The 72,089-nt window shown below is 39.2% G+C and overlaps 3 non-coding genes across 3 annotated transcripts; 2 read left to right on the top strand and 1 right to left on the bottom strand.

Annotated features, from left to right (window-relative positions):
• The first annotated feature begins 31,430 nt into the window (after positions 1-31,430).
• Positions 31,431-31,538, top strand: LOC112798797 (small nucleolar RNA R71). The gene has a single exon (XR_003200394.1). It is a non-coding gene; the product is annotated as a small nucleolar RNA R71 (small nucleolar RNA).
• Positions 31,539-39,720: 8,182 nt separating this feature from the next.
• LOC112799416 (small nucleolar RNA R71) lies at positions 39,721-39,828 on the top strand. Its single transcript, XR_003200998.1, has one exon. It is a non-coding gene; the product is annotated as a small nucleolar RNA R71 (small nucleolar RNA).
• Positions 39,829-42,919: 3,091 nt separating this feature from the next.
• On the bottom strand, positions 42,920-43,027 carry LOC112799070 (small nucleolar RNA R71). Its single transcript, XR_003200656.1, has one exon. It is a non-coding gene; the product is annotated as a small nucleolar RNA R71 (small nucleolar RNA).
• Between the last annotated feature and the right edge of the window lie 29,062 nt (positions 43,028-72,089).

The raw sequence follows: 72,089 nt of genomic DNA, 5'->3' as shown, positions 1-72,089 counted from the left end.
CTTCAAGCACTTATATCCCATATGGACCAACCCTCTACCCCCAATATTCAACCCTCAAGCTCCAATGTACTTCCATCTCAACCACATAATGATCCACCCATCCCATCACCACCATCCATGGAAGAGCACCAACATCCATCAATCCAAGAGCAACATGATCCCACTAATACAATTGACATGGAACAAGAGAGAGAGGATCATCTTCGCGAATCCATACTTCATAAGGAGCTAGAGGAGGCACTAAAGGTGAAGGTAGTAGAGACCCTTGAAGTTGACAGCGCGATTGAAGAACTAGTGAAAAAAGACAACAAGGAGGATTTTGTACTTGAAGGTGAAGAAATAGTTGAACAGGAAATCATCAAGAATGAATACGATTTCATACTTAAACACCTGGATCAAGCAATAAATCGATTACCTTTCCGACGTTCGGACATTCAAAGAACCCCCATGGCTTCATGTGAAAAATCTACTGAAGAACGTATCAGGAAGGAGAAGTTAGGCACTCTAGTGGATAGTAAGCAGCACGATTTTGTATTGGAACAATTGGAAGAAGCTACGACTGCCATTGAAGAGGAAGAAGTGGTTGAAGATTTAGGAGATGCTGAACCTCCATGGGAAAGTCTTTATAGAGCCTCCTTCAAAGACGTTTGAAACTGATGATGAGGAGGGTGTACAACCTCCAAGGCGTCTCATGGTTGAAGACTTTGAAGGGGATGATCAAGAGATGGATTCAATCATTGATGAATTCTTATCTACATTTGAATCCTCTTCCATTAGACTTGACATGGAGATTAAAGAAGAAGAAGAACAACCTCCCATGCCCTTGGTGAGCAATGAAGAAGAGATTAAATTGGAAGAAAGCCACCAAGAGGAAGAGGTTGATATTGAAGAAGCTTGCAAGGAGGTGGAAGATGTCAAAGAAGAGCACAAGGAAGTGGAGCTTGCACGTTCATTAGAAACACCTCCCCCTAAGTTGCCGTTATCCTTCACAACATTCAAGTGAGTAAAATTCATATCCCTTAGCTTTCTAATTCCACTTGAATATGGGCTACTGGAGATGGATGGTCAACTTAGAGCTCTTTGTAGCATTAAGAGTACGAGGAAGATGGTCAGTGGTAAGAATTGTCCTGCAAGATTCAGTATGGTCGGAAGCTTTGAGTTTAAACGCAAAGGTTGGTATAGAACTCAATTGAATGGGTCTAGGAAGTTGTTTGGACATTTTAGTGAGAATTCTAAAGCTGAACCACCCGGATGGCATCATGATAATCAACTTGAAGACGGGTGTAGAAACAAGATTTGGGATCCAGGAATATATGATGATCAATTTTGGGAGCTCAAAGCTTGTGAAGAATTCCATCAAAGCTTGAGAAATTTACTTAGTATGGATAGAGGTTATTGGAAGACCAAGCATTGGTGGAAGTTTCAAGATGAGTTCAAGCACAAGCCACCATGACAAGGAGCTCGCCAAATATCCAACTTAAGGACTATAACTAAAAGTGCTAGGTGGGAGACAACCCACCATGGCTGGCCACCAAGAGGAAAAAAGGAAAGTTTCTAACTGGAACAGTAAACACGTCAACCACACAATCTTTAGAGAAAAAGCATCAGTTGGAGCCACCTGTCCACTTGCACATCTTTGCATGCACCGAGGACGGTGCAACCTTTAAGTGTGGGGAGGTCGATACCGACTTCCATGGGTTAGTTATTTCTGACTCAACACCAATGTTTAAACTTCTCTGTAGTTAGTTCTTGCATTTGCATGTTTGATTGCATTATAGTTAGATTTTGTGCATATTTTACCACCACTTGGTTGAAGTAATAATTTCTTTTCAAGACTTTATTTTATAATATTTCACTAATTTAAATTAAAAATTAAAATTTTCTATGTGTTAAATTTGTTTGAAGTTGTATTTGGAACATGGTTTTTGAGCCAAAGAACACACAACCTGTGAGATTTGAGCTTGTTTACATGGTTACATTATTTAACCATAATTTTTATTCTTGTGTGTTTTCTTCTCTATGATTGCAATCGTTGCTTTGTTCCATTCTATATGTCCATTATTTAGTGTATGTACATGCTTGCATATGATTGAGGCCATATTTGATTATTAACTCACTTATCCCAAATAAAGCCTACCCTTTTATGTCACCCTTATTAGCCACCTTGAGCTTTTTACTCCCCTCTTGTTTTATAACCACATTACTAGCCTTAAGCAGAAAAACAAAATAAAAATTCCTAAGTTGAATTCTTGGTTAGCTTAAGATAGATATTGTGTATAATTTAAGTGTAGAAAATTTTATGGGAACATGGGATGATAGAAAAAATTAGGGAATTGAATTGAACAAGTTATTTGAAAATTTGGAAAGCATGCTGATGAGCGGATAATTTATACGCTTTTTGGTATTATTTTTAGATAGTTTTTAGTAAGTTTAAGCTACTTTTAGGGATGTTTTCATTAGTTTTTATGTTAAATTCACATTTCTGGACTTTACTATGAGTTTGTGTGTTTTTCTGTAATTTCAGGTAAATTCTGGCTGAAATTGAGGACTTGAGCAAAACTCTGAAAAAGGCTGACAAAAGGACTGCTGATGCTGTTGGAATCTGACCTCCCTGCACTCGAAATGGATTTTCTGGAGCTACAGAACTCCAAATGGCGTGCTCTCAACGGCGTTGAAAAGTAGACATCCAGAGCTTTCCAGCAATAGATAATAGTCCATACTTTATTCGGAAATTGACGACGTAACTTGGCGTTGAACGCCAAGTACATGCTGCTGTCTGGAGTTAAACGCCAGAAAAACGTCATGATCCGGAGTTGAACGCCCAAAACATGTCATAACTTTGAGTTCAACTCCAAGAAAAGCCTCAGCTCGTGGATAGATCAAGCTCAGCCCAAGCATACACCAAGTGGGCCACGGAAGTGGATTTATGCATCAATTACTTACTCATGTAAACCCTAGTAGCTAGTCTAGTATAAATAGGATAAGTTACTATTGTATTAGACATCTTTTGACAGTTTAATCTCTTGACTGTTTAGCCTTTGATTATTCAGTCTCTTGATCACTCAAGGGGGCTGGCCATTCGGCCATGCCCGAACCTTTTACTTATGTATTTTCAACAGTAGAGTTTCTGCACACCATAGATTAAGGGTGTGGAGCTCTGCTGTACCTCAAGTTTCAATACAATCACTATTACTTTTCATTCAATTCTCTTTTATTCTTATTCCAAGATATACGTTGCACAACACTTTGATGAATGTGATGATCCGTGACACTCATCATCATTCTCACTTATGAACGCGCGTGATTGACAACCACTTCCGTTCTACCTTAGGCCGGGCACATATCTCTTAGATTCCCCAACAGAATCTTCGTGGTATAAGCTAGATAGATGGCGGCATTCATGAGGATCCGGAAAGTCTAACCTTGTCTGTGGTATTCCGAGTAGGATCCTGGGAATCCGAAAAGTCTAACCTTGTCTGTGGTATTCCGAGTAGGATTCCTGTATTGAATGACTGTGACGAGCTTCAAACTCCTGAAGGCTGGGCGTTAGTGACAAACGCAAAAGAATCAATGGATTCTATTCCGACCTGATTGAGAACCGACAGATGATTAGCCGTGCTGTGACAGAGCATTTGGACCATTTTCACTGAGAGGATGGGATGTAGCCATCAACCATGGGTGATGCCTCCAGACGATTAGCCGTGCAGTGACAGCGCATAGGACCATTTTCCCGAGAGGATTGAAAGTAGCCACCGATGATGGTGATGCCCTACATACAGCTTGCCATGGAAAGGAATAAGAAGAATTGAAGGAAGAGCGAGTAGTGAAGCAGAGTTTCAAGAGGAACACAGCATCTCCATACACCTATCTGAAATTCCCACTATTAATTTACATAAGTATTTCTATCCCTTTTATTTTCTTTTTATTATTAATTTTCGAAAACCCATAAACCAATTTAATCTGCCTAACTGAGATTTACAAGGTGACCATAGCTTGTTTCATACCAACAATCTCTGTGGGATCGACCCTTACTCACGTAAGGTTTATTACTTGGACGACCCAGTACACTTGCTGGTTAGTTGAACGGAGTTGTGAATTCAACTGGGCCACAATAATGATTTCATATAAGTACAAAAGAATATGGATCACAATTTCGTCCACCAAGTTTTTGGCGCCGTTGTCGGGGAATGTTTGAATTACAATTACGTGCAACCACAGCTCCAAGTTGATCCGGCAACAACACCAAGTTTTTGGCGCCGTTGCCGGGGATTGTTCGAGTATGGACAACTGACGGTTCATCTTGTTGCTCAGATTAGGTAATTTTCTTTTCAAAAATCTTTTTCAAAATTTTTCTTTTTTTTTTCGTTTTCTCCAAAAATATTTTCGAAAAAAATCAACAAAAATCCAAAAAAACTAGAAAATCATAAAAACCAAAAATATTTTATGTTTCTTGTTTGAGTCTTGAGTCAATTTTTAAGTTTGGTGTCAATTGCATGCTTTTAAAAATTTTTCTTGCATTTTTCAAAAATCCCATGCATTCATAGTGTTCTTCATGATCTTCAAGTTGTTCTTGATAAGTCCTCTTGTTTGATCTTGATGTTTTCTTGTTTTGTGTTGTTTGTTGTTTTTCATATGCATTTTTTGTTTGTTAGAGTCCATGCATTAAAGATTTCTAAGTTTGGTGTCTTGCATGTTTTCTTTGCATCAAAAATTTTTCAAAATTATGTTCTTGATGTTCATCATGATCTTCAAAGTGTTCTTGGTGTTCATCTTGACATTCATAGCATTCTTGCATGCATTCATTGTTTTGATCTAAAAATTTCATGCATTGAGTATTTTTGTTGTTTTTCTCTCTCATAATTAAAAATTCAAAAATCAAAAAAATATCTTTTCCTTATTTTCCTCCAAATTTTCGAAATTTTGGGTTGACTTGGTCAAAAATTTTTAAAATTAGTTGTTTCTTACAAGTCAAGTCAAAATTTCAATTTTAAAAAAAAATCTTAACTTTTCAAAATCTTTTTCAAAAACCATATCTTTTCCATTTTTTTCTTATTTTCGAAATTTTTAAAAAATTATTTTTTTTCAAAAATCTTTTTCTTATCTTTTATATCTAATTTTCGAAAAATTAGCTAATAATTAATGTGATTGATTCAAAAATTTGAAGTTTGTTACTTTCTTGCTAAGAAAGGTTCAATCTTTAAGTTCTAGAATCTTATCTTGTAGTTTCTTATTAGTGAAGTAAGTAATTTCAAATTTTTAAATTAAATCTTTTACCTTTTATCTTATCTTTTTCAAAAATTTTCATCTTTTTCAAAATTTGATTTCAAATATCTTATCTAACTTCTTATTTTCCTATCTTTTTCAAATTTGATTTCAACTCTTTTTCAATCAACTAACTAACTTTTTGTTTGTTTCTTATCTTTTTCTAAACCACCTAACCACTTTTCCCTCTTCAATTTTCGAAATCTCCCTCCTCTTTTCTTATTCTATTTAATTATTTAATTACTAACACTTCTCTTCACCTCTCTTCATCCAAAAATCCGAATCCATCCTTCTTCATTCTTCTACCCCCTTCTTCTTCTACTAACATAAAGGAATCTCTATACCGTGACATAGAGGATTCCTCGTCCTTTTCTTGTTTTCTTCTCTTTCATATGAGCAGGAACAGGGAAAAAGGCACTCTTGTTGAAATTGATCCAGAACCTGAAAGGACTCTGAAGAGGAAATTAAGAGAAGCTAAATTAAATTATTCTAAAGGTAACCTTTCAGAAATTTTTGAACAAGAGAAGGAGATGGCAGCCGAAAATAATAATAATGCAAGGAGAATGCTTGTTGACTTCACAAAGCCAACATCCAAATTTGATGGAAGAAGCATCTCCATTCCTGCCATTGGAGCCAATAATTTTGAGCTGAAACCTCAGCTAGTTGCCTTAATGCAACAGAACTGCAAGTTTTATGGGCTTCCATCTGAAGATCCTTATCAGTTTTTAACTGAGTTCTTGCAGATTTGTGAGACTGTAAAGACGAATGGAGTTGATCCTGAAGTCTACAGACTCATGCTTTTCCCTTTTGCTGTAAGAGACAGAGCTAGAATATGGTTGGATTCACAACCTAAGGATAGCCTGGACTCTTGGGATAAGCTGGTCACTGCCTTCTTGGATAAATTCTTTCCTCCTCAAAAGCTGAGCAAGCTGAGAGTGGATGTTCAAACCTTCAAACAAAAAGATGGTGAATCCCTCTATGAAGCTTGGGAAAGATATAAGCAGCTGACCAAAAGATGTCCATCTGACATGTTTTCAGAATGGACCATATTAGATATCTTCTATTATGGTCTATCTGAATTTTCGAAAATGGCATTGGAACATTCTGCAGGTGGATCTATTCACCTAAAGAAAACGCCTGAAGAGGCTCAAGAACTCATTGATATGGTTGCAAACAACCAATTCATGTACACTTCTGAGAGGAATTCTGTAAATAATGGGATACCTCAGAAGAAAGGAGTTCTTGAAATAGATGCTCTGAATGCCATATTGGCTCAAAACAAAGTGTTGACTCAGCAGGTCAACATGATCTCTCAAAGTCTGAATGGATGGCAATATGCATCCAACAGTACTAAAGAGGCAGCTTCTGAAGAAGCTTATGATCCTGAGAACCCTGCCATGGCAGAAGTTAATTACATGGGTGAACCTTATGGAAACACCTTTAACTCATCATGGAGAAATCATCCAAATTTCTCATGGAAGGATCAACAAAAGCCTCAACAAGGCTTTAACAATGGTGGACGCAATAGGATGAGCAATAGCAAGCCATATCCATCATCTTCTCAGCAACAGACAGAGAACACTGAACAAAACACCTCTAATTTAGCCAATCTAGTCTCTGACCTGTCAAAGGCCACTTTCAGTTTCTTGAGTGAAACAAGATCCTCCATTAGAAATCTGGAGGCACAAGTGGGCCAGCTGAGTAAGAAAGTCATTGAAACTCCTCCCAGTATTCACCCAAGTAATACAGAAGAGAATCCAAAAGGAGAGTGCAAGGCCATTGATGTGATCAATGTGGCCGAATGCACAAGGGAGGAAGAGGACGAAAATCCTAGTGAGGAAGACCTCCTGGGACGTCCCTCAAGCAAGAAGGAGTTTCCTATTAAGGATCCAAAGGAATCTGAGGCTCATATGGAGACCATAGAGATTCCATTAAATCTCCTTCTGCCATTCATGAGCTCTGAAGACTATTCTTCCTCTGAAGAGGATGAAGATGTGACGGGAGAGCAAATTGCTCAATACTTAGGAGCTATCATGAAGCTGAATGCCAAGTTGTTTGGTAATGAGACTTGGGAAAGTGAACCTCCCTTGCTCATTAGTGAACTAGATACCTGGATTCAGAAAACTCTACCTCAAAAGAAACAAGATCCTGGAAAGTTCTTAATACCTTGTACCATAGGCACCATGACCTTTGAAAAAGCTCTGTGTGATCTGGGGTCAGGGATAAACCTTATGCCACTCTCTGTAATGGAGAAGCTGGGGATCATTGAGGTACAACCTGCCTTGTTCTCATTACAATTGGCAGATAAGTCATTGAGACAAGCTTATGGAATAGTAGAGGACGTGTTAGTAAAGGTTGAAGGCCTTTACATCCCTGCTGATTTCATAATCTTAGACACTAGGAAGGAAGAGGATGATTGCATCATCCTTGGAAGACCTTTCCTAGCCACAGCAGGAGCTGTGATAGATGTCAACAGAGGTGAATTAGTCCTTCAATTGAATGGGGACTACCTTGTGTTTAAGGCACATGGCCATCCCTCTGTGACAAAAGAGAGTAAGCATGAAGAGCTTCTCTCAGTTCAGAGTCAAGAAGAGCCCACACAGTCAAACTCTAAGTTTGGTGTTGTGAGGCCACAACCAAACTCTAAGTTTGGTGTTAAGACCCCATATCCAAACTCTAAGTTTGGTGTTGGAACTACACAAACATTGACCTGATCACCTTGTGGCTCCATGAGAGCCACTGTCAAGCTATTGACATTAAAGAAGCGCTTGTTGGAAGGCAACCCAATTTATTTATCTAATTTTATTTTATTGTTATTTTGTGTTTTATTAGGTACATGATCATGAGGAGTCACGAAAAAATCATAAAAATTAAAAACAGAATCAAAAACAGTAGAAGAAAAAATTCACGCCCTGGAGGACGCACAGGCTGGCGTTCAACGCCAGTAAGATGCATCTGGCTGGCGTTCAACGCCAGAACAGAGCATCATTCTGGCGCTGAACGCCAGAAACAAGCAACATTCTGGCGCTGAACGCCAGGAATGTGCCCAGAGAAGAAAAGCTGGCGCTGAACGCCAGCAACAAGCATGAAACTGGCGTTCAACGCCAGAAACATGCTTTACATGGGCGTTGAACGCCCAGAACGTGCACCAATGGGCGTTTAAACGCCAGAATGGTGTGCCAAGGCAATTTACATGCCTATTTGGTGCAGGGATGGAATTCCTTGACACCTCAGGACCTGTGGACCCCACAGGATCACCTCAGGATCTGTGGACCCCACAGGATCCCCACCTAACATATTCCCACCTTACCTCTTAATCCTATTTTTGTGATTTGTATTCCCCATGTCACACTTCCCAACACTCATCACCAATCACCTCAATTCCTCTTCCCAATCACCCCCTTCACCATTCACATCCATCCACTCTTCCCCATAAACCCCACCTACCTTCAAAAATTCAAAATCAATTTCCCACCCATTCCCACCCTAAATGGCCGAATGCACACTACCCCCTCTCCCTATAAATACCCTTCCATTCTCCTTCATTTTCACACAACACAAACCCCTCTTCTCCCACTTAGCCGAACCTACATCTCTCATTCTCTACCATATTTTCTTCTTCTTCTTCTTCTCTTCTTTCTTTTATTGCTCGAGGGCGAGCAATATTTTAAGTTTGGTGTGGTAAAAGCATAAGCTTTTTTGTTTTTTCATTACCATCAATGGCACCTAAGGCCGGAGTATCCTCTAGAAAAGGAAAAGGGAAGACAAAAGCTTCCACCTCCGAGTCATGGGAGATGGAAAGATTCATCTCCAAGAGCCATCAAGACCACTTCTATGATGTTGTGGCAAAGAAGAAGGTGATCCCTGAGGTCCCTTTCAAGCTCAAGAAAAATGAGTATCCGGAGATCCGACATGAGATCCAAAGAAGAGGTTGGGAAGTCCTAACCAACCCCATGCAACAAGTCGGAATTTTAATGGTTCAAGAGTTCTATGCCAATGCATGGATCACTAGGAACCATGATCAAAGTATGAACCCGAATCCAAAGAATTATCTCACAATGGTTCAGGGGAAATACTTAGATTTTAGTCCGGAAAATGTGAGGTTGGCGTTTCACTTGCCCATGATGCAAGGAGATGAACGCCCCTACACTAGAAGGGTCAACTTTAATCAAATGTTGGACCAAGTCCTTATGGACATATGTGTGGAAGGAGCTCAATGGAAGAGAGACTCCAAAGGCAAGCCAGTCCAACTAAGAAGACTGGACCTCAAGCCTGTAGCTAGAGGATGGTTGGAGTTCATTCAACGCTCCATCATTCCTACAAGCAACCGATCTAAAGTTACTGTGGATCGGGCCATCATGATTTACAGCATCATGATTGGAGAGGAAGTAGAAGTTCATGAGGTCATCTCCAATGAACTCTACAAAATAGCCGACAAGCCCTCACCCATGGCACGGCTAGCCTTCCCTCACCTTATTTGCCATCTGTGTTACTCAGCTGGAGTTATCATAGAAGGAGATATCCCCATTGAAGAGGATAAGCCCATCACCAAGAAGAGGATGGAGCAAGCAAGAGAGACCATGCACGGTTCTCAAGAGATGCATGAGGAAGCTCATCATCAAGAAATCCCTGAGATGCCTCAAGGGATGCACTTTCCTCCCAACAACTATTGGGAGCAACTCAACACCTCCTTAGAAGATTTGAGCCACAATGTGGAACAATTAAGGGTGGAACATCATGAGCACTCCATCATTCTCCAAAAAGTAAGAGAAGACCAAAGAGCAATGAGGGAGGAGCAACAAAGGCAAGGAAGGGACATAGAAGAGCTTAAGGACATTGTTGGTCCTTCAAGAAGAAGACGCCACTAAGGTGGACTCATTCCTTGTTCTTATTTTTTCTGTTTTTCGGTTTTTAATATTGTGTTTATCTATGTTTTGTGTCTTTACTTCATGATCATTAGTATGTAACCATGCCTTAAAGCTATGAATAAATCCATTAGTCCTTCACCTCTCTTAAATGAAAAATGTTTTAATTCAAAAGAACAAGAAGTACATGAATTTCGAATTTATCCTTGAATTTAATTTAATTATATTGAAGTGGTGACAATACTTTTTGTTTTCTGAATGAATGATTGAACAGTGCATATGTCTTTTGATATTGTTGTTTATGAGTGTTAAAATTGTTGGCTCTTGAAAGAATGATGAACAAAGAGAAATGTTATTGATGATCTGAAAAATCATGAAATTGATTCTTGAAGCAAGAAAAAGCAGTGAAAAAGCAAAAGCTTACAAAAAAATGGCAAAAAAAAATATAGAAAGAAAAAAAAAGAAAAAGCAAGCAGAAAAAGCCAATAGCCCTTAAAACAAAAAGGCAAGGGTAAAAAGGATCCAAGGCTTTGAGCATCAATGGATAGGAGGGCCTAAGGAAATAAAATCCAGGCCTAAGCGGCTAAATCAAGCTGTCCCTAACCATGTGCTTGTGTCATGAAGGTCCAAGTGAAAAGCTTGAGACTGAGTGGTTAAAGTCGTGATCCAAAGCAAAAGAGTGTGCTTAAGAGCTCTGGACACCACTAACTGGGGACTCTGGCAAAGCTAAGTCACAATCTGAAAAGGTTCACCCAGTTATGTGTCTGTGGCATTTATGTATCCGGTGGTAATACTGGAAAACAAAGTGCTTAGGGCCACGGCCAAGACTCATAAGTAGCTGTGTTCAAGAATCAACATGCTTAACTAGGAAAGTCAATAACACTATCCAAAATTCTAAGTTCCCAGAGACGCCAATCACTCTGAACTTCAAAGGAAAAAGTGGGATGCCAAAACTATTCAGAAGCAAAAAGCTACAAGTCCCGCTCATCTAATTATAATTAATATTCATTGATATTCTGGAATTTATAGTATATTCTCTTCTTTTTATCCTATTTGATTTTCAGTTGCTTGGGGACAAGCAACAATTTAAGTTTGGTGTTGTGATGAGCGGATAATTTATACGCTTTTTGGTATTGTTTTTAGATAGTTTTTAGTAAGTTTAAGCTACTTTTAGGGATGTTTTCATTAGTTTTTATGTTAAATTCACATTTCTGGACTTTACTTTGAGTTTGTGTGTTTTTCTGTGATTTCAGGTAAATTCTAGCTGAAATTGAGGGACTTGAGCAAAACTCTGAAAAAGGCTGACAAAAGGACTGCTGATGCTGTTGGAATCTGACCTCCCTGCACTCGAAATGAATTTTCTGGAGCTACAGAACTCCAAATGGTGCGCTCTCAACGGCGTTGGAAAGTAGACATCCAGAGCTTTCCAGCAATATATAATAGTCCATACTTTATTCGGAAATTGACGACGTAACTTGGCGTTGAACGCCAAGTACATGCTGCTGTCTAGAGTTAAACGCTAGAAAAACGTAAGGATCCGGAGTTGAACGCCCAAAACACGTCATAACTTGGAGTTCAACTCCAAGAAAAGCCTCAGCTCGTGGATAGATCAAGCTCAGCCCAAGCATACACCAAGTGGGCCCCCGGAAGTGGATTTATGCATCAATTACTTACTCATGTAAACCCTAGTAGCTAGTCTAGTATAAATAGGATAAGTTACTATTGTATTAGACATCTTTTGACAGTTTAATCTCTTGACTGTTTAGCCTTTGATTATTCGGTCTCTTGATCACTCAAGGGGGCTGGCCATTCGGCCATGCCTGAACCTTTTACTTATGTATTTTCAACAGTGGAGTTTCTGCACACCATAGATTAAGGGTGTGGAGCTCTGCTGTACCTCAAGTTTCAATACAATCACTATTACTTTTCATTCAATTCTCTTTTATTCTTATTCCAAGATATACGTTGCACAACACTTTGATGAATGTGATGATCCGTGACACTCATCATCATTCTCACTTATGAACGCGCGTGATTGACAACCACTTCCGTTCTACCTTAGGCCGGGCGCATATCTCTTAGATTCCCCAACAGAATCTTCGTGGTATAAGCTAGATAGATGGCGGCATTCATGAGGATCCAGAAAGTCTAACCTTGTCTGTGGTATTCCGAGTAGGATCCTGGGAATCCGGAAAGTCTAACCTTGTCTGTGGTATCCGAGTAGGATTCCGGTATTGAATGACTGTGACGAGCTTCAAACTCCTGAAGGCTGGGCGTTAGTGACAAACGCAAAAGAATCAATGGATTCTATTCCGACCTGATTGAGAACCGACAGATGATTAGCCGTGCTGTGACAGAGCATTTGGACCATTTTCACTGAGAGGATGGGATGTAGCCATCAACCATGGGTGATGCCTCCAGACGATTAGCCGTGCAGTGACAGCGCATAGGACCATTTTCCCGAGAGGATTGAAAGTAGCCACCGATGATGGTGATGCCCTACATACAGCTTGCCATGGAAAGGAATAAGAAGAATTGAAGGAAGAGCGAGTAGTGAAGCAGAGTTTCAAGAGGAACACAGCATCTCCATACACCTATCTGAAATTCCCACTATTAATTTACATAAGTATTTCTATCCCTTTTATTTTCTTTTTATTATTAATTTTCGAAAACCCATAAACCAATTTAATCTGCCTAACTGAGATTTACAAGGTGACCATAGCTTGCTTCATACCAACAATCTCTGTGGGATCGACCCTTACTCACGTAAGGTTTATTACTTGGACGACCCAGTACACTTGCTGGTTAGTTGAACGGAGTTGTGAATTCAACTGGTGCCACAATAATGATTTCATACAAGTACAAAAGAATATGGATCACAATTTCGTCCACCACATGCTCATGTGAAATCAAATAATTAAATTACCATGTGCATTGATAAGAAAATAAAAAAAATTATTAAGTAATTAAATAAGGGGATACAAAAAAAATATATTACCCCAAATGAAAAATAAAAAGAATCAATGCACATGGGACAAAACTCAAAAACAAGTTTGATACATGAGCGTGTAATACAAAAGTGGGAAAAATTTGGGTAGTTAGTTAATGCATTTTAAATTATATAAAGTGTGTATGTTAGGTAAGATCTTAGACTAATCAAGGATTCACTTTGTTAGCTCACTTAGCCTTATACATATATCCTCACCTTTACCTTAGCCCCATTACAACCTTGAAAAGACCTCATGATGTTTACATTGGTACATTAAATATTTGTTGATTGGTTAGATGAAGAATAAAGTTTAGAAAGCATGATTAGAGAAGAATAGAGTGATTACCCTATACACTTGAGAGTTAGAATGATATACACTACCAGTAAGAGTTCAGTGCTTAATTCTATGTTCCCTGCTTTCATGAGCTATCTTTTTCTTGCAAGTTATTTGTATTGTATTTTGTGATTTGAATTAGTGAAATCCAGTTCATATTTGTTCTTGAAAGATTTATTTACTTTTTCACCAAGTAGGTAGAATCATCTTTGCATTTAGTTGCATTCATATAGATAGGTTATATTTCATACATCCTACCACTCTGTCTTCACTCCTTTATAGCTTCTCTTGAGCTTAGCATGAGGACATGCTAATGTTTAAGTGTGGGGAGGTTGATAAACCACTATTTTATGGTTTATCTTGTGCTCAATTGAGTGGTTTTTATCAAGCCTTTGCCCACTTATTCATATGATTTGCATGGTTTTACATTCTCCTTCCTGATTTTGTGCTATGATTGAAAACATGCTTCTTTGCCTTTTATTTTCTTTTATTTAAATCCTCTCTTGTTATCATTCGATGCCTTGATATGTGTATTAAGTTATTTCAGGGATTACAGGGCATGAATGGCTCAGAGGATGGAAAGGAAGCAGGTGCACGAAATTGCAATCACACTCTTGCAATTCCGCACAACTAACCAGCAAGTGCACTGGATCGTCCAAGTAATACCTTACGTGAGTAAGGGTCGATCCCATGGAGATTGTTGGCTTGAAGCAAGCTATGGTTATCTTGTAACTCTTAGTCAGGATATCAATAATTCTCAGGTTTAATTGTGAAAAGTAAAAGAACATGAAATAAATACTTGTTTTGCAGTAATGGAGAACAGGTTGAGGTTTTGGAGATGCTCTATCTTTTGAATCTCTGCTTTCCTACTGTCTTCTTCTTCATGCACGCAAGGCTCCTTCCATGACAAGCTGTATGTAGGGTTTCACTGTTGTCAATGGCTACCTCCCATCCTCTCAGTGAAAATGTTCAACGCGCTCTGTCATAGCACGGCTAATCATCTGTCGGTTCTCAATCAGGTTGGAATAGAATCCAGTGATTCTTTTGCGTCTGTCACTAACGCCCAACCTTCAGGAGTTCGAAGCTCGTCACAGTCATTCAATCCTTGAATCCTACTCAGAATACCACAGACAAGGTTTAGACCTTCCGGATTCTCTTGAATGCCGCCATCAATTCTAGCTTATACCACGAAGATTCTGATTAAGGAATCTAAGAGATGTTCACTTAGTGTAAGGTAGAATGGAGGTGGTTGTCAGGCACACATTCATAGGTGAGAATGATGATGAGTGTCACGGATCATCACATTCATCAAGTTGAGGAACAAGTGATATCTTAGAATGGAAGCAAGCGTGACTGAATGAAAAAACAGTAGTAATTGCATTAATCCATCAAGACACAGTAGAGCTCCTCACCCCCAACCATGGGGTTTAGAGACTCATGCCGTAGAAGATACAATAAGAAACGTGTAATGTCATGAGGTAAATATACAATGTCAAAAGGTCCTATTAATAGTGAACTAGTAACCTAGGGTATACAGAAATGAGTAAATGATGTAAAAATCCACTTCCGGGGTCCACTTGGTGTGTGCTTGGGCTGAGCATTGAAGCTTTCATGTGTAGAGACTTTTCCTGGAGTTAAACGCCAGCTTTTGTGCCAGTTTGGGCGTTTAACTCCAATTTTTGTGCCAGTTCCGGCGTTAAACGCCGGGAATTCTGAAGCTGAATTGAAACGCCGGTTTGGGCCATCAAATCTCGGGCAAAGTATGGACTATTATACATTGCTGGAAAGCCCAGGATGTATACTTTCCAACGCAATTGAGAGCACCCCAATTGGGCTTCTGTAGCTCTAGAAAATCCACTTCGAGTGTAGGGAGGTCAGAATCCAATAGCATCTGCAGTCCTTTTTCAGCCCCTGAATCAGATTTTTGCTCAGGTCCCTCAATTTCAGCCAGAAATTACCTGAAATCACAGAAAAACACACAAACTCATAGTAAAGCCCAGAAAAGTTAATTTTAAATAAAAACTAATAAAAACATACTAAAAACTAACCAAAACATACTAAAAACATACTAAAAACAGTGCCAAAAAGCGTATAAATTATCCGCTCAAAACAACACCAAACTTAAATTGTTGCTTGTCCCCAAGCAACTGAAAATCAATTAGGATAAAAAGAAGAGAACATACTATAGACTACAAAATATCAATGAAACTTAGCTCCAATTAGATGAGTGGGACTAGTAGCTTTTTGCTTCTGAACAGTTTTGGCATCTCACTTTATCATTTGAAGATTAAAATGATTGGCATCTATAGGAACTCAGAATTCAGATAGTGTTATTGATTCTCCTAGTTAAGTGTGATGATTCTTGAACATAGTTATTCTATGAGTCTTGGCTGTGGCCCAAAGCACTCTGTCTTCCAGTATTACCACCGGATACATACATGCCACAGACACATAACTGGGTGAACCTTTGTAGATTGTGACTCAGCTTTGCTAGAGTCCCCAATTAGAGGTGTCCAGGGTTCTTAAGCACACTCTTTTTAGCAAGTATATGATTAATTGTTAGCAAGTATTTTTGACATTGGAAAGAAATTGATTTTGAAAATATATGATTGAAAAGACGTGATTTGAAAAAGATTTAATTTTGAAAAATTATGAAAACTTAAAAAAAAATTTGAATTGAAAACAAAATCTTCCCTCTTGTGCCATCCTGGCATTAAACGCTCAGAATGGTATACATTCTGGCGTTTAACGCCCAAAATGCTACCCTTTTGGGTGTTAAACGCCCAGCCAGGCACCCTGGCTGTCATTTAAACGCCAGTTTTCCTTCTTCACTGGGCGTTCTGAACGCCAAGCTTTTTCTATGTAATTCCTCTGCTGTATGTTCTGAATCTTCAATTCTCTGTATTATTGACTTGAAAAGACACAAATTAAAATTTTTTTGGATTTTTAATAATGAGGAATAATCAAAATGAAACTAAAATCAAATAAACAATGCATGCAAGACACCAAACTTAGAAGTTTGTATACTACTGACATTAACAAATTGAGAATGCTTATGAGAAACAACAAAACACTCAGGACAAGAGAATTTAAAGATCAGAGCAAGTAAATCATCAAGAACAACTTGAAGATCAATGAAGACACATGAATGAATTCAAAAAATGCAAGAAGAACAGAAACATGCAATTGACACCAAACTTAAAATGAGACACTAGACTCAAACAAGAAACATAAAATAAATTTTTTGATTTTAAGATTTTATAATTTTTTTTTGCTTTTTCAAAAATTATATGGAAAAGAAAATAAAGAGATTCAAAATTTTTAATAAGAATTCGAGGAATCATGCAATGTTAGTCTAAAGCTTTAGTCTAAAGGAATTAGACATGGCTAGCCAAGCTTCAGCAGGACATTACATTCAAGAGCTAAATTGATGAAGATCAATCAGCTTTGGTGATGATAAGAACATCACCTTGAAACACTAGAATTCATTCTTAAAAATTCTGAAAAATACCTAATCTAAGCAACAAGATGAACTGTCAGTTGTCCAAACTCAAACAATCCCCGGCAACGGCGCCAAAAACTTGGTGTTGTTGCCGGATCAAAACTTGGCACTGTTATTGCAGGAAACTGTAGTTAGGACATTTAATTCCCCGGCAATGGCGCCAAAAACTTGGTGCACGAAATTGTGATCATTAATGGCGCCATCAACATGGTACGCTCAATTGCAATCTCAACTCTTTATCACAACTTCGCACAACTAACCAGCAAGTGCACTGGGTCGTCCAAGTAATAAACCTTATGCGAGTAAGGGTCAATCCCACGGAGATTGTTGGTATGAAGCAAGCTATGGTCATCTTGTAAATCTCAGTCAGGTAGATTCAAATGGTTATGAATGATTTATGAATAAAGCATAAAATAAAGATAGAGATACTTATGTAATTCATTGGTGAGAATTTCAGATAAGCGTATGGAGATGCTTTGTCCCTTCCGTCTCTCTGCTTTCCTACTGTCTTCATCCAATCCTTCTTACTCCTTTCCATGGCAAGCTATATGTTGGGCATCACCATTTTCAATGGCTACAGTCCCATCCTCTCAGTGAAAATGTTCAACGCACTCTGTCACAGCACGGCTATTCAGCTGTCGGTTCTCGATCATGTCGGAATAGAATCCAGTGATTCTTTTGCGTCTGTCACTAACGCCCCACAATCGCGAGTTTGAAGTCATTTAATCCTTGAATCCTACTCAGAATACCATAGACAAGGTTTAGACCTTCCGGATTCTCTTGAATGCCGCCATCAATTCTAGCTTATGCCACGAAGATTCTGATTAAGGAACCCAAGAGATATCCACTCAATCTAAGGTAGAACGGAGGTGGTTGTCAGGCACACGTTCAGAGGTGAGAATGATGATGAGTGTCACGGATCACCACATTCATCAAGTTGAGGAACAAGTGATATCTTAGAACAAGAATAAGTTGAATTGAATAGAAGAACAATAGTAATTGCATTAATACTCGAGGTACAGCAGAGCTCCACACCTTAATCTATGGTGTGTAGAAACTCCACCATTGAAAATACATAAGAACAAGGTCTAGGCATGGCCGAGAGGCCAGCCCCCATGATCTAAGATAGCATAAGACTACTCAAAGATAGCTACCCCGATGTCTAATACAATAGCAAAAGGTCCTATTTGTAGAGAACTAGTAGCTTAGGGTTTACAAAGATGAGTAAATGACATAAAAATCCACTTCCGGGCCCACTTGGTGTGTGCTTGGGCTGAGCATTGAAGCATTTTCGTGTAGAGGCTCTTCTTGGAGTTAAACGCCAGCTTTTGTGCCAGTTTGGGCGTTTAACTCCCATTCTTGTGCCAGTTCCGGCGTTTTACGCCAGATTTCTTGAGTTGACTTGGAACGCCTGTTTGGGCTATCAAATCTCAGGCAAAGTATGGACTATTATACATTGCTGGAAAGCCCAAGATGTCTACTTTCCAACGCAGTTGAGAGCGCACCAATTGGGCTTCTGTAGCTCCAGAAAATATACTTCGACTCTAAAGAGGTCAGAATCCAACAGCATCTGCAGTCCTTTTCAGCCTCTGAATAAGATTTTTGCTCAGGTCCCTCAATTTTAGCCAGAAAATACCTGAAATCACAAAAAATACACAAACTCATAGTAAAGTCCAGAAAAGTGAATTTTAACTAAAAACTAATAAAAATATAATAAAAACTAACTAAAACATACTAAAAACATACTAAAAAAATGCCAAAAAACGTATAAATTATCCGCTCATCACAACACCAAACTTAAATTGTTGCTTGTCCCCAACAACTGAAATTCAAATAAGATAAAAAGAAGAGAATATGCAATGAATTCCAAAAACATCTATGAAGATCAATATTAATTAGATGAGCGGGGATTTTAGCTTTTTGCCTCTGAACAGTTTTGGCATCTCACTTTATCCTTTGAAATTCAGAATGATGGGCTTCTATAGGAACTCAGAATCCAGATAGTGTTATTGATTCTCCTAGTTAAGTATGATGATTTTTGAACATAGCTACTTTATGAGTCTTGGCCGTGGCCCAAAGCACTATGTCTTCCAGTATTACCACCGGATACATACATGCCACAGACACATAAGTGGGTGAACCTTTTCAGATTGTGACTCAGCTTTGCTAGAGTCCCCAATTAGAGGTGTCCAGGGTTCTTAGGCACACTCTTTTTGCCTTGGATCATGACTTTATTTTTTCTTTTTCTCTCTTCTTTTTTTTTGTATCCACTGCTTTTTCTTGCTTCAAGAATCATTTTTATGATTTTTCAGATCGTCAGTAACATGTCTCCTTTTTCATCATTCTTTCAAGAGCCCACATTCATGAACAACAAATTCAAAAGACATATGCATTGTTCAAGCACACATTCAGAAGTCAAAGTATTGCCACCACATCAAAATAATTAATCTGCTATAAAATTCAAAATTCATGCAATTCTTCTCTTTTTCAATTAAGAACATTTTTTTATTTAAGAAAGGTGATGGATTCATAGGACATTCATAACTTTAAGGCATAGACACTAAGACACTAATGATCATAAGACACAAACATAGATGATGAACATAAGCATAAAAATTCAAAAAACAGGAAAATAAAGAACAAGGAGATTAAAGAACGGGTCCACCTTAGTGATGGCGGCTTGTTCTTCCTCTTGAAGATCTTATGGAGTGCTTGAGCTCCTCAATGTCTCTTCCTTGCCTTTGTTGCTCTTCTCTCATGACTCTTTGATCTTCTCTAATTTCATGGAGGAGAATGGAATGTTCTTGGTGCTCCACCCTTAGTTGTCCCATGTTGGAACTCAATTCTCCTAGGGAGGTGTTGATTTGCTCCCAATAGTTTTGTGGAGGAAAGTGCATCCCTTGAGGCATCTCAGGGATTTCATGTTGAGTGGGATCTCTTGTTTGCTCCATCCTTTTCTTAGTGATGGGCTTGTCCTCATCCATGAGGGTGTCTCCCTCTATGTCAATTCCGACTGAATAACAGAGGTGACAAATGAGATGAGGGAAGGCTAACCTTGCCAAGGTAGAGGACTTGTCCGCCACCTTATAAAGTTCTTGGGATATAATCTCATGAACTTCTATTTCCTCTCGAATCATGATGCTATGAATCATGATGGCCCGGTCTATAGTAACTTCGGACCGGTTGCTAGTGGGAATGATTGAGCGTTGGATAAACTCCAACCATCCCCTAGCCACGGGCTTGAGGTCATGCCTTCTCAGTTGAACGGGCTTCCCTCTTGAATCTCTCTTCCATTGAGCGCCCTCTTCACAGATGCCTATGAGGACTTGGTCCAACCTTTGATCAAAGTTGACCCTTTTTGAGCTTGAAGGGGACCTCGGGGATCACCTTCTTCATGGCCACAACTTCATAGAAGTGGTCTTGATGCATCCTTGAGATGAATCTCTCCATCTCCCATGACTCGGAGGAGGAGGCTTTTGCCTTCCCTTTCCTCTTTCTAGAGGTTTCTCCGGCCTTAGATGCCATAAATGATTATGGAAAAACAAAAAGCAATGCTTTTACCACACCAAACTTAGAAGGTTTGCTCGTCCTCGAACAAAAGAAGAAAGAAGAGAGTAGAAGAAGAAGAAATAGAGGAGATGGCGGTGGCTTTGTGGTTCGGCCATGTATGGGTGGGTTTGGGAGGGAAAGTGGTTTGAATTTGAATGGTGAGGTAGGTGGGGTTCTATGAAGGATGGATGTGAGTGGTGAAGAGAATAGTGGTATTTGATAGGTGAGGGGTTTTTAGGGAAGAGGTGTTGAGGTGATTGGTGAATGGGTGAAGAAGAGAGAGAGTGGCGAGGTAGGTGGGGATCCTGTGGGGTCCACAGATCCTGAGGTGTCAAGGAAAATTCATCCCTGCATCAAGTGGCGAGCAAAAATGCTCCTTTATGCCAATTCTGGCGTTAAACACCGGGCTGGTGCCCATTTCTGGCGTTTAACGCCAGTTTCTTGCCCTTCATGGCATTTAACGCCAGTCTAGTGCCCCTTTCTGGCGTTAAACGCCCAGAATGGTGCCAGACTGGGCGTTAAACGCCCATTTGCTGCCCTTACTGGCGTTTAAACGCCAGCAAGTTTTTCCTCCAGGGTGTGCTATTTTTCTTTCTGTTTTTCATGCTGTTTTTGCTTTTTCAATTGATTTTGTGACTTCCCATGATCATCAACCTACAGAAAACATAAAATAACAACGGAAATATAGATAAATATAACATTGGATTGCCTCCTAACAAGCGCTTCTTTAATGTCAGTAGCTTGATAGTGGGCTCTCATGGAGCCTCACAGATACTCAGAGCAATGTTAGAACCTCCCAACACCAAACTTAGAGTTTGAATGTGGGGGTTCAACACCAAACTTAGAGTTTGACTGTGGGGGCTCTGTTTGACTCTGTTTTGAGAGAAGCTCTTCATGCTTCCTCTCCATGGTTATAGAAGGATATCATTGAGCCTTAAACACAAAGGATTTTTCATTCACTTGAATGATCAATTCTCCTCTGTCAACATCAATCACAGCCTTTACTGTGGCTAGGAAGGGTCTGCCAAGGATGATGGATTCATCCATGCACTTTCCAGTCTCTAGGACTATGAAATCAGCAGGGATGTAATGGTCTTCAACTTTTACCAGAACATCCTCTACAAGTCCATAAGCTTGTTTTCTTGAATTGTCTGCCATCTCTAGTGAGATTCTTGCAGCTTGTACCTCAAAGATCCCTAGCTTCTCCATTACAGAGAGAGGCATGAGGTTTATGCTTGACCCTAGGTCACACAGAGCCTTCTTGAAGGTCATGGTGCTTATTGTACAAGGTATTGAGAACTTCCCAGGGTCCTGTCTCTTTTGAGATAGTTTCTGCCTAGACAAGTCAGCCAGTTCTTTGGTGAGCAAAAGGGGTTCATCCTCCCAAGTCTCATTACCAAATAACTTGTCATTTAGCTTTATGATTTCTCCAAGGTACTTAGCAAATTGCTCTTTAGTGACATCTTCATCCTCTTCAGAGGAAGAATACTCATCAGAGCTCATGAATGGCAGAAGTAAATCCAATGGAATCTCTATGGTCTCAGTGTGAGCCTCAGATTCCCATGGTTCCTTATTAGGGAACTCATTGGAGGCCAGTGGACGTCCATTGAGGTCTTCCTCAGTGGCGCTCACTGCCTCTTTCTCCTCTCCAAGTTCGGCCATGTTGATGTCCTTACACTCTCCTTTTGGATTCTCTTCTGTATTACTTGGAAGAGTACTAGGAGGGAGTTCAGTAACTTTCTTACTCAGCTGACCCACTTGTGCCTCCAAGTTTCTAATGGAGGACCTTGTTTCAGTCATGAAGCTTTGAGTGGTTTTGATTAGATCAGAGACCATGGTTACTAAGTCAGAGTGGCTCTGCTTAGGATTCTCTTTCTGTTGCTGAGAAGATGATGGAAAAGGCTTGCCATTGCTAAACCTGTTTCTTCCACCATTATTGTTGTTGAAACCTTGTTGAGGTCTCTGTTGATCCTTCCATGAGAGATTTAGATGATTTTTTCATGAAAGATTATAGGTGTTTCCATAGGGTTCTTCCATGTAATTCACCTCTTCCATTGAAGAGTTCTTAGGATCATAAGCTTCTTCTTCAGATGAAGCGTCCTTAGTACTGCCTGGTGCAGCTTACATTCCAGACAGACTTTGAGAAATCATATTGACTTGCTGAGTCAATATTTTGTTCTGAGCCAATATGGCATTCAGAGTATCAATCTCAAGAACTCTGATGTGTGGAAAATGATCCAACACAAAACTCACCGGCAAGTGTACCGGGTCGCATCAAGTAATAAAACTCACGGGAGTGAGGTCGATCCCACAAGGATTGAAGGATTGAGCAATTTTAGTTTAGTGGTTGATTTAGTCAAGCAAATCAAGTATTGCTTGAGTCATTTTGTATCCAACAGTAAGTAAATAGCAGTAAATGTAAAGGGAGACGGATGATTTGCAGAAATTTAAGAGAACTGAAAGTAGAGGTGCTGAATCTTAAAGAAGAAGAAATTAAATGACTGAAATTTAAAGTGCAAGAAATGTAAATTGCGGTAACTTAAAGTGCAAGAAATATAAATTGCTTGAATGAAAAAGGGATTTAAGGACTGGGAATTCAGAATTTAAGCAAGAGAAACTAAATTGCAACAATTATTAATGCAAGATAAGAATCGAAATTGGCTAGATCTCAAACAGAAATGGAAACTTGAATGCTGCAGTGGTTCAGTAGAAGAACCATAAAGAAAATCAGATCTCAGGACTCCAGAGACTAGATAGCAGAGTCTAGATCTCAATTGCCTTCCTAGATCAAAGTTCACAAAGCAAGTAAAGAGAAATTGAAGATTGAAGCAGTAAAGGAAATGAAATTTAACTCAATTATGCAGAAGGAAAATCAAAGAGATCTTAAATGGAGATTGAGACAGAAGTTCCTCAATTCTTCACACTCAAGACTCAAACAAAACCCAGTAAAGAAAACAAAAAAATCAGAGGAAGAAGAAGTGAATTCTCTCCTCCAATTCTCAAGCTATTGCCGAAAAACAGAAAAATGGAATGTGAGCTCTCAAGTTGACTAAGGATGAAAATTAAAATGAAAGTCAGCTTACTCTCTAATCCTAACTAACACCTATTTATACACTTTCTATTTTGGATCTAAGAATTTTGAGTGGGCTTGAAAGATGGGTGAAGAAGTGAATTAAGTTGGATTTTTGAGTGAAATTTAGCCCATGTTGCTCCCAGGAGGCTGCCCTGCCCTTGTGGAGGGCAGAACAGGGAAGCCTTGCATGTGGATCCAACTAGCGTGCCAAATTTGGGAGGGGCATCAGGATGCTGCCCTGCCCTTGTGGAGAGCAGGGCAGTGTTGTCATGGTGCGTCCAAGCTGCGCGCCCAAGCTCCCTTGTTACGCGTCAATGTGTGCGTGCTGGCCGTGCCAAATTGTGCGCCATGCACCAAGGAATGTTGCTTTGCCCTCCACAAGGGCAGGGCAGCGCAAGCTTTCCTTGTTCTTGGGTGAGGTCCCAAGTTCGAAACTTGCTGGATGGCTTTTGTTGCCCCTCTTTTCTTGGTTTTCTTGGTGCCACTTGCTTCCTCAAGGTCTTGTGTTCGATCCTTGGAGGTTGAAAACAAGCTAATTTTGGCTTGTTTTCCTTCCATTTGAACGCTACTTCCTTCCCTCTGGAGCTTGGTTCGAAACCCATGGATGGCACTTGGAGAACAATTTCCTTGAATTTTTCCATGAGGAGCCCGTAATTTCTCTTGAGGAGGACAGGGCAGAGTTTTTCCTTCCCTTATTTCTTGGCCTAGAATTGTGCTCCGCCCTCAAGGAGGGCAGGGCAGTGAAGCCTTGAATGCTTGGTTCATTGTTGTGCTCCCTTGGAGGGCAGTGTGCTCTTGTGGAGAGCAGTGTGGCTTCCTTCCTTCATTGTTGCGCCACACTTCTTAAGCCACGCTTCCTTCTTTTCTTCTTTCCTTCACCTACAAATAATCAAAACAACCAATCAAAGTATCACTAAATTCACAAGGTTTATAAATCATTCAAAAATCAATTAAATTTAGCTTGAATCTCATGATTTAGCATCAATTAAAGGGTGGTTGATTGATTCAAATAAAACATGCAATTCCACTCTAAATTGCTTACTTATGGTGTATGAAAGTGCATAAAAAATTAGTGAAACAAGTGAAATTAGCTTGAGAAATGGGTATATGATGACTTGTCATCACAACACCAAACTTAAATCTTGCTTGTCCCCAAGCAAGCATCAAAATTAAGAGGAAATGAAATGAAAAAAGAAAAGCATACATATCCTTATTAGGCATATAGTAGAACTTGATTCATGGAGTTTTTATGCAGATAATGATAACTCAGTTATTGTTTGCTGTTACATAATATACACTTTTCCTCAAAGGCTTACTAAACTTGCTGTTGTAAGGTTTACTTTTTACTTGCTCCCTTGCTAACTTTTCTTTTCTTATTTTTGCTTAACAAGCTTATTATTCTTTGAAGGCTTGGTGTCAAATGTTGCAGTAGCCTTTGGCTTTATTTTTTTCTCAACATTTCTTCACCACAGACACATGGCTCACTATTTCCTCCTAGGATCATTGATGCCCAGCACCTCTTTGGATAACTAAATGTTCTGTTGCTAGGTTGCTCTTTATTGTGGACTTTCAATTGGCCATCCCAAATCAGTTGATCTAAGTGGCCATGTTTTGAAATACCTCTTAGAATTTACTTGTCCAAGCATATCCTAGTACAAGAACACCACAGGCATGTGTCCTAGGGTCCAAGCTATTGGTGCCCAGCCTTTCTTCTTTGTTTTTCTTGCCACATTGGCTTTTTCTTCTTCCTTTTCTTTCTGTTTTATTTTTGTTCTCAAGGGATTTTTTTTCTTTACTAATAGAAACCGTTATGACAGCAAGCTAGCTCACACTTTAATTGAAATGACATTATGCAGCAATTATTTCATGAGTTATGCATTTAATCAAACACATATACCACCATTAACTTCCATTCCAACTTATGCAACATTGGATATTTACTTTCTAATTCAAACATTTCTCTTTTATTCAAGCATATGGGAAACAAAACAAAATTTAAAGCTAAGTGATGAATGATAAGCATCTATGCAAATTATTCTTAACAAACAATTCCACTTGCAACCAGATAAACACTTTAGCAAGATATATAAGGGTTCCCAGATTCAAAACAATTCATAGCAGCAAGGATTAAGTTTAGATACAACCTTTGAAGTTGCAGCCCTTTGATCCTTCCTTCTGTTGTGTTCTCTTTGAGTTAAGATGCACAATATCTTCTATGTTTGACTAATGTCTTTGGTGTGTGAACCCCAAACTTAGTTCCTTGCCACTATTTTTCATGCATCAACTTAACCATATGTGAAACCTTGTGTCCTTGCTAAAGGTTATGGAATTAAAACTAGAAAGAAGTTAAGTAGTTGAATAATCTGTTTGATTGCTTGGAGCTAGTATTGTGCAGGAAGTGAGAATGTGCTTTTTAAATGAGATTTTGGTGGAACACCAAACTTAGAATCCTTCAATCTCCCTTAAATTGTTTTGGTGTGCAACACCAAACTTAGCTCCTTGCAATGCATACCAATTATTCAACATTTTTATTGAAAAAGCTATGAAAAGAAAACTACCTCAGGTTGGGTTGCCTCCCAACAAGCGCTTCTTTATTGTCATTAGCTTGACATCCTCCGTTCTTTGATCATGGAGGCTGAAAATCATAGTGCCTCAGCTTTTCACCTCTTACTGTGAACTTCCTTTCGGTCTCCTCTTTGATGATCTCTAGGTGTTCAAGTGAAAGGACCTGGTTCACAGTGTAGTATTTAGACACTTGTGGAGACACCTTCATTGGTTGGGTGTTTAACATCACTTTATTCCCTGGTGAGAAGCCTTCAGTGGAGATCTTCTTGTTTCTCCACCCTCTTGGCCTCTTCTTTTTTCTTTCTCAAAAGATATTCCCTGCCTTGGTGGTTCTTTATCTGGGATGTTAAATTTCTCATCTGGGGGCTTTGGATCTAGTTCCTCCTTGATTTCTTTGGTTTGTTGCACCATCTCTACTGCTTTCAAGCATGAATTTAGAAGTCTTGGAGTTAACTCATTGACTGCCTCCTTTAGGCTTTGATCTCTGGCCTTATCCTTCATACAATCTTCTTCTTGAGTAGGCTCATGCATGGTTTTAAAAACATGGAATGCTAGGTGCTCATCATGCACTCTTAGCAACAATTCCCCTTTTTCAACATCTATCAATGCTCTTCCCGTAGCTAGGAAAGGCCTCCCCAGGATGATGGGAGTGTTAGGATCCTCTTCTATATATGAGATAACAAAGTCAGCAGGGAGAAATAATTTTTCCACTTTTACCAACACATTCTCCACAACTCCCAGTGCTTGCTTAATGGATTTGTCAGCCATTTGGAGAACTATTCGTGTGGATTTCAGCTCAGAAATTTGAAGTTTCCTCATTAGAGACAAAGGCATCAAGTTTATACTTGCATCGAGGTCACAGAATGACTTCTCAATTGTTATGTTTCCTATGGTGCAAGGTATGTAAAAACTCCCAGGATCATCTTTCTTCTCTGGTAACTCTCTTTGGAGGATAGCACTACATTCCTTTGTCATCTCAACAATCTGTCCTTTCTTTAGGGATCTTTTCTTTGTGAGTACTTCTTTCATAAATTTGGCATATAATGGCATCTGTTCAAGTGCTTCCAAGAAAGGAATATTGATGCTGAGAGTCTTAAATATGTCCAGGAATTTCGAGTATTGCTTATACTCATTTTCTTTTTTGAACCTCTGAGGGTATGGAAGGTTGGGGACATATGGCCTCACCCCTTCCTTCTTCTCTTGTAGTTGTGATTCAAGGATGTTCTTGTCTCCCTTTGAAATTTGTGCCTTCTTGGTTTTCTGATCTCCTCTATTTCTTCTTGTGGAAATTCTCTGTTGTGTTGTTCCTGATTGATGGCTTCCTTCTTCATAGTCTTCTCACTTCCCACTGTGATTGCCTTGCACTCCTCCCACTTTGTAGCTTTTCCTTTGTCCCTTGGGTGTTCTTCAATGACATTGGGGAAGGTATTTGCTCTCTTCTCACCCATTTCTGAAATTTGCTTAGCCATTTGCCCCATGTGTCTCTCAAGGTTTCTGATTGAGGTCTCTTGATTTTCGAATGCCAGGGCCTGATCTTTCCTTGCAGTTTCCTGATCTTGTTTGCCATCTCTTGATTTTTCATGAGTTTCTCCATCATTTTTTCTAGACTTGAGATTCTTTGAGAGTCTGGATTTGGTTGTGGTTGTGTGAAATGAAATGGTTGTTGCTGGAAGTTGTTTGAATTAATTGTGGCGGTATTTTGAGGGTGGGATGTGGATGTAGAAAAGTTATTCTAGTGGTTTTCTGAGTTGTTATGGGATTGGTGGTATATGTTTTGTGGGTTTTTGAATTGGTTAGTATTATTAGATAAATGGTTTTGGTTGTTTGTGTTGCTAATGCTGCTATAGTTGAAGTCATTTTGTCCTTGGTTCTGGTGCTCACCGCACCTTGAATTAGAATGAGTCTTCCAGGGTGTCTTGTGTGCATCACCATGAAAATTGAGTTGTAATGAACTTGAAGTGTTATTCATGCATTGCACCTGCTCAGAGCTTTGTTGCTCATAATTGAATGTCCCAAAACTGTCTTCAGATTGATTCCACCCATGTGAGGTTTGAGATTGGCGTTGTGTGTTTACTGTAGTACCTTGAAGTCCATCAATTTTCTTGGCCATCATTTCTATTTGTTGCTGAAGCTGTTGATGCATCTGTTTGTTTTATGCCAAGAGAACATCAACACCTTCAAGCTCCAGCACATCCTTTCTCTGGGCTGGTTGGCGTTGCCTTTGATGACCATAGAAGTATTGATTGTTTGCCACCATGTCTATGAGGTTTTGGGCTTCTTCTGCTGTCTTCATTAATTGCAAAGAACCTCCTGCTGAATGGTCTAGTGCTTTCTGAGCTTTCAGAGTCAATCCTTCATAGAAGTTTTGAAGTTTATCCCATTCTTTGAACATTTCTGGTGGACACTTCCTGAGTAAAGCTTTGTATCTTTCCCATGCATCATACAATGACTCTCCATCCATCTGAGTGAATGTTTGGACCTTTGTTTTGAGTCTGATAATCCTTTGGGGAGGATAGAACTTGGCTAAGAATTTGCTCACTAAGTCTTCCCAATTATTGATGCTTTCTTTGGGAAATGTCTCTAGCCATTGAGTGGCCTTATCCTTCAGAGAGAATGGAAATAGCAGTAGCTTGTAGATGTCTGGATGCACACCACTTATTTTGACAGTTTCACAAATCCTGAGGAAGATGGATAAGTGTTGGTTTGGATCTTCAAGTGGACTTCCTCCATAGGAGCAATTGTTCTGCACCAGAGTGATAAGTTGAGGCTTCAACTCAAAATTATTTGCATGAACGTTGGGAGTGAGTATGCTACTCCCGCAGTTTCTTGCATTGGGGATAGTGTAAGAGGCCAACACCTTTCTTGTAGGCTGGGTATTGTTGCTCACTCCCTCTTCACGCACCTCAGCCTCCATGACTTGCGAGAATCACAAACAAACCAAATGAAACATGGATATTCTAATGCTAGAATGTGGTTAGAGGGTTAGGTGACACAATGTGTCAAACAGTTAATGTGCTTAGTTAAAAAGAAAAAAATGCTTAATCTAGACCACCACCTCACTTAATCATTGTCAATCTAATTCAATCCCCGGCAACGGCGCCAAAAACTTGATGTGTGGAAAACGATCCAACACAAAACTCACCGGCAAGTGTACCGGGTCGCATCAAGTAATAAAACTCACGGGAGTGAGGTCGATCCCACAAGGATTGAAGGATTGAGCAATTTTAGTTTAGTGGTTGATTTAGTCAAGCAAATCAAGTATTGCTTGAGTCATTTTGTATCCAACAGTAAGTAAATAGCAAGAATTGTAAAGGGAGAGGGATGATTTGCAAAAATTAAAGAGAACTGAAAGTAGAGGTGCTGAATCTTAAAGAACAAGAAATTAAATGACTGAAACTTAAAGTGCAAGAAATGTAAATTGCGGTAACTTAAAGTGCAAGAAATATAAATTGCTTGAATGAAAAAGGGATTTAAGGACTGGGAATTCAGAATTTAAGCAAGAAAAACTAAATTGCAACAATTATTAAAGCAAGATAAGAATCGAAATTGGCTAGATCTCAAACAGAAATGGAAATTTGAATGCAGCAGTGGTTCAGCAGAAGAACCATAAAGAAAATCAGATCTCAGGACTCCAGAGACTAGATAGCAGAGTCTAGATCTCAATTGCCTTCCTAGATCCAAGTTCACAAAGCAAGTAAAGAGAAATTGAAGATTGAAGCAGTAAAGGAAATGAAATTTAACTCAATTATGCAGAAGGAAAATCAAAGAGATCTTAAATGGAGACTGAGACAGAAGTTCCTCAATTCTTCACACTCAATACTCAAACAAAACCCAATAAAGAAACCAAAAAATCAGAGGAAGAAGAAGTGAATTCTCTCCTCCAATTCTCAAGCTATTGCCGAAAAACAGAAAAATGGAAAGTGAGCTCTCAAGTTGACTAAGGATGAAAATTAAAATGAAAGTCAGCTTACTCTCTAATCCTAACTAACACCTATTTATACACTTTCTATTTTGGATCTAATAATTTTGAGTGGGCTTGAAAGATGGGTGAAGAAGTGAATTAAGTTGGATTTTGAGTGAAATTTAGCCCATGTTGCTCCCAAGAGGCTGCCCTGCCCTTGTGGAGGGCAGAACAGGGAAGCCTTGCATGTGGATCCAACTAGCGTGCCAAATTTGGGAGGGGCATCAGGATGCTGCCCTGCCCTTGTGGAGAGCAGGGCAGTGTTGTCATGGTGCGTCAAAGCTGCGCGCCTAAGCTCCCTTGTTACGCGTCAATGTGTGCGTGCTGGCCGTGCCAAATTGTGCGCCATGCACCAAGGAATGTTGCTTTGCCCTCCACAAGGGCAGGGCAGCGCAAGCTTTCCTTGTTCTTGGGTGAGGTCCCAAGTTCGAAACTTGCTGGATGGCTTTTGTTGCCCCTCTTTTCTTGGTTTTCTTGGTGCCACTTGCTTCCTCAAGGTCTTGTGTTCGATCCTTGGAGGTTGAAAACAAGCTAATTTTGGCTTGTTTTCCTTCCATTTGAACGCTACTTCCTTCCCTCTGGAGCTTGGTTCGAAACCCATGGATGGCACTTGGAGAACAATTTCCTTGAATTTTTCCATGAGGAGCCCGTAATTGCTCTTGAGGAGGGCAGGGTAGAGTTTTTCCTTCCCTTATTTCTTGGCCTAGAATTGTGCTCCGCCCTCAAGGAGGGCAGGGCAGTGAAGCCTTGAATGCTTGGTTCATTGTTGTGCTCCCTTGGAGGGCAGTGTGCTCTTGTGGAGAGCAGTGTGGCTTCCTTCCTTCATTGTTGCGCCACACTTCTTAAGCCATGCTTCCTTCTTTTCTTCTTTTCTTCACCTACAAATAATCAAAACAACCAATCAAAGTATCACTAAATTCACAAGGTTTATAAATCATTCAAAAATCAATTAAATTTAGCTTGAATCTCATGATTTAGCATCAATTAAAGGGTGGTTGATTGATTCAAATAAAACATGCAATTCCACTCTAAATTGCTTACTTATGGTGTATGAAAGTGCATAAAAAACTAGTGAAAGAATTGAAATTAGCTTGAGAAATGGGTATATCATGACTTGTCATCAAACTCCTTTCTTCTGATTCGTCCCATTGTTCACAGGATTCCTTTCAAAAGTGTACATGAATTGGTTATTTGCAACCATTTCAATGAGTTCTTGAGCTTCTGCAGGCGTCTTCTTCAGATGAAGAGAACCTCCAGCAAAGCTATCCAATGACATCTTGGACAGTTCAGACAGACCATCTTAGAAGATACCTATGATGCTCCATTCAGAAAGCATGTCAAAGGGACACTTTCTGATCAATTGTTTGTATCTTTCCCAAGCTTCATAGAGGGATTCACCTTCCTTCTGTCTGAAGGTTTGGACTTCCACTCTAAGCTTACTCAATTTTTGAGGTGGAAAAAACTTTGCCAAGAAGGCATTGACTAGCTTTTCCCAAGAGTTCAGGCTTTCTTTAGGTTGTGAGTCCAACTATATCCTAGCTCTGTCTCTTACAGCAAAAGGGAATAGTATAAGTCTGTAGACCTCAGATTTGCAAGAATTCAGCTAAAAACTGATGAGGATCTTCCAATGGAAGACCATGGAACTTGCAATTCTGTTGCATTAGAGAAACTAATTGAGGCTTAAGCTCAAAGTTGTTTGCTCCAATGGCAGGGATAGAGATGCTTCTCCCATAGAAGTCAGGAGTAGGTGCAGTAAAGTCACCCAGCACCTTCCTTGCATTGTTGGCATTGTTGTTGTTTTCAGCTGCCATGTCTTCTTCTTTGAAGATTTCTGTTAGGTCCCCTACAGAGAATTGTGCTTTAGCTTCTCTTAGCTTTTGCTTCAAGGTCCTTTCAGGTTCAGGGTCAGCCTCAACAAGAATGCTTTTGTCTTTGCTCCTGCTCATATGAAAGAGAAGAGAACAAGAAAATATGGAATCCTCTATGTCACAGTATAGAGATTCCTTGAGGTGTCAGAGGAAAAAAAATAGAAGGAAGAGGTAGAAGAATTCAAACTTCGAAGGATAGAGTTCGAATTGTACATGTTAGTCCATAAATAGAAGGATGTGAGAAGAGGGGAAGAAATTTTTGAAAATAAATTAAAAATATTTTAAAAACATTTTGAAAATTGATTGATGATTTTTGAAAACTAAGATTGAGAAAGAGGTAAAGTGATTTTTGAAAAAGATTTTGAAATTAGAAATAAAAAAGAAATGGTTGAAAACATTTTGAAAAAGATGTGATTAAAAATATATGATTGAAAATATATAGTTTTAACAAGATATGATTGAGAAGATATGATTTGGAAAAACAATTTAAAAAGATTTGATTTTTAAAATCAATGACTTGGCTAACAAGAAAAGATATGATTCAAACATTAAACCTTTCTCAACAGAAAAGGCACCATACTTGAAATGTTGAATCAAATCATTAATTGTTAGCAAGTATTTTTGAAATTGGAAAGAAATTGATTTTGAAAATATATGATTGAAAAGATATGATTTGAAAAAGATTTGATTTTGAAAAATTATGGACACTTGAAAAAAATTTGAATTGAAAACAAAATATTCCCTTTTGTGCCATCCTGGCGTTAAACGCCCAGAATGGTATCGATTCTGGCATTCAACGCCCAAAATGCTACCCTTTTGGGCGTTAAACTCCCAGCCAGGCACCTTGGCTGGCGTTTAAACGCCAGTTTTCCTTCCTCACTGGGCGTTTTGAACGCCCAGCTTTTTCTGTGTAATTCCTCTGCTGTATGTTCTGAATCTTCAATTCTCTGCATTATTGACTTGAAAAGAGACAAATTAAATTTTTTTTTGGATTTTTATTGATGAGGAAAAATCAAAATGCAACTAAAATCAAATAAACAATGCATCCAAGACACCAAACTTAGAAGTTTGTATACTACTGACACTAACAAGTTGAGAATGCATATGAGAAACAACAAAACACTCAAGACAAGAGAATTTAAAGATCAGAGCACTGAAATCATCAAGAACAACTTGAAGATCAATGAAGACACATGATTGAATTCAAAGAGTGCATGCAATTGACACCAAACTTAAAATGAGATACTAGACTCAACAAGAAACATAAAATATTTTTGGTTTTTATGACTTTGTAATTTTTTTGGATTTTTCGAAAATTATATGGAGAAGAGAATAAAGAGATTCAAAATTTTTAATAAGAATTCCAGGAATCATGCAATGTTAGTCTAAAGCTTTAGTCTAAAGAAATTAGACATGGCTAGCCAAGCTTCAGCAGGACATTACATTCAAGGGCTAAATTGATGAAGATCAATCAGCTTTGGTGATGATAAGAACATCACCTTGAAACACTAGAATTCATTCTTAAAAATTCTGAAAAATACGTAATCTAGGCAACAAGATGAACTGTCAGTTGTCCAAACTCAAACAATCCCCGGCAACGGCGCCAAAAACTTGGTGCACGAAATTGTGATCATCAATGGCGCCATCAACATGGTACACTCAATTGCAATCTCAACTCTTTATCACAACTTCGCACAACTAACCAGCAAGTGCACTGGGTCGTCCAAGTAATAAACCTTACGCGAGTAAGGCTCGATCCCACGGAGATTGTTGGTATGAAGCAAGCTATGGTCATCTTGTAAATCTCAGTCAGGCAGATTCAAATGGTTATAGATGAATAAAGCATAAAATAAAGATAGAGATACTTATGCAATTCATTGGTGAGAATTTCAGATAAGCTCTGTCCCTTCCGTCTCTCTGCTTTCCTACTGTCTTCATCCAATCCTTCTTACTCCTTTCCATGGAAAGCTGTATGTTGGGCATCACCGTTGTCAATGGCTACAGTCCCGTCCTCTCAGTGAAAATGTTCAACGCGCTCTGTCACAGCACGGTTATTCAGCTGTCGTTTCTCGATCATGTCGGAATAGAATCCAGTGATTCTTTTGCGTCTGTGACTGACGCCCCACAATCGCGAGTTTGAAGCTCGTCACAGTCATTCAATCCTTGAATCCAACTCAGAATGCCACAGACAAGGTTTAGACCTACCAGATTCTCTTGAATGCCGCCATCAATTCTAGCTTATAGCACGAAGATTCTGATTATGGAACCCAAGAGATATCCACTTAATCTAAGGTAGAACGGAGGTTGTTGTCAGGCACACGTTCATAGGTGAGAATGATGATGAGTGTCACGGATCATCACATTCATCAAGTTGAGGAACAAGTGATATCTTAGAACAAGAATAAGATGAATTGAATAGAAGAATAATAGTAATTGCATTAATACTCGAGGTACAGCAGAGCTCCACACCTTAATCTATGGTGTGTAGAAACTCCACCGTTGAAAATACATAAGAACAAGGTCTAGGCATGGCCGAGAGGCCAGCCCCCATGATCTAAGATAGCATAAGACTACTCAAAGATAGCTACCCAGATGTCTAATACAATAGCAAAGGGTCCTATTTGTAGAGAACTAGTAGCTTAGGGTTTACAAAGATGAGTAAATGACATAAAAATCCACTTCCGGGCCCACTTGGTGTGTGCTTGGGCTGAGCATTGAAGCATTTTCGTGTAGAGGCTCTTCTTGGAGTTAAACGCCAGCTTTTGTGCTAGTTTGGGCATTTAACTCCCATTCTTGTGCCAGTTCCGGCATTTTACGCCAGAATTCTTGAGCTGACTTGGAACGCCTGTTTGGGCCATCAAATCTCGGGTAAAGTATGGACTATTATACTTTGCTGGAAAGCCCAAGATGTCTACTTTCCAATGCAGTTGAAAGCGTGCCAATTGAGCTTCTGTAGCTCCAGAAAATATACTTCGAGTGAAGGGAGGTCAGAATCCAACAGCATCTGCAGTCCTTTTCAGCCTCTGAATCAGATTTTTGCTCAGGTCCCTCAATTTCAGCCAGAAAATACTTGAAATCACAGAAAAACACACAAACTCATAGTAAAGTCCAGAAAAGTGAATTTTATCTAAAAACTAATAAAAATATAATAAAAACTAACTAAAACGTACTAAAAACATACTAAAAACAATGCCAAAAAGCGTATAAATTATCCGCTCATCACAACACCAAACTTAAATTGTTGCTTGTCCCCAAGCAACTGAAGATCAAATAAGATAAAAAGAAGAGAATATGCAATGAATTCCAAAAACATCTATGAAGATCAGTATTAATTAGATGAGCGGGGCTTTTAGCTTTTTGCCTCTGAACAGTTTTGGCATCTCACTTTATCCTTTGAAATTCAGAATGATGGGCTTCTACAGGAACTCAGAATCCAGATGGTGTTATTGATTCTCCTAGTTAAGTATGATGATTCTTGAACATAGCTACTTTATGAGTCTTGGCTGTGGCCCAAAGCACTCTGTCTTCCAGTATTACCACCGGATACATACATGCCACAGACACATAACTGGGTGAACCTTTTTAGATTGTGACTCAGCTTTTCTAGAGTCCCCAATTAGAGATGTCCAGGGTTCTTAAGCACACTCTTTTTGCCTTGGACAACCTTATTATTTCTTTTTTTTTGAATTCACTGCTTTTTCTTGCTTCAAGAATCATTTTTATGATTTTTCAGATCCTCAGTAACATGTCTCCTTTTTCATCATTCTTTCAAGAGCCAACATTCATGAACAACAAATTCAAAAGACATATGCACTGTTCAAGCATACATTCAGAAGTTAAAGTATTGCCACCACATCAAAATAATTAATCTGTTATAAAATTCAAAATTCATGCAATTCTTCTCTTTTCCAATTAAGAACATTTTTCATTTAATAAAGGTGATGGATTCATAGGACATTCATAACTTTAAGGCATAGACACTAAGACACTAATGATCATGTAATAAGACATAAGCATAAAAATTCGAAAAACAGAAAAAATAAAGAACAAGGAGATTAAAGAACGGGTCCACCTTAGTGATGGCGGCTTGTTCTTCCTCTTGAAGATATTATGGAGTGCTTGAGCTCCTCAATGTCTCTTCCTTGCCTTTGTTGCTCCTCTCTCATGATTCTTTGATCTTCTCCAATTTCATGGAGGAGAATGGAATGTTCTTGGTGCTCCACCCTTAGTTGTCCCATGTTGGAACTTAATTCTCCTAGGGAGGTGTTGATTTGCTCCCAATAGTTTTGTGGAGGAAAGTGCATCCCTTGAGGCATCTCAGGGATTTCATGATGAGTGGGATCTCTTGTTTGCTCCATCCTTTTCTTAGTGATGGGCTTGTCCTCATCCATGAGGGTGTCTCCCTCTATGTCAATTTCGACTGAATAACAGAGGTGACAAATGAGATGAGGGAAGGCTAACCTTGCCAAGGTAGAGGACTTGTCCGCCACCTAATAAAGTTCTTGGGATATAACCTCATGAACTTCTATTTCCTGTCCAATCATGATGCTATGAATCATGATGGCCCGGTCTATAGTAACTTCAGACCGGTTGCTAGTGGGAATGATTGAGCGTTGGATAAACTCCAACCATCCCCTAGCCACGGGCTTGAGGTCATGCCTTCTCAGTTGAACCGGCTTCCCTCTTGAATCTCTCTTCCATTGAGCACCCTCTTCACAAATGTCTATGAGGACTTGGTCCAACCTTTGATCAAAGTTGACCCTTCTAGTGTAAGGGTGTTCATCTCCTTGCATCATGGGCAAGTTAAATGCCAACCTTACATTTCCCGGACTAAAATCTAAGCATTTTCCCCAAACCATTGTAAGCCAATTCTTTGGGTCCGGGTTCACACTTTGATCATAGTTCTTGGTGATCCATGCATTGGCATAGAACTCTAGAACCATTAAGATTCCAACTTGTTGAATGGGGTTGGCAAGAACTTCCCAACCTCTTCTTCGGATCTCCGGATATTCACTCTTTTTGAGTTTGAAAGGGACCTCGGGGATCACTTTCTTCATGGCCACAACTTCATAGAAGTGGTCTTGATGCACCCTTGAGATGAATCTCTCCATCTCCCATGACTCGGAGGTGGAAGCTTTTGCCTTCCCTTTCCTCTTTCTAGAGGTTTCTCCGGCCTTAGATGCCATAAATGGTTATGGAAAAACAAAAAGCAATGCTTTTACCACACCAAACGTAGAAGTTTTGCTCGTCCTCGAGCAAAAGAAGAAAGAAGAGAGTAGAAGAAGAAGAAATAGAGGAGATGGAGGCGGCTTTGTGGTTCGGCCAAGGGGAAGAAGTAGTGTTTAGGTTGTGTGAAAATGAAGGAGTGAAGAAGGGTTTATATAGGGGTGGGGAGAGGGGTAGGGTTCGGTCATGGATGGGTGGGTTTGGGAGGGAAAGTGGTTTGAATTTGAATGGTGAGGTAGGTGGGGTTTTATAAAGGGTGGATGTGAGTGGTGAAGAGAATAGTGGGATATGATAGGTGAGGGGTTTTTGGGGAAGAGGTGTTGAGGTAATTGGTGAATGGGTGAAGAGGAGAGAGAGTGGTGGGGTAGGTGGGGATCCTGTGGGGTCCACAGATCCTGAGGTGTCAAGGAAAATTCATACCTGCACCAAGTGGCGAGCAAAAATGCTCCTTCTGCCAATTCTAGCGTTAAACGCCGGGCTGGTGCCCATTTCTAGCGTTTAACGCCAGCTTCTTGCCCTTTCCTGGTGTTTAACGCCAGTCTGGTGCCCCTTTCTAGCGTTAAACGCCCAGAATAGTGCCAGACTGGGCGTTAAATGCCCATTTGCTGCCCTTACTGGCGTTTAAACGCCAGCAATTTTTTCCTCCAGAGTGTGCTATTTTTCTTTCTGTTTTTAATGCTGTTTTTGCTTTTTCAATTGATTTTGTGACTTCCCATGATCATCAACCTACAGAAAACATAAAATAACAAAGGAAATATAGATAAATATAACATTGGGTTGCCTCCCAACAAGCGCTTCTTTAATGTCAGTAGCTTGACAGTGGGCTCTCATGGAGCCTCACAGATACTCAAAGCAATGTTGGAACCTCCCAACACCAAACTTAGAGTTTGAATGTGGGGGTTCAACACCAAACTTAGAAGTTGGTTGAGGCCTCCCAACACCAAACTTAGAGTTTGACTGTGGGGGCTCTGTTTGACTCTGTTTTGAGAGAAGCTCTTCATGCTTCCTCTCCATGGTTACAGAGGGATATCCTTGAGCCTTAAACACAAAGGATTCTTCATTCACTTGAATGATCAATTCTCCTCTGTCAACATCAATCACAGCCTTTGCTGTGGCTAGGAAGGGTCTGCCAAGGATGATGGATTCATCCATGCACTTCCCAGTCTCTAGGACTATGAAATCAGCAAGGATGTAATGGTCTTCAACTTTTACCAGAACATCCTCTACAAGTCCATAAGCTTGTTTTCTTGAATTGTCTGCCATCTCTAGTGAGATTCTTGCAGCTTGTACCTCAAAGATCCCTAGCTTCTCCATTACAGAGAGAGGCATGAGGTTTATGCTTGACCCTAGGTCACACAGAGCCTTCTTGAAGGTCATGGTGCCTATTGTACAAGGTATTGAGAACTTCCCAGGGTCCTGTCTCTTTTGAGGTAGTTTCTGCCTAGACAAGTCAGCCAGTTCTTTGGTGAGCAAAGGGGGTTCATCCTCCCAGGTCTCATTACCAAATAACTTGTCATTTAGCTTTATGATTGCTCCAAGGTACTTAGCAACTTGCTCTTCAGTGACATCTTCATCCTCTTCAGAGGAAGAATACTCATCAGAGCTCATGAATGGCAGAAGTAAATCCAATGGAATCTCTATGGTCTCAGTGTGAGCCTCAGATTCCCATGGTTCCTTATTAGGGAACTCATTGGAGGCCAGTGGACATCCATTGAGGTCTTCCTCAGTGGCACTCACCGCCTCTTTCTCCTCTCCAAGTTCAGCCATGTTGATGGCCTTGCACTCTCCTTTTGGATTCTCTTCTGTATTGCTTGGAAGAGTACTAGGAGGGAGTTCAGTAACTTTCTTACTCAGCTGACCCACTTGTGCCTCCAAGTTTCTAATGGAGGATCTTGTTTCAGTCATGAAACTTTGAGTGGTTTTAATTAGATCAGAGACCATGGTTGCTAAGTCAGAGTGGCTCTGCTTAGAATTCTCTGTCTGTTGCTGAGAAAATGATGGAAAATCCTTGCCATTGCTAAACCTGTTTCTTCCACCATTATTGTTGTTGAAACCTTGTTGAGGTCTCTGTTGATCCTTCCATGAGAGATTTGAGTGATTTCTCCATGAAGGATTATAGGTGTTTCCATAGGGTTCTCCCATGTAATTCACCTCTTCCATTAAAGGGATATCAGGATCATAAGCTTCTTCTTTAGATGAAGCATCCTTAGTACTGCCTGGTGCAGCTTGCTTTCCAGACAGACTTTGAGAAATCATATTGACTTGCTGAGTCAATATTTTTTTCTAAGCCAATATGGCATTCAGAGTATCAATCTTAAGAACTCCTTTCTTCTGATTCGTCCCATTGTTCACAGGATTCCTTTCAGAAGTGTACATGAATTGGTTATTTGTAACCATTTCAATGAGTTCTTGAGCTTCTGCAGGCGTCTTCTTCAGATGAAGATATCCTCCAGCGGAGCTATCCAATGACATCTTGGACAGTTCAGACAGACCATCATAGAAGATACCTATGATGCTCCACTAAGAAAGCATGTCAGAAGGACACTTTCTGATCAATTGTTTGTATCTTTCCCAAGCTTCATAGAGGGATTCACCTTCCTTCTGTTTGAAGGTTTGGACTTCCACTCTAAGCTTACTCAATTTTTGAGGTGAAAAGAACTTTGCCAAGAAGGCATTGACTAGCTTTTCCCAAGAGTTCAGGCTTTCTTTAGGTTGTGAGTCCAACCATATTCTAGCTCTGTCTCTTACAGCAAAAGGGAATAGCATAAGTTTGTAGACCTCAGGGTCAACCCCATTGGTCTTAACAGTGTCACAGATTTGTAAGAATTCAGCTAAAAACTGATGAGGATCTTCCAATGGAAGTCCATGGAACTTGTAATTCTGTTGCATCAGAGAAACTAATTGAGGCTTAAGCTCAAAGTTATTTGCTCCAATGGCAGGGATAGAGATGCTTCTCCCATAGAAGTTGGGAGTAGGTGCAGTGAAGTCACCCAGCACCTTCCTTGTATTGTTGGCATTGTTGTTTGTTTCGGCTGCCATGTCTTCTTCTTTGAAGATTTCTGTTAGGTCCTCTACAGAGAGTTGTGCTTTAACTTCTCTTAGTTTTCGCTTCAAGGTCCTTTCAGGTTCAGGGTCAGCATCAACAAGAATGCTTTTGTCTTTGCTCCTGCTCATATGAAAGAGAAGAGAACAAGAAAATATGGAATCCTCTATGTCACAGTATAGAGATTCCTTGAGGTGTCAGAGGAAAAAGAAAAATAGAAGGAAGAGGTAGAAGAATTCGAACTTAGAAAGATAGAGTTCAAATTGTACATGTTACTCCATAAATAGAAGGATGTGAGAAGAGGGGAAGAAATTTTCGAAAATAAATTTAAAAAGATTTTAAAAACATTTTGAAAAATTGAAGAATGATTTTCGAAAAATATGATTGGGATAGAGATAAAATGTTTTTTGAAAAAGATTTTGAAATTAGAAATCAAAAAGATATGATTGAAAACTTATTTTGAAAAAGATATGATTAAAAAGATATGATTGAAAATATATAGTTTTAAAAAAGATATGATTGAGAAGATATGATTTGGAAAAACAATTTAAAAAGATTTGATTTTTAAAATCAATGACTTGACTAACAAGAAAAGATATGATTCGAACATTAAACCTTTCTCAACAGAAAAGGCAACATACTTGAAATGTTGAATCAAATCATTAATTGTTAGCAAGTATTTTTGAAATTGGAAAGAAATTAATTTTGAAAATATATGATTGAAAATATATGATTTGAAAAAGATTTGATTTTGAAAAATTATGGAAACTTGAAAAAAATTTGAATTAAAAACAAAATCTTCCCTCTTGTGCCATCCTGGCGTTAAACGCCCAGAATGGTATCCATTCTGGCGTTTAACGCCCAAAATGCTACCCTTTTGGGCGCTAAACGCCCAACCAGGTACCCTGGCTGGCGTTTAAATGCCAGTTTTCCTTCCTCACTGGGCGTTTTGAATGCCCAGCTTTTTCTGTGTAATTCCTCTGCTGTATGTTCTGAATCTTCAATTCTCTGCATTATTGACTTGAAAAGACACAAATTAAATTTTTTTTGGATTTTTAATGATGAGGAAAAATCAAAATGCAACTAAAATCAAATAAACAATGCATGCAAGACACCAAACTTAGAAGTTTGTATACTACTGACACTAACAAGTTGAGAATGCATATGAGAAACAACAAAACACTCTAGACAAGAGAATTTAAAGATCAGAGCAATGAAATCATCAAGAGCAACTTGAAGATCAATGAAGACACATGATTGACTTCAAAGAATGCATGCAATTGACACCAAACTTAAAATGAGACACTAGACTCAACAAGAAACATAAAATATTTTTGGTTTTTATGACTTTGTAAACTTTTTGGATTTTTCGAAAATTATATGGAGAAGAAAATAAAGAGATTCAAAATTTTTAATAAGAATTCCAGGAATCATGCAATGTTAGTCTAAAGCTTTAGTCTAAAGGAATTAGACATGGCTAGCCAAGCTTCAGCAGGACATTACATTCAAGAGCTAAATTTATGAAGATCAATCAGCTTTGGTGATGATAAGAACATCACCTTGAAACACTAGAATTCATTCTTAAAAATTTTGAAAAATACCTAATCTAAGCAACAAGATGAACCGTCAGTTGTCCAAACTCAAACAATCCCCGGCAACGACGCCAAAATAATGATTTGATTCAACATTTCAAGTATGTTGCCTTTTCTGTTGAGAAAGGTTTAATGTTCGAATCATATCTTTTCTTGTTAGACAAGTCATTGATTTTAAAAATCAAATCTTTTTAAATTGTTTTTCCAAATCATATCTTCTCAATCATATCTTTTTGAAACTATATCTTTTCAATCATATCTTTTTAATCACATCTTTTTCAAAATAAGTTTTCAATCATATCTTTTTGATTTCTAATTTCAAAATCTTTTTCAAAAATCACTTAATTTCTTTCCCACTCTTAGTTTTCGAAAATCATCAATCAATTTTCAAAATTATTTTTCAAAATCTTTTAACTTATTTTCGAAAATTCTTCCCTTCTTCTCACATCCTAATTCTTCTACCTCCTCCTTCTATTCCTCTGACACCTCAAGGAATCTCTATACTGTGACATAGAGGATTCCATATTTTTTTTGTTTTCTTCTCTTTCATATGAGCAGGAGCAAAGACAAAAGCATTCTTGTTGAGGCTGACCCTGAACCTGAAAGGACCATGAAGCGAAAACTAAGAGAAGCTAAAGCACAACTCTCTGTAGAGGACCTAACAGAAATCTTCAAAGAAGAAGACATGGCAGCCGAAAACAACAACAATGCCAACAATGCAAGGAAGGTGCTGGGTGACTTTACTGCACCTACTCCCGAATTCTATGGGAGAAGCATCTCTATCCCTGCCATTGGAGCAAACAACTTTGAGCTTAAGCCTCAATTAGTTTCTCTAATGCAACAGAATTGCAAGTTCCATGGACTTCCATTGGAAGATCCTCATCAGTTTTTAGCTGAATTCTTGCAAATCTGTGACACTGTTAAGACCATTGGGGTTGACCCTGAGGTCTATAGACTTATGCTATTCCCTTTTACTGTAAGAGACAGAGCTAGAATATGGTTGGACTCACAACCTAAAGAAAGCCTGAACTCTTGGGAAAAGCTAGACAATGCCTTCTTGGAAAAGTTCTTTCCACCTCAAAAATTGAGTAAGCTTAGAGTGAAAGTCCAAACCTTCAGACAGAAGGAAGGTGAATCTCTCTATGAAGCTTGGGAAAGATACAAACAATTGATCAAAGAGTGTCCTTCTAACATGCTTTCTGAGTGGAGCCTCATAGGTATCTTCTATGATGGTCTGTCTGAACTGTCCAAGTTGTCATTGGATAGCTCTGCTGGAGGATCTCTTCATCTGAAGAAGACGCCTGCAGAAGCTCAAGAACTCATTGAAATGGTTGCAAATAACCAATTCATGTACACTTTTGAAAGGAATCCTGTGAACAATGGGACAAAGAAGAAGAAAGGAGTTCTTGAGATTGATACTCTGAATGCCATATTGGCTCAGAACAAAATATTGACTCAGCAAGTCAATATGATTTCTCAAAGTCTGTCTGGAATACAAGCTGCACTAGGGAGTTCTAAGGATGCTTCATCTGAAGAAGAAGCTTATGATCCTGAGAACCCTATGGAAACACCTATAATCCTTCATGGAGAAATCATCCAAATCTCTCATGGAAGGATCAACAGAGACTTCAACAAGGTTTCAACAACAATAATGGTGGAAGAAACAGGTTTAGCAATGGCAAGCCTTTTCCATCATCTTCTCAGCAACAGACAGAGAATCCTAAGCAGAGCCACTCTGACTTAGCAACCATGGTCTCTGATTTAATCAAAACCACTCAAAGTTTCATGACTGAAACAAGGTTCTCCATTAGAAACTTGGAGGCACAAGTAGGTTAGCTGAGTAAGAAAGTTACTGAACTCCCTCCTAGTACTCTTCCAAGCAATACAGAAGAGAATCCAAAAGGAGAGTGCAAGGCCATTAACATGGCCGAATTTGGAGAGGAGGAAGAGGCAGTGATCGCCACTGAGGAAGACCTCAATGGACGTCCACTGGCCTCCAATGAGCTCCCTAATGAGGAACCATGGGAATCTGAGGCTCACACTTAGACCATAGAGATTCCATTGTATTTACTTCTGCCATTCATGAGCTCTGATGAGTATTCTTCCTTTGAAGAGGATGAAGATGTCACTGAAAAGTAAGTTGCTAAGTACCTTGGAGCAATTATGAAGCTAAATGACAAGTTATTTGGTAATGAGACTAGGGAGGATGAACCCCCTTTGCTCACCAAAGAACCGGCTGACTTGTCTAGGCAGAAACTACCTCAAAAGAGATAGGACCCTGGGAAGTTCTCAATATCTTGTACAATAGGCACCATGACCTTCAAGAAGGCTCTGTGTGACCTAGGGTCAAGCATAAACCTCCTAACCTTAACAGTGGAGATTTAGTTGCTCATGACTCAGAGAAAATAAGGATTCATGTAAATTGTGGAATACATAATGTTAATTGGTATAGAATTCCCTAATGGAATCCCTCGGAATCCCGCTAAAGAAGAAAAGTTTCTCCTTTTTATAACTAATCTGAATTAATTTAAAATCTAATATCTAAAATTAAGATAGTATCTTTTCCACTTTTCAAATTCAAATTTGAATCAGAATCAATTAAATAATTCACACTTTGTAACGTAGGGACCACTTGGCTTAACTGGATCCATGCCTAACTTGGCAGAGAGATGCGCCTTACTTGAGTACCAAAATGGGGCCCAGAAATCGCCCCCAGCATTTTCTGTATTTTCTGCATGTGGCGCATGTCACGCGTACGCGTCGATGGTCTATTCTGTGTGTCACGCTGATGAGTCTGAATTCACTACCCATTCAAAAATTATCACCAAGTAATAACCCACAGTGGAGTGGGATCGTATCCACAAAGATTGACAAATTCAAGTAGTTTTAATTGATTGATGAATTAGTCAAGCGGATCAATAAGATTGTGAGGTGCCAAATTGTAAATGACATAAATATAAATGACTAGAATATAAAGAAAAGCTATAAAGTGCAGAAACGGAAATTATAGAATATAAAGTGCTGAATCATAAATGACTTGAATGTAAATGGGAGTGGGGAATTGCTGAATGTAAAAATTAAGCAGTAAAGAAATGGAGAGATAAGAATGGGGAAGTTCATTGAGATTGGGAGATGTTGTCTCTTTGGATCAAATCTAGCTTATATCATCTTCAATCATGCAACTCATTGACCTCTTGGCAATCATGATTGATCGAGCCCCAATCCCTTGGTGACTCAATCTCTCAGATCTTGATCAATAGCCAATTCCTTGGTCTAATTGCTCATGAAGAGAGATATGATTGGTCCCTGATTATACCACACACCCTTTGTAGGTCCAGGTAGAGGGAGGATTATATGTCACGTATCCAAACACCAAAACCCAGATTCTACTCAAGTGTGAGAAGGGATTTCAAGCATGGTTTCATGTTTCCTTTCCCAAGGTTCCCATGAAACCCAATTGCATTCAATCTCTTTCCCAAGATAATTGAACACTAAGCATTAAGAACGAAATTCCTTCTAGCAAATCAAAGAGAATATGAAGAGAAGAAGAATTTCACTATTATCAATCCATCAAGTACAACAGAGCTCCCTCTCTCAATGAGAGGGTAGTTAGTTACTCATAGCTCAAAAAGTACTCAAAAGTGAAGTATAAAAGTGGATCTAAAACTGACTGCTTAACCCCTCTTCAGTACTCCTTGGGGGTATTTATACTACTCCTAGTAAAATAAAAGAATTACAAAAGTGAAAGGGAAAAATTACATTTTGGAGGGAAAAGAAAACACTCAATAAGCGTGACTTTTCAGTTGGCGTGTTACGTGCCCTTCATTTCTAGCTTGGCATGCCACACCCAATCCTTCAAGTGGCACGCTCGTCACTTTGTCAACCTTGGCGTGCCACGCCTTCGACTCAAGTGGTACGCCATAGTGGAATTCTTGTGTTGGCGTGCCACACCTTCAAACTCAAGTGGTACGCCCTTTGCCTTTTTTCACTTTTCCTTGCCTCTGAAAACTTGGACTAGCGTGGCACGCCCAGGGTCTGGCGTGCCAAACCCTTGCTGTGTGCTTGGCTAAGCTCCTCTGGAAAGTTGCACTAGCGTGGCACGCCTAGGGTCTGTTGTGCCACGCCCCTTGTGAGTGAGTGGTTACTCTATTTGGCGTGGCACACCACGAACTCAAGTGGCACGTGATGAGCAGATATTTTATACGTTTTTTGGGGGTAATTTCATGTAGTTTTTAGTATGTTTTAGTTAGTTTTTAGTAGAGTTTTATTAGTTTTCATGCAAAATTCATATTTCTGGACTTTAATATGAGTTCGTGTGTTTTTCTGTGCTTTCAAGTATTTTCTGGCTGAAATTGATGGATCTGAGCAAAAAATTCTGATTCAGGCTGAAAAAGGACTGCTGATGCTGTTGGATTTTGACCTCCTTGCACTCGAAATGGATTTTCTGGAGCTACAGAAGTCCAATTGGCTCGCTCTCAATTGCGTTGGAAATTAGACATCCAGGACTTTCCAGCAATATATAATAGTTCATACTTTGCTCGAAGATAAATGACGTAAACTAGAGTTTAATGCAAGTTCCATGTTCCATTCTGGCATTACACGCCAGAAACAGGTTACAAGTTGAAGTTAAACGCCCAAAGCAGGTTACAACCTGGTGTTTAACTCTAGAAACAGCCCAGGCACATGAAAAGCTCAAGTCTCAGCCCCAGCACACACCAAGTGGGCCCTAGAAGTGGATTTCTGCACTATCTATCTCAATTTACTCATTTTCTGTAAACCTAGGTTACTAATTTAGTATTTAAACAACTTTTAGAGATTTATTTTGTATCTCATGACATTTTTAGATCTGAACTTTGTACCTTTAGATGGCATGAGTCTCTAAACTCCATTGTTGGGTGTGAGGAGCTCTACTGTGTCTCGATGAATTAATGCAATTATTTCTTTTTTTTATTCAAACACGCTTGTTTCTATCTAAGATATTCATTCCCACTTCAATATGATGAATGTGATGATCCATGACACTCATAACCATTCTCAACCTATGAATGCGTGCCTGACAACCACCTCCGTTCTACATTAGATTGAATGAGTATCTCTTGGATTCCTTAATCATAGTCTTCGTGGTATAAGCTGGAATCCATTGACAGCATTCTTGAGAATCCAAAAAGTCTAAACCTTGTTTGTGGTATTCCGTAGGATTCAGGGATTGAATGACTGTGACGAGCTTTAAACTCACAAGGGTTGGGGGTAGTGATAGACGCAAAAGGATTAATGGATCCTATTCCAGCATGAGTGAGAACCGACAGATGATTAGCCGTGCGGTAACAGCACACCTGGACCATTTTCACTGAGAGGACGGATGGTAGCCATTGACAACGGTGATCCACCAACACACAGCTTGCCATAGGAGGAACCTTGCGTGCGTGAAGAAGAAGACAGGGGAAAAGCAGAGATTCAAAAGACAAAGCATCTCCAAAACTCCAACATATTCTCCATTACTGCATAACAAGTATTATTTAATCCATGCTTTTTATTCACTACCAATCAAAACTGAAAATTATTATTATCCTGACTAAGAGTTACAAGATAACTATAGCTTGCTTCAAGCCAACAATCTCTGTGGGATTCGACCCTTACTCACGTAAGGTATTACTTGGATGACCCAGTACACTTGCTGGTTAGTGGTACGAGTTGTGAAAAGTGTGATTTACAATTTCGTGCACCAAGTTTTTGGTGCCGTTGCCGGGGATTGTTCGAGTTTGAACAACTGACGATTTATCTTGTTACTTAGATTAGGAAAAATTTGTCTTTTTGGTTTAGAGTCACTAGGATTGCATCTTTTATTATCCCTTTTAAAAATCTTTCAAAAATATTATTTTTCTTTATTAGTTTTTAATTTTTTCTTGGAGTCTTTTGTTTGAGTTTAGTTTCATATCTTAAGTTTGGTGTCAATTGCATATTTTTATTTTCCTTTAAAAATACCTTTTTAAAACACGTTAAATTTATAGCTCAGTTGGTTAAAGTGTTGTGCTTGTGTTCTTGGTAATTGGGTATCTTCTTTTTAAAAACTTTTTCAAAAATAATTTTTCTTTGATTAAATCTTGTGCCAAATATTAAGTTTGGTGTTTTCTTGTTAATTTTTCTTTAGTTTTTGAAAATTTTATTTTGGTTTTCTAAAAATTTTAAGTTTGGTGTGCCTTGGTGGTTTTCCTCCAAAATTTTCGAAAACAAGGAGCATTGGATCTAAAAATTTTAAGTCTTGTGTGTTTTGTGTGTTCTTCTCTTTCATAATAAAATTCAAAAGTAAAAAAATATCTTTTCCTTTAATTGCTCATAATTTTTGAATCCCTTGTGTTGACTTGGTCAAAATTTTTCAAATCATATCCTTTTAAGATTTTTTAAATCATATCTTTTTCAAAAATATCCTAACCACTTTCTCTCTCCTCACTTTTTCGAAAATCTTCATAAAATATTTTCAAATCTCTTTTTTTATTTTTATTTTAGTTTTTATTTTATTTTATTTTATTATTTCGAAATTTTTTTTATAAATATAATAAAATAAATCCACGTCATCTCCCTTTCTCCATCATGGACCTAAGTGGAAATGAACAGTCCAGAAGGACTTTGGGGTCGTATGTGATGGTGTTTTTGTGGAAAAACGAATTTCCAACACACAAATCCAACCGGCAAGTGTACCGGGTCGCATCAAGTAATAAAACTCACGGGAGTGAGGTCGATCCCACAGGGATTGTTGGATCAAGCAACTTTAGTGGGTGATTAGTTTAGTCAAGCTAACATTGAGTGAATTGTGTGAAGTTGATCAACAGAAAGTAAAATTGCAGAAATCTTAAAGATGCAGAAAGTAAAGTTGCAAGTAACTTAAATAACAAGAAAGTAAAATAGCTGAAACTTAAATTGCGAGAAAAGTAAATTGGCAAAATCTTAAATGATAAGAAATGTAAATTGCAGAAAATGTAAAGGGGGTTGGGTGCAGGGAATTTAAAATCCAACAAGAAAATGTAAAGAGCAATCAAGCAGAGAAGTAAAAGATGAAATAAGTGCAACAGATTTAAACAGAAATGGAAGATTACTTGAAGAAGCAACACAGAATGTAACTCAGCTTGATTTTGAAATTTAAAGAGACAAGATCTCAGGGAATCAATGAGACTAGAAAACAAGTCTAGATCTCACTCCCTTCCTTGATCCGACCAAGAAACAGATTGAAGAAGAAATGAAGATGGAAGCAGTAAATGAAAACTCAGATTCAATTCTCAATTTTCTGAAATTATGCAAAAGAAGAACAAGAGATTTCAGATCAAGTGAAATAGAATTCTTTCAATTCTTGATCCAAAATTCAAACAGAAATGAAAACTAAGAGAGAGAACTCTCAATTCCTAATGCTCCCTAGTGGAGTTTTCCTTCCTAATTCAGCTCTAATTGATGCCTTTATATAGGCTTTACAAAGTGAAAATGAAATTGAAATGAAAAACAAATTAAATGAAAATCCTAATTCTAGCTTGTTCTTGTGCCTTTGAGTGATGATGTGGGCTTTGCTTGCTTTGGATTTGAGGAGAAATGGGTTTGGTTGGCCTTGATTCAATTTGGTGAGGAATTGAATTTATATGAAATTGAACTTTTGGCCCATGATGATTTGCTCCCAGGAGGCTGCCCTGCCCTTGTGGAGGGCAGGGCAGAAAATGGTGTGTGCGGCCGTTGGTGCGTGCGAGTTGGGCGCTGATGCTTGCAGGATGCTGCCCTGCCCTTGTGGAGGGCAGGGCAGAAATTTTTGGTGCGCCAGAATGATGCCCGTGCGTGCTGCTGTGTTGCTGCTGAAACTCCTTGGTGCGCCAATCTTGTGCGCGTGTGTGCATCACCAAAATGCTGCCCTGCCCTTGCGGAAGGCAGGGCAATGTTTCCTTTGGGGAGTGCCAAGTTCGAATCCCATGGAGTGCATTGCTTGGCTTTTTCTTCTTGGCACCTAATTCATGCCTAAGGCTTGGCTTCCTAGAGGTCTTGTGTTCGAAACTTGGTGGAGGAAGTTGTTGCAATTTTTCCTTGAATTTTCATGAAGAAAACAAGACATTGCCCTCCAAGAGGGCATTCTGCTCTCCTTGAGGGCAGACTTCCTTGGGTTCCTTGTGTCTCCCTCTTCGAGCCTTGGTGGAAGCATTTTGGTTTATTTTCGCTTGTTTTTGGCCCTTAAAGATGGCTTTCGTTCCTACCTCAATTGTATGCCAAATATGGATTGCTATATATTGTTGGAAAGCTCTGAATGTCAGCTTTCCAACGCAACTAGAAGCACATCAATTGGACGTCTGTAGCTCAAGTTATAGTCCTTTGAAGGAGGCATGGTCATGCTGTGAGCGCCCAGATTTTACCTTAGCGAAAATTCTTGCTTCCAACCTCACTTTGCATCACGATTCTGCCCTGCCCTTGGCAAGAGCAGGGCAGTGTGCGTGCTGGCTGCTTCCTTCTTTGATTTGGTCATGGGTCACGCTTTTAAAAGCGTGGCCTAAGGCTCCAAAGTGTACCCCAACTTCAAAGTGTACCCCAAAGCTCTTTTTTTCTCCTTTTTTTGTGCTTCTTTGCTTCTTTTTCTTCTTATTTTCTACAAGATTTATAAAATTAAAATATCAAGAAAATATATCATTTAAGTACAAAAGCATTCAATATTTAAGCACAAATCATCAATTTCTTGTATGAAAAAGCATAGGAAAATAGGTATATGATGACTTGCTATCACAACACCAAACTTAAACCTTGCTTGTCCCCAAGCAAGAAAAGAATCATGCAATAGAAATTGACAATCCAAGGTAAGAAGAGTAGCAAGTTAATGTTCATGGCAAGCTAGTTTTCTATGCATGCTACAATTACAAAAGAGATGTAAATGATTGATGCTTCTATCTAGCTTATTTTATGAAATCTTTTTCTTATAATTTTTTTTAGCTTCTCCTTTTGGGTGCTTTGCCCCATGAGTAAATAACAAAGCTACGACTTCTAAATGCTTTGTTTTCAAGTATTACCACTTGATACATAAGCACCACAAGCATTTGAATTAGAGGACTTCATTAAGCTCATTTTTTTCTTTTCTTTGAGTCTCTAATCATTGATGCTCAGAACCTTGAGCTTTGAGGGAGTGCTTTTGCACTTGAGCCTAGCCTTGACTTCTAAGTGTTTTGTTTTCAAGCATTTGGCTTGATACATAAACACCACAAGCACTTAGCAAATAAATTGCCATTGGTACTCAGAGCCTTCAGCTTTCTCATTCCTTCCCTTTTTCTTTTCTTGCTTTAATTATATTTGCTTCTTCAAGGTTTTCATGATTTCAAAAGATTTCACAAAATGTACTAGATGAAACTTCAATTAAATAAAATCTAATGCAATTGAGCAACAATCAAACATACTAGCTTTCCAATACTTGTATGCACATGCTAAATTCTTCTTTAATGCCTTGTTTGTTTATGATCATGATGCTTTATTGCTTTTGAATTCACAAAGCTCAAGTTGGTAGTTATAATGCCACAACAACATATTATAAATCAAAATTCAAGCTATGCTTATTCATACACACATGTAAACAGAAAAGATGAAGACAATCATGAAATTTAAGTGCTGGAAACAAATGAGAAGAAAAGGAACTCTACAACCTTGTAGTTCATCTTCATTATTGTTGTCCTTTTTCCTTTATTCTTCTTCTTTCCCTTGCGAAACTCAGAATGCTTGCTCATCCTCAAGAAACAATTAGAATAATGGCTATGGGGCTAAGATCGATCATGAATGTCTTATGCAATGAAATGTTAGTAGCACATGTGTTTTAAGCAAGCAAAATGAAAGATAACAATCAAGGCACCAGAGACAGAGACATTTTGATTGCAAACATAAGAAGGTGTGCGCAATACTTTGCATAAAGAATAAGTGGCACACCAAACTTAGTGTGACACTTTCACTTGGAATCAATGCAAGTATCCAGTAAAGATTTGAAGCAAATTGTGTTGCATAGCAACACCAAACTTAGAATGCAATCCTATGTCCACTTATTTGAATTAAAACCAAGCAAATGAAACTGTTATTTATTAATTACAATCACCAAACTAAGAATCTGTCATTAATAAAGCTCTCTTGGTAATGTATTAACAAACACAGTAAATAAGCAAACTAAAATGAAAGAATTAAAAACAAAGAATTAACTAAAGTAAACAGAATAACAAAATATCAAACCAAAAGAAAATTAACACTGCAAAGACATTATGGTCATGCAGACAAGTGGTGTTGCTGAATGATTTGCATAGAAAAATAGGTGGCACACCAAACTTAGAATCTTGGTGTGTCACTTTCATTTTTTTGATTTGATGCAATCATCCAAAAAGATTGAAAACAGTGTGTTGCATGGCAACACCAAACTTAGAATATAACCATATGCCAATTTATTGAATTTAAACAAAGTAAAGAAAGAAAACAAAGCAGAGAAGAGAAATTATACCTACGGTTGGGTTACCTCCCAACAAGTGCTCTTTTAGTGTCATTAGCTTGACATGTTGTTCTTCACTTTCTTCCTCTTCTTCCAGTTTGTTAAGAGGAATGACCTCAAAGGAGGGAAAGATTCAGCTAGTGTCCCTTGTCTTGGCCTTTCCTCAGCAAGCTTCCTTTTGCAAATGGCTTGATTGATCTTGCTTGCTGGATTAGGGACAGAATTGGTGTTCTTGCTAGTTGCCTTCACTTCTTTGGATTCAAGACTTGTTTGCTGTGTGATTATTGGAGTGATTTCTTCATTAAGAGCCTCTTGCATTGGTGGTTCCATGAGCTTTTCCTCTTTTCACTTCTCCACTTCAATTAAATGTGACTTTTCTGGAACGACTTCCTCACTTTCTTGCTCCTCCACTCCTTTCTTTGCACTCAACATTTGACTTAATAGTTCTTTTATGGAGGAGGTTTCTTGTTCTTCCCAAGATTTCTTCATCTCCTCTTCATATTTTTCGATCACAGATTCAAGGGAAGTTTGTGAGGGTTGTGAGTGTTCATGTTTCTTTGTCACCTCAAGTGGCTTTTGTGAATATAAAATCCTTGGCTCATGTTCCTCATCTTTCATTGCAATTTCACCTGACACAAGGACCTTTTGTTCTTGTTTTTCCACTTCCTCTCTCACAAATTGATTTTTACTGTTTGATGGTTCTAAGTGTTTCCTTATGTTCTCCAAGTGCTCATTTGTCCTCTGACGGAGGATTTCTTTCCTTTTCCAGGCTTGTTCTTGTCTTTCAAAAAATCCTCTGGACTTTTGAAGGAGATCCTCTGAATCACAATTTGAAGAATTATTGAACTCATCACAGTATGGATTACTAAGATTTCTTTGATTTTGACTTTCCCAGCCACAATATGAGTAGTTGTTAGACTCATCAAAATCTGGATCATATTGTGTCTCTGGAAGGTGTCCCATTTTAACTGATTGTTCACATTCTTCTTAGTATGTCCAGACACCATGAGGATAATGATATAAGTCATTCTGGGGTTCTGGACAGTATCTCATGTGCTCAGCTTGATCAATTTGTGACTCTGGAGCAAGTCTCCATTGATTGAAGTGCGCAGAATTTGTATCTTCTTGGTGATATTCCCAACCATCATTAGAATAATGACTTGAATCATATTGTGATGGTGGGCAATATCCCATGAAGTTTGTTTGATTAAAAGATGAGGTGAACTCCATTTGAATTTTGTAGAACACAACACCAATGAAAATTGAAATTACTCATATCAGAAATGAGTTTTGCTTAGTGAGGCAAAAACACAAACACCTTGGTTTCAACTTAGAACAGAGAACAAAAAAGAAAAAATGCTTGATCTAGACTTCTCACCCACTTAATCATTGTTGGTCTAATCAATCCCCGGCAACGGCACCAAAAACTTGATGTGCGGAAAATGATCCGACACAAAACTCACTGGCAAGTGTACCGGGTCGTATCAAGTAATAAAACTCACGGGAGTGAGGTCGATCCCACAGGCATTGTTGGATCAAGCAACTTTAGTGGGTGATTAGTTTAGTCAAGCTAACATTGAGTGAATTGTGTGAAGTTGATCAACAGAAAGTAAAATTGCAGAAATCTTAAAGATGCAGAAAGTAAAGTTGCAAGTAACTTAAATAACAAGAAAGTAAAATAGCTGAAACTTAAATTGCGAGAAAAGTAAATTGGCAAAATCTTAAATGATAAGAAATGTAAATTGCAGAAAATGTAAAGGGGGTTGGGTGCAGGGAATTTAAAATCCAACAAGAAAATGTAAAGAGCAATCAAGCAGAGAAGTAAAAGATGAAATAAGTGCAACAGATTTAAACAGAAATGGAAGATTACTTGAAGAAGCAACACAGAATGTAACTCAGCTTGATTTTGAAATTTAAAGAGACAAGATCTCAGGGAATCAATGAGACTAGAAAACAAGTCTAGATCTCACTCCCTTCCTTGATCCGACCAAGAAACAGATTGAAGAAGAAATGAAGATGGAAGCAGTAAATGAAAACTCAGATTCAATTCTCAATTTTCTGAAATTATGCAAAAGAAGAACAAGAGATTTCAGATCAAGTGAAATAGAATTCTTTCAATTCTTGATCCAAAATTCAAACAGAAATGAAAACTAAGAGAGAGAACTCTCAATTCCTAATGCTCCCTAGTGGAGTTTTCCTTCCTAATTCAGCTCTAATTGATGCCTTTATATAGGCTTTACAAAGTGAAAATGAAATTGAAATGAAAAACAAATTAAATGAAAATCCTAATTCTAGCTTGTTCTTGTGCCTTTGAGTGATGATGTGGGCTTTGCTTGCTTTGGATTTGAGGAGAAATGGGTTTGGTTGGCCTTGATTCAATTTGGTGAGGAATTGAATTTATATGAAATTGAACTTTTGGCCCATGATGATTTGCTCCCAGGAGGCTGCCCTGCCCTTGTGGAGGGCAGGGCAGAAAATGGTGTGTGCGGCCGTTGGTGCGTGCGAGTTGGGCGCTGATGCTTGCAGGATGCTGCCCTGCCCTTGTGGAGGGCAGGGCAGAAATTTTTGGTGCGCCAGAATGATGCCCGTGCGTGCTGCTGTGTTGCTGCTGAAACTCCTTGGTGCGCCAATCTTGTGCGCGTGTGTGCATCACCAAAATGCTGCCCTGCCCTTGCGGAGGGCAGGGCAATGTTTCCTTTGGGGAGTGGCAAGTTCGAATCCCATGGAGTGCATTGCTTGGCTTTTTCTTCTTGGCACCTAATTCACGCCTAAGGCTTGGCTTCCTAGAGGTCTTGTGTTCGAAACTTGGTGGAGGAAGTTGTTGCAATTTTTCCTTGAATTTTCATGAAGAAAACACGACATTGCCCTCCAAGAGGGCATTCTGCTCTCCTTGAGGGCAGACTTCCTTGGGTTCCTTGTGTCTCCCTCTTCGAGCCTTGGTGGAAGCATTTTGGTTTATTTTTGCTTGTTTTTGGCCCTTAAAGATGCCTTTCGTTCCTGCTCCAATTGTACGCCAAATATGGATTGCTGTATATCGTTGGAAAGCTCTGAATGTCAGCTTTCCAACGCAACTGGAAGCACATCAATTGGATGTCTGTAGCTCAAGTTATAGTCCTTTGAAGGAGGCATGGTCATGCTGTGAGCGCCCAGATTTTACCTTAGCGAAAATTCTTGCTTCCAACCTCACTTTGCATCACGATTCTGCCCTGCCCTTGGCAAGAGCAGGGCAGTGTGCGTGCTGGCTGCTTCCTTCTTTGATTTGGTCATGGGCCACGCTTTTAAAAGCGTGGCCTAAGGCTCCAAAGTGTATCCCAACTTCAAAGTGTACCCCAAAGCTCTTTTTTTCTCCTTTTTTGTGCTTCTTTGCTTCTTTTTCTTCTTATTTTCTACAAGATTTATAAAATTAAAATATCAAGAAAATATATCATTTAAGTACAAAAGCATTCAATATTTAAGCACAAATAATCAATTTCTTGTATGAAAAAGCATAGAAAAATAGGTATATGATGACTTGCCATCAGTATGCTAACCCCACTACTGCTTCATATGAGAGTAGTATCTGTATACACTCCATCGGAGTCAGTAGTTTTGAGTTGAATCCTCAGCTCATTATCATGGTGCAGCAAAGTTGCCAGTATTCCAATCTTCCACAAGAAGAACCTACAGAGTTTCTGGCACAGTTTTTACAAATTGCTGACACAGTACATGATAAGGAAGTAGATCAGGATGTCTACAAATTATTACTATTTCCATTTGCTGTAAAGGACCAAGCTAAGAGGTGGTTAAATAACCAACTTAAGGCTAGCATAAGGACATGGAAACAGCTGTCAGAAAAATTCCTGAATCAATATTTCCGTCCAAAATGGATGACACAGCTAAGGCTGAACATCCAAGGCTTTAAACAAGGAGATAATGAATCTCTTTATGATGCCTGGGAGAGATACAGAGAGATGCTAAGAAAATGCCCATCTGAAATGTTTTCATAGTGGGTGCAGTTAGACATCTTCTATTATGGGCTTACAGAGAAAGCTCAGATGTCTTTGGACCACTCAGCTGGTGGATCTATACACATAAGAAAGACAATTGAAGAAGCTCAAGAGCTCATTGATACAGTTTCCAGAAATCAGCATCTGTACCTAAGTAGTGAACCTTCCATGAAAGAAGAGGCTAAAATAGTAACTGTTGAACTCAGTCCTGCAGAACAAGTTACTGAATTCAATCAGCAATTAGATTTTCTAACAAAATAGCAAGCCGAATTCAAGGAGATACTACAAGACACAAGAATGGCTAATATGAATATGAAAGTACAGCTAAAGCAAATAGAACAACAGTTATCAAAATAAATAACAGAAGAGTGCCAAGCAGTTCAATTAAAAAGTGGGAAAACATTAAATACCTCACTTCTAGGCAGCAGGAAGCCAAGAAATGAACAAACTGCTACCCAAAATCCCTCTGAGGATAGTAAAAGCCCAGAGAGGAATAATTATGGCGCTCAAACGCCAGAAAAGGGTGGAGAGTTGGCGTTAAACGCCCAACCCATGCTCAGTTCTGGCGTTCAAACGCCACAAACAGGCAAGGAGTTGGCGTTAAACACCCAATGAAAGCTCAGTTCTGGCATTCAAATGCCAGAAATAGGTAAGGAGTTGGCGTCTAAAAAGGCTTCTCCAACCACATCTATAGGAAATAAACCTGCAACAACTAAGGTTGAGGAATACAAAACCAAAATACCTTATCCTCAGAAACTCTGCCAAGCGGAACAGGATAAGCAATTTGCTCACTTTGCAGGTTTGACTGAAGATTCCAAGACTCTTGAAATAAAGATTCCATTTGCAGAGCACTTGAGCAAATACCCTCTTATGCTAAGTTCATGAAAGAAATCTTAAGTCATAAGAAGGATTGGATAGAAACTGAAAAAGTTTACCTTACTGAAGAATGCAGTGCAGTCATTCTGAAAAGCATACCAGAGAAGCTTAAATATCTCGGAAGCTTCATGATACCATGCACATTAGAGGGTACTTGTACCAAGAAAGCTCTATGTGATATTGGAGCAAGTATCAACCTAATAACTGCATCCACTATCAAAAAGCTTGGTTTGACTGAAGAAGTCAAACCAACCTGGATATGTCTCCAACTTGCTGATGGCTCCATTAAATACCCATCAGGCGTGATTGAAGACATGATTGTCAAGGTTGAGCCATTTGCCTTTCCCACTGATTTTGTGGTGCTGGAAATGGAGGAGCACAAGAGTGCAACTCTCATTCTAGGAAGACCTTTCCTAGCAACTGGACGAACCCTCATTGACGTCCAAAAAGGGGAATTAACCTTTAGAGTCAATGAGGACGAGTTTAAGTTGAACGTTGTCAAAGCTATACAGCATCCAGACACCCCAAACGACTGCATGAGCATTGATATTATTGACTCTCTAGTGGAAGAGGTCAATATGACTGAGAGTCTTGAATCAGAGCTAGAGGATATCTTTAAAGATGTTCAGCCTAATCTGGAGGAACCAGAGAGAATAATAGAACCTCTAAAAATCCCTCAAGAAGAGGAGTAAACTCCTAAACCCGAGCTCAAACCATTACCACCATCCCTGAAATATGTATTTCTGGGAGAAGGTGACACTTTTCCTGTAATCATAAGCTCTACCTTAGAGCCACAGGAAGAGGAAGTACTAATTCAAGTGCTGAGGACACACAAGACAGCTCTTGGGTGGTCCATCAGTGATCTTAATGGCATTAGCCCAGCCAGATACATGCACAAGATCCTATTGGAGGATGACGCTAAGCCAGTGGTTCAACCATAGAGGCGGCTGAATCCAGCCATGAAGGAGGTGGTGCAGAAGGAGGTCACTAAATTACTAGAGGCTGGGATTATTTATCCTATTTCTGATAGCCCCTGGGTGAGCCCTGTCCATGTCGTCCCTAAGAAGGGTAGCATGACAGTGGTTCATAATTGAAAAAAATGAACTGGTTCCTACAAGAACGGTTATAGGGTGGCGTATGTGTATTGATTACAGAAGGCTCAATACAGCTACCAGAAAGGATCATTTTCCTTTACCATTCATAGACCAGATGCTAGAAAGACTAGCAGGTCATGATTACTACTGCTTTCTGGATGGATATTCAGGTTATAATCAAATTGCAGTAGATCCCCAAGATCAAGAGAAAACAACATTCACATGTCCATCTGGAGTATTTGCATACAAAAGGATGCCATTTTGTCTGTGCAATGCACCTGCAACCTTTCAAAGGTGCATGCTCTCTATTTTCTCTTATATGGTGGAAAAAATTCTGGAAGTCTTCATGGATGACTTTTCAGTATTTGGAGACTCATTCAGCTCCTGTCTTGACCATCTAGCACTTGTTCTAAAGAGGTGCCAATAGACTAACCTGGTTTTAAATTGGGAGTGTGATGCCAAGGCATTTAGGCCAGTTTCACTGACCTTTTCTTTACTGTTTTAGGTTAGTTTCATGCATTTTCTTAGTGAATAAGGCAAGTTTTGGATGAAAATACACTTACACTTTGATTCAAGCAACTATTGTGAATTTCACATGATTTCATGAGGATTTTTGCTAGAATTGAATAATAAATTGATGATGCATAATCTCATGACTTTGGCTAGAGCTTTGATGCACATAATTTGCTTGATTTTAGTACAAAGGAAGCAAGGAAGAACCACGTTAGTACTCATGTTAATCTAGTTAACGTGACCACTAACGTGGAATGGTAAATAGCATGCAACCTTAATGAGAAAAGTGATCACAAATAACACCTGCGAAGCCATCATAAGCCCACGTTAATTGCCACGTTAACTAGGTTAACGTGGTAGTTAACGTGGAGACAAAAGAAAGCTCCAACGTTAGTGGTAAATGTGAACACCACTAATGTTCCAAGATTTGGCGATAAGCCACGTTAAGAGTTACGTTAACTTAGTTAACGTGAATGATGAGCGGATAATTTATACGCTTTTTGGCATTGTTTTTAGTATGTTTTTAGTATGTTTTAGTTAGTTTTTATTATATTATTATTAGTTTTTATTTAAAATTCACTTTTCTGGACTTTACTATGAGTTTGTGTGTTTTTCTATGATTTCAGGTATTTTAAGGCTGAAATTGAGGGACCTGAGCAAAAATCTGATTCAAAGGCTAAAAAAGACTGCAGATGCTGTTGGATTCTGACCTCCCAGCACTAGAAGAGGATTTTCTGGAGCTACAGAAGCCCAATTGGCACGCTCTCAACTGCGTTGGAAAGTAGACATCCTGGGCTTTCCAGCAATGTTTAATAGTCCATACTTTACCCGAGATTTGATGGCCCAAACAGGCGTTCCAAGTCAGCTCAAGAATTCTGGCGTAAAACGCCGGAACTGGCACAAGAATGGGAGTTAAATGCCCAAACTGGCACAAAAGCTAGCATTTAACTCCAAGAAGAGTCTCTACACGAAAATGCTTCAATGCTAAGCCCAAGCACACACCAAGTGGGCCCGAAAGTAGATTTTTATGTCATTTACTCATCTTTGTAAACCCTAAGCTACTAGTTCTCTACAAATAAGGACCTTTTACTATTGTATTAGACATCTTGGTAGCTTTCTTTGAGTAGTCTTATGCTATCTTACATCATGGGGGCTGGCCTCTCGGCCATGCCTAGACCTTGTTCTTATGTATTTTCAATGGTGGAGTTTCTACACACCATAGATTAAGGTGTGGAGCTCTGTTGTACCTCGAGTATTAATTCAATTACTATTGTTCTTCTATTCAATTCAGCTTATTCTTGTTCTAAGATATCACTTGTTCCTCAACTTGATGAATATGATGATCCATGACACTCATCATCATTCTCACCTATGAACGTGTGCCTGACAACCACCTCCGTTCTACCTTAGATTGAGTGGATATCTCTTGGATTTCCTAACCAGAATCTTCATGGTATAAGCTAGAATTGATGGCGACTTTCAAGAGAATCCGGAAGGTCTAAACCTTGTCTTTGGTATTCTGAGTAGGATTCGAGAATTGAATGACTGTGACGAGCTTCAAACTTGCGATTGTGGGGCGTTAGTGACAGACGCAAAAGAATCACTGGATTCTATTCCGACATGATCGAGAACCGACAGCTGAATAGCCGTGCTGTGACAGAGCGCGTTGAACATTTTCACTGAGAGGACGGGACTGTAGCCATTGACAACGGTGATGCCCAACATACAGCTTGCCATGGAAAGGAGTAAGAAGGATTGGATGAAGACAGTAGGAAAGCAGAGAGACGGAAGGGACAAAGCATCTCCATACACTTATCTGAAATTATCACCAATGAATTACATAAGTATCTCTATCTTTATTTTATGCTTTATTCATAAATCATTTATAACCATTTGAATCTGCCTAACTGATATTTAGAAGATGACCTAGCTTGCTTCATACCGACAATCTCCGTGGGATCGACCCCTACTCGCGTAAGGTTTATTACTTGGACGACCCAGTGCACTTGCTGGTTAGTTGTGCGAAGTTGTGATAAAGAGTTGAGATTGCAATTGTGCGTACCATGTTGATGGCGCCATTGATGATCACAATTTCGTGCACCATGTTTTTGGCGCCGTTGCCGGGGAATTAAATGTCCTAACTACAGTTTCGCATTTGTTACCTGCAATAACAGTGCCAACTTTTGATCCGGCAACAACACCAAGTTTTTGGCGCCGTTGCCGGGGATTGTTTGAGTTTGGACAACTGACGGTTCATCTTGTTGCTTAGATTAGGTATTTTTTAGAATTTTTAAGAATGAATTCTAGTGTTTCAAGGTGATGTTCTTATCATCACCAAAGCTGATTGATCTTCATCAATTTAGCTCTTGAATGTAATGTCCTGCTAAAGCTTGGCTAGCCATGTCTAATTCCTTTAGACTAAAGCTTTAGACTAACATTGCATGATTCCTAGAATTCTTATTAAAAATTTTGAATCTCTTTATTTTCTTCTCCATATAATTTTCGAAAAATCCAAAAAAATTACAAATTCATAAAATCCAAAAATCATTTTAAGTTTGGTGTCTTGCATGCATTGTTTATTTGATTTTAGTTTCATTTTGATTATTCCTCATTATTAAAAATCCAAAAAAATTTTAATTTGTGTCTTTTCAAGTCAATAATGCAGAAAATTGAAGTTTCTGAACATACAGCAGAGGAATTACACAGAAAAAGCTGGGCGTTCAAAACGCCCAGTGAAGAAGGAAAACTGGCGTTTAACGCCCAAAAGGGTAGCATTTTGGGCGTTAAACGCCAGAATGTATACCATTCTGGGCGTTTAACGCCAGGATGGCACAAGAGGGAAGATTTTGTTTTCAATTCAAATTTTTTTCAAGTTTTCATAATTTTTCAAAATCAAATCTTTTTCAAATCATATCTTTTCAATCATATATTTTCAAAATCAATTTCTTTCCAATTTGAAAAATACTTGCTAACAATTAATGATTTGATTCAACATTTCAAGTATGTTGCCTTTTCTGTTGAGAAAGGTTCAATGTTTGAATCATATCTTTTCTTGTTAGCCAAGTCATTGATTTTAAAAATCAAATCTTTTTAAATTGTTTTTCAATCATATCTTCTCAATCATATCTTTTTAATCAATTCTTTTTCAAAATAAGTTTTCAATCATATCTTTTTGATTTCTAATTTCAAAATCTTTTTCAAAAAACACTTTATCTCTTTCCCAATCATATTTTTCGAAAATCGTTCTTCAATTTTTAAAAATGTTTTTAAAATGTTTTTAAATTTATTTTCGAAAACTTCTTCCCTTCTTCTCACATCCTTCTATTTATGGACTAACATGTACAATTCGAACTCTATCTTTCTAAGTTCGAATTCTTCTACCTCTTCCTTCTATTTTTCTTTTTCCTCTGACACCTCAAGGAATCTCTATACTGTGACATAGAGGATTCCATATTTTCTTGTTCTCTTCTCTTTCATATGAGCAGGAGCAAAGACAAATGCATTCTTGTTGAGGCTGACCCTGAACCTGAAAGGACCTTGAAGCGAAAGCTGAGAGAAGCTTAAGCACAACTCTCTGTAGAGGACCTAACAGAAATCTTCAAAGAAGAAGACATGGCAGCTGAAAACAACAACAATGCAAACAATGCAAGGAAGGTGCTGGGTGACTTTACTGCACCTACTCCGACTTCTATGGGAGAAGCATCTCTATCCCTACCATTGGAGCAAACAACTTTGAGCTTAAGCCTCAATTAGTTTCTCTAATGCAACAGAATTGCAAGTTCCATGGACTTCCATTGGAAGATCCTCATCAGTTTTTAGCTGAATTCTTGTAAATTTGTGACACTGTCAAAACCAATGGGGTTGACCCTGAGGTCTAGAGACTTATGCTATCCCCTTTTGCTGTAAGAGACAGAGCTAAGATATGGTTGGATTCACAACCTAAAGAAAGCCTGAACTCTTGGGAAAAGCTAGTCAATGCCTTCTTGGCAAAGTTCTTTCCACCTCAAAAATTGAGTAAGTTTAGAGTGGAAGTCCAAACATTCAGACAGAAGGAAGGTGAATCCCCCTATGAAGCTTGGGAAAGATACAAACAATTGATCAGAAAGTGTCCCTCTGACATGCTTTCTAAATGGAGCATTATAGGTATCTTCTATGATGGTCTGTCTGAACTGTCCAAGATGTCATTGGATAGCTCTGCTGGAGGATCTCTTCATCTGAAGAAGACGCTTGTAGAAGCTCAAGAACTCATTGAAATGGTTGCAAATAACCAATTCATGTACATTTCTGAAAAGAATCCTGTGAACAATGGGATGAATCAGAAGAAAGGAGTTATTGAGATTGATACTATGAATGCCATATTGGCTCAGAACAAAATATTGACTCAGCAAGTCAATATAATTTCTCAGAGTCTGTTTGGAATGGAAGCTGCACCAGGCAGTACTAAGGACACTTCATCTGAAGAAGAAGCTTATGATCCTAAGAACCCTTCAATGGAAGAGGTGAATTACATGGGAGAACCCTATGGAAACACCTATAATCCTTCATGGAGAAATCATCCAAATCTCTCATGGAAGGATCAACAGAGATCTCAACAAGGTTTCAACAACAATAATGGTGGAAGAAATAGGTTTAGCAATGGCAAGCCTTTTCCATCATCTTTTCGGCAACAGACAGAGAATTCTAAGCAGAGCCACTCTGACTTAGCAACCATGGTCTCTAATCTAATCAAAACCACTCAAATTTTCATGACTGAAACAAGGTCCTCCATTAGAAACTTGGAGGCACAAGTGGGTCAGCTGAGTAAGAAAGTTACTGAACTCCCTCCTAGTACTCTTCCAAGCAATATAGAAGAGAATCCAAAAGGAGAGTGCAAGGCCATCAACATGGCCGAACTTGGAGAGGAGAAAGAGGCAATGAGCGCCACTGAGGAAGACCTCAATGGACGTCCATTGGCCTCTAATGAGTCCCCTAATGAGGAACCATGGGAATCTGAGGCTCACACTGAGACCATAGAGATTCCATTGGATTTACTTCTGCCATTCATGAGCTCTGATGAGTATTCTTCCTCTGAAGAGGATGAAGATGTCACTGAAGAGGAAGTTGCTAAGTACCTTGGAGCAATCATGAAGCTAAATGACAAGTTATTTGGTAATAAGACTTGGGAGGATGAACCCCCTTTGCTCACTAAAGAACTGGCTGACTTGTCTAGGCAGAAACTACCTCAAAAGAGACAGGACCCTGGGAAGTTCTCAATACCTTGTACAATAGGCACCATGACCTTCAAGAAGGCTCTGCGTGACCTAGGGTCAAGCATAAACCTTATGCCTCTCTCTGTAATGGAGAAGCTAGGGATCTTTGAGGTACAAGCTGCAAGAATCTCACTAGATATGGTAGACAATTCAAGAAAACAAGCTTATGGACTTGTAAAGGATGTTCTGGTAAAAGTTGAAGACCATTACATCCCTGCTGATTTCATAGTCCTAGAGACTGGAAGTGCATGGATGAATCCATCATCCTTGGCAGACCCTTCCTAGCCACAGCAAAGGCTGTGATTGATGTTGACAGAGGAGAATTGATCATTCAAGTGAATGAAGAATCCTTTGTGTTTAAGGCTCAAGGATATCCCTCTGTAACCATGGAGAGGAAGCATAAAGAGCTTCTCTCAAAACAGAGTCAAACAGAGCCCCCACAGTCAAACTCTAAGTTTGGTGTTGGGAAGCCTCAACCAACTTCTAAGTTTGGTGTTGAACCCCCACATTCAAACTCTAAGTTTGGTGTTGGAAGGTTCCAACATTGCTCTAAGTATCTGTGAGGCTTCATGAGAGCCCACTGTCAAGCTACTGACATTAAAGAAGCGCTTGTTAGGAGGCAACCCAATGTTATATTTATCTATATTTATCATGGGAAGTCACAAAATCAATTGAAAAAGCAAAAACAGCATGAAAATCAGAAAGAAAAATAGCACACCCTGGAGGAAAAACTTGCTGGCGTTTAAACGCCAGTAAGGGCAGCAAATGGGCGTTTAACGCCCAGTCTGGCACCATTTTGGGCGTTTAACGCCAGAAAGGGGCACCAGACTGGCGTTAAACGCCAGGAAAGGGCAAGAAGCTGGCGTTAAATGCCAGAAATGGGCACCAGCCCGACGTTTAACGCCAGAATTGGCATAAGGGAGCATTTTTGCTTGCCACTTGGTGCATGGATGAATTTTCCTTGACACCTCAGGATCTGTGGACCCCACAGGATCCCCACCTACCCCACCACTCTCTCTCCTCTTCACCCATTCACCAATCACCTCAACACCTCTTCCCCAAAAACCCCTCACCTATCATATCCCACTATTCTCTTCACCACTCACATCCACCCTTCATAAAACCCCACCTACCTCACCATTCAAATTCAAACCACTTTCCCTCCCAAACCCACCCATCCATGACCGAACCGTACCCCTCTCCCTACCCCTATATAAACCCTTCTTCACTCTTTCATTTTCACACAACCTAAACACTACTTCTCCCTCTTGGCCGAACCACAAAGCCACCTCCATCTCCTCTATTTCTTCTTCTTCTACTCTCTTCTTTCTTCTTTTGCTCGAGGACAAGCAAACCTTTTAAGTTTGGTGTGGTAAAAGCATTGCTTTTTGTTTTTCCATAACCATTTATGGCATCTAAGGCCGGAGAAACCTCTAAAAAGAAGAAAGGGAAGGCAAAAGCTTCCACTTCCAAGTCATGGGAGATGGAGAGATGCATCTCAAGGGTGTATCAAGACCACTTCTATGAAGTTGTGGCCATGAAGAAGGTGATCCTCGAGGTCCCTTTCAAACTCAAATAGAGTGAATATCTGTAGATCCGACATGAGATCCAAAAAAGAGGTTGGGAAGTTCTTACCAACCCCATTCAACAAGTCGGAATCTTAATGGTTCAAGAGTTCTATGCCAATGCATGGATCACCAAGAACCATGATCAAAGTGTGAACCCGGACCCAAAGAATTGGCTTACAATGGTTCGGGGAAAATGCTTAGATTTTAGTCCGGAAAATGTAAGGTTAGCATTCAACTTGCCCATGATGCAAGGAGATGAACACCCTTACACTAGAAGGGTCAACTTTGATCAAAGGTTGGACCAAGTCCTCATAGACATTTGTGAAGAGGGCGCTCAATGGAAGAGAGATTTAAGAGGGAAGCCGGTTCAACTGAGAAGGCATGACCTCAAGCCCGTGGCTAGGGGATGGTTGGAGTTTATCCAACGCTCAATCATTCCCACTAGCAACCGGTCCGAAGTTACTATAGACCGGGCCATCATGATTCATAGCATCATGATTGGAGAGGAAATAGAAGTTCATGATGTTATATCCCAAGAACTTTATAAGGTGGTGGACAAGTCCTCTACCTTGGCAAGGTTAGCCTTCCCTCATCTCATTTGTCACCTCTGTTATTCAGTCGGAATTGACATAGAGGGAGACACCCTCATGGATGAGGACAAGCCCATTACTAAGAAAAGGATGGAGCAAACAAGAGATCCCACTCATTATGAAATCCCTGAGATGCCTGAAGGGATGCAATTTCCTCCACAAAACTATTGGGAGCAAATCAACACCTCCCTAGGAGAATTGAGTTCCAACATGGGACAACTAAGGGTGGAGCACCAAGAACATTCCATTCTCCTCCATGAAATTAGAGAAGATCAAAGAGTCATGAGAGAGGAGCAACAAAGGCAAGGAAGAGACATTGAGGAGCTCAAGCACTCCAAAAGATCTTCAAGAGGAAGAACAAGCCGCCATCCCTAAGGTGGACCCGTTCTTTAATCTCCTTATTCTTTATTTTCCTGTTTTTCTAATTTTTATGATTATGTTCATCATCTATGTTTGTGTCTTATGATCATTAGTGTCTTAGTGTCTATGCCTTAAAGTTATAAATGTCCTATGAATCCATCACCTTTCTTAAATGAAAAATGTTCTTAATTGAAAAAGAGAAGAATTGCATGAATTTTGAATTTTATAGCAGATTAATTATTTTGATGTGGTGGCAATACTTTGACTTCTGAATGTATGCTTGAACAGTGCATATGTCTTTTCAATTTGTTGTTCATGAATGTGGGCTCTTGAAAGTATGATGAAAAAGGAGACATGTTACTGAGGATCTGAAAAATCATAAAAATGATTCTTGAAGCAAGAAAAAGTAGTGGATACAAAAAAAAAAGAGAGAACGCAAGCAAAAAAAAAAAAGCCAAAAGGCGAGGGTAAAAATAAAGTCGTGATCCAAGGCAAAAAGAGTGTGCTTAAGAACCCTGTACACCTCTAATTGGGGACTCTAGCAAAGCTGAGTCATAATCTGAAAAGGTTCACCCAGTTATGTGTCTGTGGCATGTATGTATCCGGTGGTAATACTGGAAGACAGAGTGCTTTGGGCCACGGCCAAGACTCATAAAGTAGCTGTGTTCAAGAATCATCATACTTAACTAGGAGAATCAATAACACTATCTGGATTCTGAGTTCCTATAGAAGCCAATCATTCTGAATTTCAAAGGATAGAGTGAGATGCCAAAACTGTTCAGAGGCAAAAAGCTAAAAGCCCCGCTCATCTAATTAATACTGATCTTCATAGATGTTTTTGGAATTCATTGCATATTCTCTTCTTTTTATCTTATTTGATTTTCAGTTGCTTGGGGACAAGTAACAATTTAAGTTTGGTGTTGTGATGAGCGGATAATTTATACGCTTTTTGGCATTGTTTTTAGTATGTTTTTAGTATGTTTTAGTTAGTTTTTATTATATTTTTATTAGTTTTTATTTAAAATTCACTTTTCTGGATTTTACTATGAGTTTGTGTGTTTTTTTGTGATTTCAGGTATTTTCTGGCTGAAATTGAGGGACCTGAGTAAAAATCTGATTCAGCGGCTAAAAAGGACTGCAGATGCTGTTGGATTCTGACCTCTCTGCACTCGAAGAAAATTTTCTGGAGCTACAGAAGCTCAATTGGCACGCTCTCAACTGCGTTGAAAAGTAGACATCCTGGGCTTTCCAGTAATGTATAATAGTATATACTTTGCCTGAGATTTAATGGCCCAAATAGGCGTTCCAAGTCAGCTCAAGAATTCTGGCGTAAAACGCCGGAACTGGCACAAGAATGGGAGTTAAACGCCCAAACTGGCACAAAAGCTGGTGTTTAACTCCAAGAAGAGTCTCTACATGAAAATGCTTCAATGCTCAGCCCAAGCATACACCAAGTGGGCCCGGAAGTGGATTTTTATGTCATTTACTCATCTTTGTAAACCTTAAGCTACTAGTTCTCTACAAATAAGGACCTTTTGCTATTGTATTAGACATCTTGGTAGCTATCTTTGAGTAGTTTTATGCTATCTTAGATCATGGGGGCTGGCCTCTCGGCTATGCCTAGACCTTGTTCTTATGTATTTTCAACAGTGGAGTTTCTATACACCATAGATTAAGGTGTGGAGCTCTGCTGTACCTTGAGTATTAATGTAATTACTATTGTTCTTCTATTCAATTTAGCTTATTCTTGTTCTAAGATATCACTTGTTCCTCAACTTGATGAATGTGATGATCCGTGACACTCATCATCATTCTCACCTATGAACGTGTGCCAGACAACCACCTCCGTTCTACCTTAGATTGAGTGGATATCTCTTGGATTTCCTAATCGGAATCTTCGTGGTATAAGCTAGAATTGATGGCGGCATTCAAGAGAATCCGGAAGGTCTAAACCTTGTCTCTGGTATTCTGAGTAGGATTCGAGGATTGAATGACTGTGACGAGCTTCAAACTAGCGATTGTGGGGCGTTAGTGACAGACGCAAAAGAATCACTGGATTCTAGTCCGACATGATCGAGAACCGACAGCTGAATAGCCGTGCTATGACAGAGCGTGTTGAACATTTTCACTGAGAGGACAGGACTGTAGCCATTGACAACGGTGATGCCCAACATACAGCTTGCCATGGAAAGGAGTAAGAAGGATTGGATGAAGACAGTAGGAAAGCAAAGAGACGGAAGGGACAAAGCATCTCTATACACTTATCTGAAATTCTCACCAATGAATTACATAAGTATCTCTATCTTTATTTTATGCTTTATTCATAAATCATTCATAACCATTTGAATCTGCTTGACTGAGATTTACAAAATGACCATAGCTTGCTTCATACCAACAATCTCCATGGGATCGACCCTTACTCGCGTAAGGTTTATTACTTGGACGACCCAGTGCACTTCCTGGTTAGTTGTGCGAAGTTGTGATAAAGAGTTGAGATTGCAATTGTGCGTACCATGTTGATGGTGCCATTGATGATCATAATTTCGTGCACCAGTGAAGTCTAACATGGAAGAGAGGAACAACGCCAATGTTAGTGACACTCACCTATGTCACTAACATTGTATCAAACTAGCATTGCCCACGTTAGTGGTCACGTTAAGACCACTAACGTGAAAGTTAACGTGGAGCTAAGATTGATGAGCCAACGTTAGTGACACTCACCTTTGTCACTAACGTTGGAGATGGCATTCACTACCACGTTAGTGGCCACATTAACTTAGTTAACGTGAGCTCTAACGTGGAGAGTAGGGGAACTTGGAGTGTTAGTGACAAAGGTAAGTGTCTCTAACGCTCTCGAAGGTGAGGCATAACCACGTTAAGAGCCACGTTAGTTACACTAACGTGAACTCTAACGTAGGGACAAAGGGCACAAGGCAACGTTATTGGGAAATGTGAGTCCCAATAACGGTTGTGAAGGTTTATAAGCCAACGTTATTGGGAAAGGTGAGTCCCAATAACGCTTGCGAAGGTTTACAAGGCTACGTTAGTGGTTACGTTGGTGCCACTAACGTTGGAGTTAACGTGGGCTATATGGGGTTGGAACGTTAGTGAAAAATGTGATTGTCACTAACGTTCAAGAACCCACAATGTCACTTAACGTTAACTTCACTAACGCCCATGCCTAATTCATACTTCTCTACAAGCTGAGCCCACCAAAGATTGTAACTGCTTCAACTCAAGATATAAGGCCCACATCCAAGACTTGAAAAACTCACTAGAAGATCAAGATCAGTAGTATATATAGGAGTAGTTTTGAACTATAGAGATGCTTGGCAATTTGGAGAACTACCCTTTGTATATTTACTTTCCTACTCTTTTACCTAAGCATGTATTCTTTTCTACCATTTTTCATTTTTGGAGCTATGAACAACTAAATCTCTTTCATTGGGTTAGGGAGCTCTGCTGTAATTTGATGGATCAATTATAGTTTTTATTTCTCTTCTTCTTTCTTCTCTTTTGATTTACTAGAAAGCTTTCGATCTCAATTCAATTGGTTAGTTGTCTTGGAAAAGAAACTCTCCATAATTGGATCTCCTTTGAGCCTTGGAAAAGGGATGAGGAGATCATGCTAGAAATTCTTTCTCATGTTGGACCAAATTGGGGTCTAGGTGGATATAGTGACATGTAATCCTCCCAACACTTTGATTCGGAAATACATGTGGTATAATCAGTGACCACACTTCATCTCTTCCCATGAGCAATTAAATCAAGGAATTAGGCAATTGTTCAAGCTTAGAGAGATTGGATTGCCAAGGAATTGGGATCCAATCACTTAAGATTGCCAAGGAGATTAATGAATGCATTGATTGAGGAAGAGATGAGAATGAACTTGATCCGAAGAATGCAACATCTCCTGAACCCAATGATTTTTCCATTTCTGATCTTACCCATTCTCTTTACTTTCTGCCATTTATTTTCATGCTCATTACCCCAAATCCCCATTTAAGATTCTGCACTTTAATTTTTGTTATTTACTTTTCAGTCATTTAAATTTCTGCAGGTTCTCAATCTAATTTCTGTTTAGCTCAACTAGCATATTCTTCTAACTAAAGTTGCTTGACCAATCAATCCTTGTGGGATTCGACCTCACTCTATTGTGAGTTTTACTTGACTCTCTGTTCACTTTCCTATTCTTTTGAAGCACTTGTGACGCGGACGCGTCAGCAACGCTGTCGCGTCGCATGCTCTCACCAATTTTTTTTATGCAGTATGTAGAATGCAGAATGCAGTGAATGTGATGAACAAATGCAGGTTCAAACAAAATTCAAAAGCGAACAAAACAGACTAATAATAAAAATTGAAAAAGGAATGATCATTCCATGGTGGGTTGTCTCCCACCTAGCACTTTTAGTTAAAGTCTTTAAGTTGGATATTTGATGAGCTTCCTGCTAGGGTGGCTTGTGGTTGAATTCGTCCAGGAATCTCCACCAGTGTTTGGAATGCCAGCATCTTCCAGGGTCCCAAACTAGGCATGTAAAGCTTCTGTGCAGCTTCAAACATATTCTCAGGCTCTCGGGGTGACAACTGTCAGAATAGATTCCAGGATCCCAAATTCTACTTTTAAACCCGTCTTTGTCTTGATCTACATCTTTCCAGCCTGGTGGTGAGTAGTCTGAATTCTCACTGCAGTGACCAAACAGCTTCCGAGATCCTTTCAAATGAGCTTGACACCAATCCTTGCACCTCAAATTGAAGTGCGAAGCCTCATTGAATCTTGCATACCAGCTCTGAGTGCGAGTCATTTCCCTTTTGCTCTTAAAGCCGCAAAGAGCTCTAAGCTAGCCATCTGTTTCAAGTAAATCATATTCAAGTTGGGTGGTAATGGCCTTGGGATAGGTGTTTCTAGTGGCTCTGCAAGTTCTACTCCCTTGTGATCTTCTGTGAATTTCTTCACTTCTTTGAAAATTTCTTCAACTTCAACCTTGTCGATCAAAGTCATTGATATCTTCCTCATCACTTAAGTCATAAATAGGAGGTTGAGAGAAGTCGACCTCAGCATCATCTTCATATTCACTTGGGGAAGGTTCTTCTGTCTCAAAGAATTCACTTGCGGATGCAAGTTCATTACTAAGAGGACTTGACTTGTGATCATCATCATCAAGGAAACATGTGTCTTTGGTAATTCCGTCTAGTTCCCCATAAGATACCTGCTTTGGGGGTTGTGCACTATCCTCCTTAGCATCAATTGTAGCATTTTTGACGAAATTCTCCACAACTCTAGATTCAGGTGGCGGTTCGGCATCTCCTAAATCTTCAACCAACTCTTCTTCTTCTATAATGACAGCGTCCTCTACTTGTTCTAGTACGAAGTTATGCTCTATGCTGTCCACTGGAGTTTCTAGTGTCTTCTTTGTGCTGCGTTCTTCATTAGATTCTCCACATGAAGCCATGGGAGTCTGTTGAGTGTTTGAACGTCTGGAAGATAATTGATTTATTGCTTGCTCCAGTTGATGAAAGGTTGCATTAAATTGGTTTACTGATTCTTCAAAGCGAACC

The sequence above is a fragment of the Arachis hypogaea genome, chromosome 4 (assembly GCF_003086295.3).
Source record: "Arachis hypogaea cultivar Tifrunner chromosome 4, arahy.Tifrunner.gnm2.J5K5, whole genome shotgun sequence".
Lineage (NCBI taxonomy): Eukaryota > Viridiplantae > Streptophyta > Magnoliopsida > Fabales > Fabaceae > Arachis > Arachis hypogaea.
This window is presented reverse-complemented; position numbering and strand designations above follow the sequence as displayed.